The following is a 72,089-nucleotide window of genomic DNA, read 5'->3' as shown; positions in this document are numbered from 1 at the left end:
GCCGGTAAGATGAAATTTTACCAAATTCAATTTAAAACTTGTTTTAGGTGTATAGAATATGTTTAGGTCAAAATTCTCAAGTTTTACAAGAAAAAGTTGATTGCTGTAAATAATCGCTATTATTTACTTTTGCAATATTTTGGCTTGAAAATGATATCATCACCTCACCTATAACTTGTACACACCTATTACATGCCCCATTTCAAGTATGAGCCAAAATGAGCAATTATAACTTGGAAAATTGCCAAAAAACACAAGGAAGTCCTTTCAAACCAATTTATGAGTTATAAGGCATATTTTTTGATCCAAATCACCTCATATCACATACACAGGGTCTACACCATGCCTAGAACCAAGTTGCACAAAAAAATGTTCATTTTGATGAAAAAGTTAATAATCGCGATTATTTACTTTTTTGTCAAGATGGGAAAAATTGCAACTTTGCCATCATGGAACCAAAGTACATGATGTTCGAAGTCCACTAACCAAGTTTGAACAAATTTGGAGCTCAAAATCTCAAAATTCCTTTACATCTACTGTTTCAAAAAGCTGAAGTCTAAATCTGGCACCATTTTCACCCTGTGCACACTTCACTCAGAGTATCTAATTGATACATACTTCAAGCCTATAATGCCAAAATTGCAAGAAGTTGAAAAAATCTCTTAGCTATAAATAATCACAATTATTCACTTTTGTTGCAAATTTTTTCTTGCACTTCATGATTTAATCTTTACATGTTTTTATGCATCTATGCATGTTCAAAAATTGATTTGAAGCAAATTGGACTCAACTTGTCAATAGTTCAGATTGAAGGACAATTCAGGGTGGAATCTGCCAAATTTTCTAACTTTGACACTCTATTCACTTAACACGAGCCATGCAAGCTGCAGAGAAGGCCAAGAAGAGGTTACTCAAAAGGAGAAGCTGCAAGAGCTACCACCATACCAACTTGACCTCACTTCAGTAAAGATAACCAAAGCAACCTATCTGTCTAAAGAACAGCTTGAGGAGAATAACACAACGATTTTCACAGGTAGATTCAAAAGTGAAGAAGGACATCAGGTAGAACTACAACTTCTACCAAAAGAGGTCTATAATGTCGTAGCAAAGCTCGAGACAAAAGAAGCTAACAGAAGGCTTGGGCTCAGAGAGTTCTACGACCAAGAGCCATGTGGTGTAGATTTTCAGAAAGCTTATGAGCTCCTGTCCACAATCAAGGAAGATGGAACATCCCAGATTACTGACCAGCATGGGCACAAGGTAGAAGTGGTAATTACCAAAGAAATAGTAGCTGAAGCTCTCAAGTTTCCGATAGAAGGGATGACCATGAGGGCTAGAGATAGAAAGACAGCACGTACCTTCACCAAGGAAATCGTTGCTGCAACCTTTGCTGATCTTATCCAGAAGCAAGTGGAAGAACCAACAAGATTATATCATCAACACTTTCACTTTCTCACAAAGAGACCGCCAAGATACACAACACCCAATCATGCAGTTGCGACTACATTTATATAAGTGTTAAAGTTGACAACCAGGCAACCCATCGACCACGCACAATATGTTATGTCCACACTGAAGGGTACAAAGAAAGAGGGTAAGATAACATATCTAGGAGCACCTGAGGTACTCACAAGAATACCCTACCATGCTATCGGCATGGCATACAATTTTCCACCTGCGTCAGATCAGAACACATGGATTGTGTCTGCCTAGGCATCCCCTCGAGCCACAAGGTCCACCAAAAGAACTTACAAATCCGATGAAGAATCTGTCGAGAGCTCTCCAGAAGGGCATAGCAGCAAAAGCTCGGACAATGAGGAAAGAAGAGCACGCATTGTAGAGATGAAAAGAACGGCAGTGGTAGCACATCAAGAGGAGCCTCAACAGAAGAAGGCAAGGTTTGAGAGAGAGAAGCACTCTTTTGAACGAAGCCGCCAAGCTCAAGGCAAGGACCCTGCAAAGTGGGTACCTATAGAAGTAAAAGGACCAAGAACAAAGCACCTTGCAGGGAGAGAAGCAGAAGATCCAAAGGATTTTTTGGAAAGAATGTACCAGGAAGTGGAGGCATTAAAGCTAAAAGAAGCTCAAGAAGCAGAAAGAAAATCTAGAGAAGATGCATCCGAGCAAGAAAAACAAGCAGAAAAAGCAACCGCACAAGGAGAGACCCAACATGAACAAAGCGATATGTACCCCCGACCATCTTCACCTGCTACGAAATAGCATGACCAACCCATGCCAAGCCCTCCACCATCACCAACAGCTAGGTCCACGGAGGGTGAGTAAACTAAAGAAAAAGAGCCTAAACAGAAAGAAGCAGCAGAATCTGCACAACAGGCAGCAACTACTCCGGAGCACGCCAAAGCAAACAAACTAGAACCGCAAAGAGAAGCAAGTCCTGAACCAAGGGGCGCAACAAGTTCTAAACAACCAAAGGTACAAGAGACTGAGGCAACCCCATCTACCACCACTCAGCAAGAAACGACCGAGGCATCCACGAAGCCTCAAGAAGACAAAGCAGTAGAGACAAAAGCCAGTCTCAAGGGGAAGAACAAACACGGCCGCTACCATAAATAGCCGCCATAGCCACACCAAAGGAATCACAAGATATTGGCAAAACATCTAGGTAGCCCATAGAAACTGAAGAATGGCAGACAAATGATGAGGTAATTCTCAAAGTTAATGAATATGCAAAGTAGATGCAAGAGATGACATAAAAATTACGATCAGCAGCACTTAGCCACAGTGCTAAGGCTAAAGAATTGGAAATGGTGATAGACGCTCTTCAAGGAGAGCTAGAGGACATCTTAAATGTCATCACCGATCTGCAGAAACAAGTCCAAGAATTGAAAGCTGAAGCTGAACAATACTAGCTAGCTAGAGAAAAAATAGCAAAAGGAAATGGAAGACCTAGGCGAACTTCTCATGAAGTTGACAAATGCCTGCAAGACCAAGGACGAACAACTGACAGAGGTTACCAACGAACTCTTAACTACAACTCTGTCAGTTCAAAAGATCCAAGTACAACTAGACATAGCAAACGCCTCATTGCAATATTCAGAGCAGAGGATCAATGATCAGGCAACCTTTTTGCGACAGATAAGAGAGAATCCTGCAGTCACCTCAATCAAAGGTACAGACGAAGTGTACAAAGCATTGGAGAAAAAGAATAAAGATCTTGAGCTAGAACTAAAGTTGGAGCAGTCACAACTTAGAGACCTTGCATTAATGTGGGTACAAAGAGAAGAAGAATTTCTCAAGGAAATAGCCAAGCTAAAGAGAGTCAACTAGCTACCGCGAGATGGACAACAAGAGACGTAGGAAAAAGCAGGTACGTTAGAGCAGCCACACGTTGATATTCCCTCAGTCTCTTTCACTGAGATGGAAACACAACCAAAAGAAGGGCTAGGTGGCGAAGAAGAATTTCAAGTACCATTCACAGAAGCTGATGAGGTGCCAATGGTCCAATTGTCAAAAGCTGAGGAAGATGCACTTAAAGAAAAGGTTACCCAGGAAGCAGATGAACAATGGAAAACAGCGATGGATTGGGAGTTGAGAGTTCTTCACTCTGTCAATGTTACTCAACTCACTTCCAATCAAATCAATACACACTGGCATCAACAATCACTACCATATCCCTTGATCAAGGTAGAGCTGCTACAGGTCAAGGAAAGACTTTATAAAGACATGCAAGTAGAAGGTGCAGATGAAGTCCACCCCAAGTGGAGAAAGAGCTGGCTGAACAAGAATCCAAGATACTTGATTTTGTTCACAAGAGCACCTGCGACACTTCAAAAGGATCCAACTTTTTGTCATGTACCAAGAGTAAGAACGTGGCAAGCACATGAGGCAATGACAAAGAAGCGGCCGACATGGCTGAATTATCTGAGATTGCCAGCTCCAGAAAAGGGAACGCCGATAGAGGAATACATGGTGAAAACCCTAACGAACGCCATGTCATTCTTCAAAAGCCTCCCTGATCTCTCATGTGCTATGCTCTATAAAATTTGCCGAATGCTGCTCAGATGGATTGAAGTCTTTCATGAGCCTGAGCAAGCAGGAGCCCCGTGGATGTCCTTCCTAGAGGGCAATAAGGGTTTATGCTACGATCTTAATGGCCAACCTTTCGAAGAAGTCCTTTATGGCTTCTACGCCCGCTGCATGTTCTTGCCATCTCATAATATGTTGGCGTTTGAGGAAGCGTTCTACACAAGATTTTTCAATTGTCGAACGAAGATTTTTGGGCCAATGATCAACAACCTGACTTCCAGATTCGTAGGCTACTCCGCAATTGAGCTAAAAAAGAGAGACACTATGCAATTTTTGCAGGTGCCAGACAAAGAGAGAAAGATCAGATACGAAAAGGCTCTACATGCACTTAAAGACCACCTCGCCAGCCGTCAACCTGAAGATCATTTCAACCCATAAAGCTGTGTCAAGGGACGACATAGGCGAGGAGGGGGGGAATGTTAGCAGCAAGCTAAGTCGGATACCATTTTTTGGAGCTATCATTGTAAAAACACCTATTATTTTGATAAATCGGGAATATTGTAACTCCTATTTTTCGGATAAACTTTGTAATTGATGAGCCGGGGCTATAAGTTTCCAGATTGTATCAACCTGTCTTTACCCATCTTTAGTTAGAGCTCCCAAATTATTAGTTTGACCACCAAAAACCTTGGCTAAGGTATAAAAGCCAATTTTTGTAAGTTATTTTGGGAGTTTTAGATAATGAAATACACAGTGTGAGCTAACGACTCTCACTTCTCTCCTTCTCGCGCTTCCTACTCTCTCCGTGGTTGTCACATTGCAGTCGCGTCTGTTGCGTTGCAACCGCAGGTAAGAGCTCTACTCATTGACGTAAGAATTTCACGGTATTTCGTAGCTTTTGGTGTCGCCAACCCACGGCCTAATTTCATCATAAGTAGTAATTTACACTTCAAACTAAAAAACTAAGCATAGGCATGGTATTGGGGCATCATTGCTAAGCATTTAGGTACATTCTAGATTGAAAACGACTAGGTCAAAAATCCACTGCTGTTAATAATCGTGATTTTTGCATTTGACCTAAAGTGGGATTTGAGACCATAAGCATGTGTCTTAGGTCTTATAAACTTGTCATAGAAGTTTCATTACATTTGGATGTCATTTGATGCTGTAATGGATGTGATTTGTTTGTCGATGAGCGATTGGCTTTTGGTGATTTAAGTCACTTGAGTGTAGCTTGAGTTAGATGTGAGTTGTTTGTTGTTTTTTGAGAGATTGACAACCTCTTGTAGCCTCTGTGCACTAGTCGAGTCAGCTTCATCCCATGGATTGACAATTTAATCATGGTTCCCGCTACATCTGCAATGAGATAGGAGTGAGGTTAGACACCCGTCCCACACACATGACAATATTTTCATTAGAGACAGTCTCAAGAGAAGTGCAAAAATCATCATGAGACATAATGAATGGGCTTGGTTGCACAATATCCAAGTACCAGGGCGAAGGGGACGATAGAGAAACAAGCAAACAGAGAGAGATGCAGTGAGCGGACGGGCTGCCCGGGGGTATGAGGTGTAGAGCAAAGGTATAGAGGGCAGTAAGGAAGGGAGGTGAGGTGTGAGCATGGAGTAAAAATCCGAGATGGAGCTTAAAGGAGAGCTCACTGTATGTTCTTTCAACTCACGAGGGGCTTGATTGCGTTGAGGACGCAAGGCCAAAGTGCGATAACTTGGTCGCAGGAGGAAGCGAGGACGAGGGTGGGGGTGTACCCTCTGCCATCGCGAATGCAGAGGAGGCCATGGCCCTGCGATGGAAATCTACAGTGCAGGAACAGATCGAGACTGTGTTGCTTTGTTTTTTTTTTTTGCAAGCAGAAGCCTACGTGGACGTAGAAGCATCTGTCTAGATTCGCCTTAAGAGGGAGTGTAGACCCAGTGTAGTATATGACCTGCGCGTTGCTGCGGCTAGAAAATGCATATCTTCTATTCTTACAACTACAAAGGTGAAAAATTATATAAATTCCATTATTCTACATGTATACACTCTCTTTAATTGAAAAAAAAATGATTCACAACATCTCTCTATGGATTCTCAAATAAAAATATACATGCAAGAGGCAACAAATATTCCTTTAATACCAAGCTTGGTAGGTTCTCACACATTACATAGGATTTTCTAGCCCTTATTCAATGGATTTAAGTTCTTTGTTGCTATTGAAGAGAAAACACACACACACACACACACACACACATACAAAAATATTAATATTTCTATTCTCCTCCTCTTCCTCCCTTCTCTTTGTTTAATTGGACAGTTCTCTGGGTTGGTGGTAGTTGCTTAATTTTCTCTCCCTCCCCAGTGCCCAAAAAAACTTTAAATACTAAATTCCTTCATATTTTGAAGGTTTTCTTACTTTCTAATTTAAAATTTAGAGGTAATGTTTCAAAATTTGTAGGTGCCATTACACTTTTTTCTTGAGCTTTTCTCCCGATTCATGACGTCTCCAACTTTTGGTGTTCGTCATACAATAGAAGTCGCTTCTGGTTAAGCAACATGCTACACACACACAAAGAGAGAGAGAGAGAGAGAGAGAGAGAGAGAGAGAGAGAGAGAGAGAGAGAGAGAGAGAGAGTATAATTGTCTAAGAAAAAAGAGAGCTACACAGGGCCTGCTATCTCCATGATGACGGAGAATTTAACCTTAATTATCTCAAAGGAGCTGCTGCACATTTTTGGTCAAGATGGAAGATGATCATACCTATGTGTACCACGTCTGAGAGATGCAACTGGCCATGGAAGTGAAGAAGATATGTAGTGTCATTACCACCCAATGAGCCCATCTTGTGAGGAGTACCATCACCACTTGGTTGCACTCACATCGAGCTGGTATGCTAAAGATGGATACTTCCAAGCCTTTAGAAGAGGTGAAAAGAAGCATAGCTCATGTTTGCTCATTGGACGACTTATACATTAGACTCGACATTCTCGAGTCCATGGGATTGGCCCCTAACTTGATGTAGAAAGAGATGAAGAATGGTTTATGGACATCAAAGCATGTTGCTGGGCCGCTAGCCTTCAATGGATCATCTCCATACACATCCCACATTCACGCAAACCAACACTTCAAGAAAGCATTAATGTGTTAGACATCTTGCAAGGTCTAGATGAGGGATAATCTCCCTCTCCCTCTTCACCATCATCATTAGATGTTGGATCAATGACACCTTCAACAAATAATGCATAAGACACTGAAACACCTTCCTCTCCCTACTAAAAATCTAAAAAGGGCTAGGTTTAGTGCAATCCCAACTAGAAATGTATTTGAGTGTACGCTTACTGTAATCATATGTAGGTTTTCCAAGTTTTTTGGAAAAAATATTGTGTATTTAAGTGCTAAAAAGAAACCTACTTAATGTGATCCAACCTGCAAAAAAAAGCCTTTAAATATAGTAAATTTGACTCTAAAATTTCTTATACGTAGGTTTTCCAAGTTTTTGGGAGAAAGTATTGTGTATCTCAGTGCTGAAAAAAGCCTACATTCAGTGTAATCTAACCTACAAATATAGTAAATTTGCCTCTAAAAATTCTCATATATAGGTTTTCCAAGTTTTTGGGAGAAAGTATTGTGTATCTCAATGCTAAAAAAAACCTACATTCGGTCTAATCTAACCTACAAATTTTGAGATTTACCTCTAAATAATAGATTTGAAGGTAAGAACTCCTACAAAGTTTAGAAAAATTTAGTGTTAAAGCCATCAAATACAATAAATTTGCCTCTAAACATTCTCATGGTAGTTTTTCCAGAATTTTGAAAAAAGCATTGTGTACCTGAGTGCTCGAAGAAAATCTAAGTTTAATGTAAAATATAGTAAATTTGCCTCCTTGGAAAGTGACCCCAAGAGCAAGAACCCCTAAGAATGGGGGTGCCAAGGGCCACATAAGTGCATTCCAAGAGGCTACACTTAAATATGGTGTACATGTTGACCAAAACATTTTTCAAACAAAAAGGTTTTTTTTAAAGAGCCCTTGAATAACCATTTTAGTTTGCTCATGCCAAATACTTGCATGATGCCATATGCCTTTGAGTTATAAGGATACACCATTGTATCCATACACAAGCCCTCACCTTGCCTCATGTGAAAACTACTTAGAGCTTCCTTGCCCTCACCATTCTCCTTCCAGACATATGTGGCATCCTAAACTACAAACATACTACAAATATTGATACATGGAGAAAAGCACTCTATATCCAACTGCTAAAAAAAAAACCTAGATTAAGTGTAATCCCACCTACAAATTTTGAGGTTTACTTCTAAATTCTAGATTTGTAGTTGAAAAAACACACAAAGCTTAAAGAAATTAGTAGGGATGAATTACATATCAAAGGAGAGGCATACAATCATCATACATGCAATTTGAGAAATTCAAATATAAAAACTTTCAAATATAGTAAATTTGTCTTTACAATTCTATCTTATGTAGGTGTTTTAAATTTCAAATTTTTGTGGCATTCTCTAAGAGCCCTTGATCGCAACCTCCAAATTTAGTAAGAACCTTCAAATTTAAAGGCAAATCCCCAAATTTCAGAAAAATCATGTAAAGACCTTCAAATATAATTTTCTCACATGTAAGTTTTTCAAGTTTCTGAAACAGAGCAATATGTATCTGAGTACTCAAAAAAAGGCTAGGTCTAGTGTAATCCCACCTACAACTTTTAAATTATAGATTTGAAGGTGAGGAAACCCATGAAGTTTATTGAAGCTTAGTGTAAAAACACTCAAATAGACAAAATCTCAAGACTCATCTATAGATTTTCTAAGCTTTTGGGAAAAAGCACTATGTATTGAAGTGCTAAAAAAACTTAGGTTTGGTGTAATTCCACCTATAGATCTGGATTTATCTCTAAATTCTAATTTCAAGGTTAGAATGCTTAACAAAGGTTTAGTGTAATCCCACCCACAAATTTTGAGATTTACCTTAAAATTCTAATTTGAAATTGAGAACACCTACAAAGTTCAGAAAAATTTAGCACAAATTTTCTTTTTAACATAGTCAACAGTTTACTGTGCCTTCTGTCGTTGTCAACTTGCAATTGCTCGCCACCCATCCTACATTTTTTTCATGTCCTAGATTCGTTATCTTGGGCTTACTCGATTTTGTTCGTCATTGGCTATGGGACCAATTGCATCCTCTCTCTCTCTCTCTCTCTCTCTCTCTCTCTCTCTCTCTCTCTCTCTCTTCCAAAGTACTCACTATTTTCTCTCTTGCCATTAAATCCCCACATATTCTGTCATTCTCTCTCACCACTGAGTAAGACTCTCTCTCTCTCTCTCTCACACACACACACACACACACACACACACACACACACACACACACACATAGAGGATGCGGACAATTGTGATCTCACATTCTCTCTCTCTCTCTCTCTCTCTCTCTCTCTCTATGTCCCCCCCCCCCCACACACACACACACACACATAGAGTCTACGGACAATTGTGATCTCACATTCTCTCTCTCTCTCTCTCTCTCTCTCTCTCTCTCTCACACACACACACACACACACACACACACACACACACACACACATACACACACACACACACACGTGCGTAGACAACGGGCAACTGCGATACTGTGTTCTCTCTCAGACACACACACACATACACACACACACACACAAAGAGTGAGCACTCTAGCTACTCTCTCTCTCTCTCTCTCTCTCTCACACACACACACACACACACACACACTCACACACACACACACACACGCACAAACAAACTTGGGTGTGCGCATAGGCTCGCTTAGCTAGATTGGACTCTCTCTCACACACACCACCAAGAATGCCCAATCCCACTGTAGGTTGAGATTCCAGTCTAATTGCATTTCTTCTTCTTGTTCTGCTTCTTCTTCTTCTTCTCCTTCTCTCTCTCTCTCTCTCTCTCTCTCTCTCTCTCTCTCACACACACACACACACACACACACATACACACATGAACACCACATACACACATCATGGACACGAATGCATGCACGAGCTGCTGTTTGCAGGTGGAGATTGGATTAATAACTTCAAGCACTGAGGTCGTTAGGCTGCAGGTTATTTCATAGAGTTTCCAACGTGGACATTTGTTCAAGCTCCAATGGATGACACGTGGAAGGCCTCTCCTTGCTTGGAAAATTTAAGCTCCATTATGTATATATAGATTTACTTTAATATTATTTTGATCAAGAAAATTCTTTTGGCACTCTCTTTGAGAACTCTCTCTCTCTCTCTCTCTCTCTCTCTCTCTCTCTCTCTCTTTCCCTCTCTCTCTCTCTCTCTCTCCCCCTTTCAGCCGTTTTTTGACCTAGTAGACAGCAGTTCACTCTTTTGACCATAATTTGCTCATCCGAACTCCGATTTAGGTGATCTATAGCCTCAATCGAAGAGCACGAAGCCCTCTACGCATTGATGTAAAGACAGAATTTTTCTGTGTAATGGAAGGCTTTGCTGTAACAACATCTCAGAACTGAAAAAACTGTCAAAACTTTGCGTTTTTGTTGCCGACTTGAAGGCAATGTCAGACAAAACTCGCAAGGGTGGAAAATCCACACTCGCCATGGAGAATGATGCAAAATCTCCAAGGAATTTGGATGCTAATCCAACCACATCGTCTACAACAACGGAAGCAATGATCATGGCTTACTTGATCTCGTTACAAGAAACCGTCAACAAGCAAGGTGAAGAGTTGCGCGCACTTGCAATGGAGAATGGTACTTTAAGAGTTCTTGTTGTGGAGAATGAGCACCTCAAGAAGGTTCTTGAAATGCAAACAACACGCTTGATGCATCTTGAGAATGAAGTTCAAGAATGTAAACGCTCTCTTGTTGACATGAATGTAGTGAAAGAGCGCTTGAGCAAAGTTGAGAGTGATCATGTATTGAAAGAGGAAACGATAGATACAATACGACATGATGTATGTGAGATGAGAAATGCATCCAAATCATGAGCTGATATATGTAAGGATAATGTGGTTTCTACATCTCCTATCACGCAAGCCGTTGTCCAAGCGAAGAATGTAGAGAATGTGGACACTCAAGAATTGCAAGAACGACAAAAACGCTCAAAGAACATCGTCATTCGTGGAATCAAGGAGGAAAGCATGGAAACACCCCAATCTCTTGCGGTTGCTATTGAAGAGTTTTTTGCTACACACTTTGGCATGTCAGGAATCATGGCTTATGGTGCACATCGAGTTGGAAAACAAGGAGTCCCTCGCTCGGGAGAAAGACCTATTGTATGTACCATGGTTGATGAGGTAAAGAGAAAGATCATCCTTGACAATGGTTGGATCTACCTCAAAGGAACGGTTGTAATGTATATGAGGATCGCACTCTTATGCAACAAAATGTACGTCGCAAAGCATACGAGGAAAGAAGCAAGAAGGTTAAGGTATCATCTCAAGAAGAAAAGGCACTTGAGGAGGATGCAAGTCCACCCAACAAATAGGGACACATGATCTATGAGACCAACTCACGCTTGCGAATAAGCTTTTGGAATTGTAACGGGTATCCATGGAATGCGGGAATTGGCATTGATGAGCTTACCAATGACTCCGATGTGATACTTCTTGTCGAAACATGGGAGCATGATGCGCAACGAATTCTTGGATTTGACAAATACGATGTGCATTCTTTGATGTGGGCCAAAAATGCAAAGCAACGAAAAGGCCAAGGAGGCGTAGCATGTATGACCAAAAAGGGTTTGAAAGATGTTTCCATTGTCAAAGAAGATAAGTATAAACGCTACTTATGGCTGAAAATCAGCCCACCAAATGGTCAAGTCATGTTTGTGGCCGGCTGCTACATTCCTCACTATGACTCCAACTTTTATGCTCGCTTGAATATGGATAGAGATCAGCCCTTTGTTGAACTAGAAAAAGACATTGCTCATTACAAGGATCAAGGTGAAGTCATTGTTTTTGGAGACATGAATGCTCGCACAAATATGTTACAACACGACACACAACAAGTCGACATGCCGCATGTCTCAAGAAGAGTGGATGACTCATACATGTATAATCGAAGTTCTAAGGATGCAAAAGAAGTGGATCACTATGGAAAGTCACTTCTACATATGTGCAATAGTACCGGAATGCTCATTGCAAATGGTGTATCTCTATGGCAAGGCACCAATGACTTTACATGTAGAAAGCACAATGGTGCTAGCGTGATTGACTATATGTTGTTCTCAGAAGCCACTCTAGAATGCATACAAATCTTTACACTTGGTGAATGGAATCCGGAATCGGATCATAGGATGTTATGTATTGACCTCAAGTGTGGTAAACGACCCGAGCATGTAGCCTCCAATCATGATGTGAATCATTTGTACCTACGTCTAGACTTCAAACGAGCACTTATATATGCTGATATGGTGGACCAAATGTTAAGCATGATAGAGCATCAAGGGAGCCCAACATTAGAATGCAAGTGGAAAGTTTTCAAAGAAGTAATTTTCTCTTGTGCGAAGGAATGCTTTTCGACGAAACACATGTCTTGCAAAAGGTCTAAGAAGGGTAGCACCAAGAAGAAATGGTTTGACATGGAATGTAGTCAAGCCCGAAAACACTTGCTAAGATTGGATGCAATCAAAGACAAGGAAGTTTACTTGGAATGTTCACACACATACAAAGCACTTGTTCAAAAGAAGAGGAGAAGGTGGGAAGTCGAAAAACAACTTCTTTTAGCACAAGAGAAAGCACATGCATGTGGCAAGTTTTGGCAAAATCTAAAAGGCAAGCGCGTTGAGAGCTTTGGTGACTTGACTCTTGAGGATATGTATATGCATTGTAAGAACCTCTATGAGCAACCCAATGTTGATAAGATGGAGGGTTGTAGCTCCCTTCCATTTATGTCTCCCTTCTTTACCATTGAAGATGTATGCCGCGCGCTTGAGAAACTTGCTACTCGCAAGGCAGGTGACCTTCAAGGTGTCAAGGCTGAAATGATTAAATGGACAAGCAAGAAAACACGATATTGGATATGCGATATGTTTAACCTTGCACTTCAGTATGGCATGCCTCATGATTGGAGTGCAAATTGGATCAAACCTTTGCACAAAGGAGGAGATGTAAACAATGTGAACAACTATCGCACTATAATGGTTGGTTCTTTGATGGCAAAGTTATTTGGATGTATCATGGAGATGAAGATAAGTGAATGGGCTGAAAAGAATGGCAAACGTGCGCTTGGCCAAGCAGGTTTTCGAAAGCATCATAGCACTATTGATCACCTTGTCACTCTTCGAGTTCTTATGGAAGCGTCTCGATTGAAAGGAAAAAAGTTGTATTGTTGCTTTGTGGATTTCAAGAAAGCTTTTGACATGGTACCGCGAGGAAATCTTTGGAGACGTATGCAAAGCCTTCAAGTGCCGAGAGAATTTATGCATGCAGTCTTTCGCATCTACCAAAAAGTGATATGTCGATTACGTATGGGAGATGGAATTTCAGAATTTTTTGCAAGCACTATTGGTGTCAAACAAGGATGCGCACTTTCCCCAACCCTCTTTGGGCTACTCATTGATGAATTGGAATACATGGTTCTTGATTTTATGCAGCAAGAAGGCATAGAAGAGGTTAAGATTGGAAATGCGGTGATCATGCTTTTGCTTTATGCCGATGATGTAGTGCTCTTGGCACATACCTTAGAAGATGCACAAAAGCTTATGAGTGTCTTGGAACGCTTTTGCCTACATAGCGGGCTGATTGTGAATGGATCCAAAACCAAGGTTATGCTTGTAAAGACCCTCAATGACCAAAATCCATGCATTGTATACAACAATGAGAAACTTGAAGTGGTAGATCACTTCAAGTACCTTGGCCTTGAGGTTCCATCCAATCATAAATGGAAGGATTGTGCAATGCGTCGCTTGGAAGCCGGAAAGAGGGCTTATTATGCATTTGAGAACATGTGCAATGCAGGAGAGATCAAGTGTTGGGCTCTCAAAAAGTACCTCTTTGACACATTGGTGACACCGGTGCTTCTTTATGGAGTGGAGGTGTGGGGTGGAAGCATCGGGAAGTCTACTTGGAAAGAATTTGAGAATGTCCAAAAGCGTTTTCTCACCAACTTTCTCCAAGTCAAGACACAAACACCCTACATGCTCTTACTTCTTGAGTCCGGATCGCTTCCCATTGAGGTCTTGGGCATGGAAAGGGTTGTGGAGTACATGCGTAAGACACAACGTAGCCCTTTGCATCGACTTCCTAGAATCGCATATGAAGCAAGTCAAAAGGTTCAAAAGACATGCAAGAGCAAAATACTAAGTTCGGGGTGGATGCTTGATATCAAGAAATGGTTTGGAAGATGGGATGCATGTCACTTGGTCAAGGATGCGTCGATCGACTCCCAAGTTAATGAGGCCTTCTTACAACGCCAATGTATCATGGCTTGGGAGAAATCCGGAGGTTCTCGCTTCAGCCATTACACCACACACGTTGCCCCAAACTACAAATCTCTCTTCTTCTCGGAACGAGGTAACCGAACCCATTCCTACATCCTTGAGCCCATCCCGTTGAGTGCGATCCGCACCATTGCCTCCATTCGTCTTAGCTCCCATTCTCTACGCTGCGAGACAGGACGTTGGGGCACTGGCGAGGAGTGTCATCGACTTTGCACCTTATGCCCTCGTCAAGTGCGAGAGAGTGAGTACCACACACTACTTGAGTGCTCAGCTTTTGACCACATTAGGTCCTCTTTTCCCCATATATTCAGCCATGAGCTCTCCCTACATACCTTCCTCTCCCAACCACGATGTGGACTCTCTATTGCGACGCTCATTTCAGCCATTTTTGAGCATCGAGAGTCACTTATGAACTCCACTCACACCACGTGACATGTTCATTTGGTCCCATAGGTCATATTTGACCTCCCAGGACGATAATAGAACTATCTATCTATCTATCTATCTCTCTCTCTCTCTCTCTCTCTCACACACACACACACACCCTTCCATTTTGGGGCTATTCGAGACCTTCAAGCATTGAGATCGTCAGGCTACACGTTATATCATGGAGTTCAAAACATGGATATTTGTGCAAGTTGCAATGGATGACATGTGGAAGGTCTCTCCTTGCTTGAAAAATTTAAACTTCATTATATATGTATAGATTTACTTTAAAATTATTTCGATCAAGAAAAAAAATTAACACTCTTTGAGACCTTTCTCTCTCTCTCTCTCTCTCTCTCTCTCTCTCACACACACACACACACACACACACACACACACACTTACATACACCCTTCCATTTTGAGGCTATTTGAGATCATAGTTAGTCTATTAATTGAGATTTAGTGTATTAATCAAAAAATCAAAGTTAGATTCCAAGTTCACCTTGAAATAAATCGGCAAAATTTTGCTAATGTATATACGAACAATTTCTTAAATACTAAAATTTTATGGCAATTTAGCCACCCTTCAATTAAGGAAAAGTAAAGTTGGAAAAGTAGAGTCAAACCTTTTTGTTATACTTTGAAATGTTAAAAATTAAAGGCCTCTTAGAAGTTTCACAAGTTCCTAGATTCCAAGCTTTAAAGAAATGGTACATTTTGTAAGGTTTCATTTGAATTGAAGCAGTGAGTGACACCTCGAGAGTCTCTCCTTCCTTGAAAATTTTAAGCTGCATAATATATAGTATAGATATAGATATAGATGTAAAGATCTAGGTTAAGCTGCATAATATATAGTATAGATATAGATGTAAAGATCTAGGTTGTGTGGGTTAATTAGGCTATTAGGCTACTCGTTATTGTTCATTTGATAGAGAACGGACTCTAATCTCTTACACCTTTTTTTGCATGTGAAAGAGAAATGGGAGCGTCTAATCCCTTGGACTTTCTTTTAACAAAAAATGAATGGAGATGTGGGTCTAGGGTAAGGTGTGGCGAATTCATAGTATTAAGGATGTGTTGAGGGATTTGTCGGTGAATTGGATATTTACTCTCTTTTTTTTTTTAATAGCAAAACCCACAATAGGTGGGTGGAAAGATTAGATTAATAAACGGTATGGTCTGTACCGGTTGGTGGCTTGGCTCGGTTTGAGCAAGTCAGGCGACTTGGATATTTACTCTTAAGAAAGAAAGCTCTACACTTTATTTAGTGTATTTTAATTTTTAAAATTTATGGCATGAGAAGGAAAGTCAATGTTTAAATTTTTGTGTTTCTTTCTCCACAGAATGGAGTCTTGCCCAATGCCTGCGAGACCTTTGTGTCTCTTGCTCTCTCTTCCCCCTTCTGGCCTACCTTCTTGTGGAATCTGGTAAGGTAGGGGTGTTGTATGACCATCCACGTTGCTACAATTCTTAGGAAAATACATGCAAGGCAGTCGACTATGAGAGAGAGAGAGAGAGAGAGAGAGAGAGAGAGAGAGGCAGAGGGAACGATCGTGTGTATGACCATCCACGTTGCTACAATTCTTAGGAAAAGACATGCAAGGCAGTCGACTGAGAGAGAGAGAGAGAGAGAGAGAGAGAGAGAGAGAGCTTGGAATGGATTATGAAAATTGAGCCAATCGATGACGTCGAATGGAAAGGGTGAGGTAGCGTTAATGATGTCAAATATAGCGGTGTTGTGGTAAGGTGATGGGAGAGTCTTCAAAGATGAGAAAAAAAGGCGAGCGTAGAGCTCTACATGCGATGACCAGGATCAAGTGGCGCGCTCTTGTGCTTTTAGGTACCCTTGATCAATTGCCTTTCCGGAAAGGTAAGTACAAAACAACCTTCCCGTTTGCATTCCATATTGTATGTAAAACCCCAAAACCCCCACCCACACCCACACCCACACCCACCCCCCCCCCCCCCCCCCCCCCCCCCTTTCCTTCTTTTCACACATGTGACTTTCTAGCCTTATGTCTTGACTTGCACCTAAACGGACCCCCTTTTTTTTCTTTTTTGAGGTTAGGTACCTTGTGCAAACTCAAAAAAATGGGAAAGAAAAGAGCCCATACTTGCCCTTTTTGCCATTCATCCCCCACCACTGACCACTCCCTTTCTCCCCACAAGCCATCAAAAGTCCTGTCGTGAGACCCCCTCTGTCATTTCATGACCCTTTTTGCTTATGCTAGCTCACTTGTAGTTCCAGTGCATATCCTAGGCGCCTTTGATACGTGGATGGGAGCAGTGTTAGAAAACAACCGGGGTCTAGTGTATTGTAGCCGGCTGAAATTATAAAATCCCGGTTAGATTTTGAGCTTGCCTTTAAGAAAACCGGCAAATTTACACAAGTTTTAGTGTAATTACCGGAGAATCTTGAAATTTTGGCCTAAAAACCGGGAGAATTTCAAGTTTTCCCTTATTTTGTTCGGTTAGGAAAAATGTATTTTTCTAGCCGATGGGAGCTCTTCCTCATATTGTGGAAGGCGCATGTTGCAATTCCATGCGAGCTATATTAAAGGGTAAGGTGATACAAAATTCTGTACCAACAACCAACAATAGGAAACTTTGAGCACATATAATTATATGGGTCCTCCATATGCACCAGATTTCAATGATCGAGGTCTTTGACTTTTGATTTTACAGTATTTGGAGCACCCTTGTATTCTCCGTTCTAAGCTATGTAGTATATGCATGACTCCATATATATATATACATATATATATGTATATATATATATATATGTATATATATATATGTATATATATATATATATATATATATATATATATATATGTATATATATATGTATGTCGGTGTCCAACTATTTAGAGCTTTCTCCCATCTTAGTTTTTTTCTGGCCACAAACACACCTAGAAGAGCATGGTGCCCCTTCTAAGACCTAAATCAGATTCCTAAAAGGAACGTTTTGGCCACCTACCTAACATTTTTAAAAGTAATGAAAACCTAGAAGAAGCGAGGGAGCGTCGTCTTACCTCACGACTAAGTGACATAAGAGGATTTTGGGGGGAGGGGGGGTGTGTGTGTGTTGAAGGGATCAATGGATGAGAACTCCACGCGCAATCATCGAGGTGATTTGTATCGTAGATTGCTTGTTAAAATCAAACCCGGCCAAGAACTGAACCCAGACATGGGGTCTGTTCGGGTTTAGTTCTAAGTCAGTCCAAGTTTATCGTTTATAACACCATGTAAAATGGCATTACTTTCACATGCATGCGGATGGGCGACGTAGTTAGCTCAAGCCTCAAAAGGCATTGGGGCATGAGGTCATGGGTTTCAATCCGTGCTCTTCAACGACGCCGCCATTTTTTGCACCTTCAAATTTTATTTTCAAAGGTAAGTTTCAAATTTTGAAGGTGGAATTACACTAAACCTACGTCTTTTTTCTAGCACTGTAAGTTCTCTTCGTCATAAAATCCATGAGCTGGATTTTGAGGCTACACCAATGGTGGTGGCATACAATTTATACTTTACACCAACCACATTGGGGTAAGAGTATATTGGCCCATGGAATAGCACGCTTGGGTTCACCTACACAAGCCTTCAGTACGCCCGCACTGCCTCCAGATTGGACATATGCTATTGCTCGCGCCAAGCTGACTGGATATCGACGCTGATGGAAATGAAGGTAGTCCCAACAACAATCGTCTTGGATCACATTCCTCTGCACATTCAATTTAAGAAGAATAAAGAGGAGGAGCAGACCCCAAGAAATTAAAAAAAAAAACTGTTGGTAACAGGGGCACACCTATTCAAAGACCCTCTTTTCAGGAATCTAGCCAAGAAAGCACTTGGTAAGCTAAAAAAAGATGCCGACCTCAACAAGCACAATGCGTGGGACCTCTTTGCTCGGACCATCTAGAAAGCAATCAAAACCTCAGGCCCCCGAATCAAGAAAGCTAGGGAGGATCACCTGTTGGATCTTTCAGCGGAGGTACAATTGCTTACCGCTATAAAAGCCAATGGGCATGCTACTGAGGGCGAACACAAACGATGGCTTGAAGCCAAATCGAACCTCGTTAATGAGCAGGTAGAAGATATAAAAAAGGTTAGACTTCTCTCTAGGGAGATTTATTTGCAACCGGAGGCCTCCAATCAAGCTCAATTTTTTAGGGCTCTAAAAATCAAGAAGAGCCGAGGCCACGTCCGCTCGCTTGATGATGAGAAAGGGACATCAGTTCATAACCAGGATGAAATGGCTTGTATGATGCTGAGCTATCTCAGTCAAATCATTGGATGGCTGGAGACCCAGTCCCAAGAGGTGGAGAAAGCCAGAGGGACCTTGCTACAGAGTGTTAAAAAGGAAATTCCCCACTCAGAAGCTAATAACTTGGAACGGGCATTTTCCGAAGACGAGTGTTAACTAGCATTGCAAGCCCTTGGCAAGGAAAAGTCCCCTGGTTGGGATGGGATGACGGTGGAATTCTATGCAGAATTCTGGGAAGACCTCAAGGCCCCAATCACAAAGTTTGGCCAATAAAGCCATGGTCGAAGGGTCGTTGGAGACAAGTGTGAAGAGAGGGCTTATCAAGCCCATTCCAAAACAGATCTACTGCTCTAAACTACAACATTGGCACCCTATAACGATGATGTCGGTGGCCTACAAAATTATAGCTAAAGCAGTGGCCCTCATACTAGCTCCCTTACTAACCAAGATCATCTCCCCCCATCAACACGATTTCATTAAAGGAAGGTCCATATACGATAACATCTTGGCAGCAATGGTGGTCATAGAATACCCAATTGTCACAAAGCAGGAGTGCATTTTGCTGTAGTTGGACCTGGACAAGGCCTATGACATAATAACATGGACATATCTAGAAGCCATCATGGAAGCTCTAGGCTTTGGGCCGCGCCTCTGTCAGATGGTTCATGTGATGGAGGCTGGGAAGCCAGTCAGAGATCCTATTTAACGGTAGAATTGTGGGCTCTTTTGAGGTTAAAAGGTCTATTAAACAGGGATGCCCTCTTGCCCCCCTACTTTTCGCCATAGGATCACATCCTCTAATCACGACGCTCGAAGATAGTGCTAAACGTGGGGAGGTGCAAGGCCTTGTTTTACCAGGAAATAGACAACTCCTGGCAAAATTTTTTGCTGATGATTCTCTCCTCTTCCTGAAGGCGTGCGCCTAGGTCATCATGAAAGATCTGGAGATTGTACAAATGTTCTCGGTAGCTTCAGGGTCCCAGTGTAATATAGAGAAGTCAAGGATGATTTCCCTATCAGAAAATGACTCATTTGATCCTTCTGTATGGTCAGGGGAGATTGTCACAAAAGGAAAGATCTTTAGACATCTGGGAGGCCCCTTGGGGGTGGATGTAACTCACAAGCAAAGATTCGAGTGGGTGCTTGAAAAAATCAAAACAAAAATGAGTAGGTGGGAGTATGCTCTTCTCCCATTCCCAAGTCGGATAAAAGTGATGAAGGCCTTCATGACTCCTTATATTGCCTTCACTAGCCCGCTTCTCAAGATGGCAAAGTGTCACTGGAAAGAGTTCTTAAAACTAGTAAAAACATTTTTATGGAAAAATAACACGAAATCTTCCAGGCTATGGAAATGGGCCAGTTGGGAATCGGTTGCTCGCACGGGGAATCAAGGAGGCCTCGGGATTCTTAACCCTGTGATCCATGCAGAAGCTTGTTGCGCCAAATTTGTTGTTTCCTTGGCTAGACAGGATTAAGTTTGGGCAGTTATGATCAGAGATATGATAGAAGCAGCTAAACTTGGCTCGAAGGGAGGAAAGTGGAGAGGGGTGGAGGTTCATGACAAGCTGCTTCCCCCGGCGTGGTCTACCTTAAGACTGGGGGGCAGCTCAGGAGAATTGGTAAGAAAATGCAATAGAGTAGCAAGAGTCTTAAAGTGGGGGGAAGAAGCCAGATACTTCAAGAACTCCATCCTACATTGGCCCCCTGGCTCTCCAAAGTTGTAGACCCGCCACAAACTCCCTATTGGATTGAGACAACAAGGAAGCTGAATAATAAGGGTCTGATCCGACTTGAGCACTTTTGGGACAGTGTCAACAAGAGTTGGAAAACCATTGACCGTATGATGGCCCAATACCAACTCAATAGCTTGGAGGTCTTGCTTGTCCACAAACTGATGAAAGAACTTGACAATCTAGTGATGCCAATGTGTGACTTGGAGTTGGACTGGAAAGCCTGGAAATGGCCCGAAAGCAGTCTCTTGTGGAAACCCCATACTAAAATCATTTATCAGATAATGATGCAAAAGAAGAATTAGTCTAGCCCCCTTAATAAGCTATGGAAAAAGCAATGGCCAGAGGAAAGAGAACATATGGAAGCCAAAGGTTCCACAATACATAAAGGTTTTCTTATGGAAGGTTATTTGGGGTGCTCTATCGAAGGGGGTGAAGATTCAGGAGAGAGGGATTGGGTCAGATTGATGCTCGGGGTGCAGGTTGACTAGTGAAGATCTGGCCCACCTTTTCATGGACTGCCCATCTATAAAAGGCCTTGCAGGGAAAGTATGCAAGTGGGTCCAGAGAACATGGAAAATTAGTTTTTTCAAGACTGACCTATGCTTTGGAGGTAAAAACTCAGGTAGTCCTGCACTCCTCGTCAGCACTTAGATTGTCAGATACTTCTTCTTTCATAACGTATGGCAAACAAGGAACCGCCGTGTTTTTGAAGGAGGATTTGACGTGGCAAGCTTCGCAGAAATTATACAGGAAAGCAAAGTTCTAATATGGGCACTCAGGCGCAAGCATCACTCGGAGGATTGGTCTAGGACTACTTGTGCCTTGTTGTCAGCAGACGGAATACCAAGGACGGCGGCAAACCTTGGCCATCGGTAGGAGTGGCTGCCCTAATAGCCGCTGTAATTAGGATTCCTGGATGTTGTCATGGCTTAACATGAGCATGACAAAACCTTGTAACTTTTTCGGCTGTTCAATATAATTCACTCACAATTGTGAGTTAAAAAAAAAAAAAAGAGTATATTGTTACTCTTTGAAGGATGGAAACATGTATTGTTACTTTACTCCCTGTAAAGCCGGACTATGCGATGTCTGTTGCATCCATGTCTCGATACGAGCATGTATTTTATGTGACTCTTTTGGTATTTTAATTTAATCCACTCACATTCTGTGAGTTTTCCAAAAAAAGAGGGAAAAATATACCATTGCACCTAAAAAGGAACAATGAATTTCATGGTTAATTTTTATTATTGTATGGAATTTTTATAGTGATTGCAAGGTTTTTTGCTACCATAAGCACTCGTTGTATGTAAAGATCTAGGTCGTGTGGGTTAATTAGGCTACTCGTTATCCTTCATTTGATACAGAAGGGAGTCTAATCTCTTTTTACCTTTTTTCTATGTTCTTTTGCGCATGAAAGAGAAGTGGGGGCCGTCTAATCCCTCGGACTGTCTATTAACGAAGAATGGATGGAGATGTGGGTTTAGGATAAGGTGCGGTGAATTTAGATTAAGATGAGTAGTAATAAGGATGTGTTGGGGGATTTGTCGGTGAATTGGATATTTACTTTCAAGAAAGAAAGCTCTACACTTTCTTTAGGAAAGGTAAGTACACAACAGCCTTCCCGCTTGCATTCCATATTGTACGTGACCCCTTGTCATTTCATGACCCTTTTTTGCTTATGCTAGCTCACTTGTAGTACCAAAGAATATCCTCGGTGCCTTTGATACGTGGATTGGAGCTCTTCCTCTTATTGTGGAAGGTGAAGGTTGCACTTCCATGCGAGCTATATTAAAGAGTAAGGTGAGACAAAATTCTTTACCAAACAAGGAAACTTTTGAGCACATTATGTGGGTCCTCCATATGTACTAGATTGCAATGCTGGCCTTTTGCTTTTACATTAATTGGAGCACCCTTGTATGCTCCGTTCTAAGCTATGTAGTATATGCATGACTCCATACTATGTATGCTCCGTTCTAAGCTATGTAGTATATGCATGACTCCATACATATATATATATATGTATGTCGGTGTCCAACTATTACAGCTTTCTCCCATACAACTATTACAGTATGCATGACTCCACACACACACACACACACACACACACACACACATATATATATATATATATATATATATATATATATATATATATATATATATGTATGTCGGTGTCCAACTATTACAGTTTATCCAACTATTACAACTATTACAGTATGCATGACTCCATACACACACACACACACACACACACACACACACACACAATGTCTGTGTCCAACTATTACAGCTTTCTCCCATCCAACTATTACAACTATACAGTATGCATGACTCCACACACACACACACACACACACACACACACACACACACACACACACACACACACACACATATATATATATATATATATATATCGGTGTCCAACTATTACAGCTTTCTCCCATCTAAATTTACATGGTGCCTTTGCCTTCTTTTAATCATGAGTTGGAGTTTGAGGCTAGAAGAACATCATGCCGCTTCTAATGCTTTTAATAAATGGCTCCGCTTTCACTTTTCATTACACAGAATCTTTCCAAGATGCTTTAAGATCTCCATTCCACTCGCAATACAAAATCATTTCTATGTCAACTCTAATTTTGTAGGATTTGACCTCATCACGTACAGAGAATTAGGTTCACGTTTAACCGTTAGGCTACATGTCTACGGTGTCCTTTGGGGTGCCCTTAACCATTAAAAAAAAAGATGATGTTATCCTAGATGATGTGGCCTTATCTCTTAACCTCCTCCATTTTTCCATCCCTCCATTTCTTTGCCTTCTTTTTGTATTAAAGTGCATGAGTTGGATTTTGAAGCTAGACCAATGGTAGGTTTGAAAGGATAGGATGCATCGACATCACCCTAGCCCCCTCAAACTCCTTCACTTTCTTTTGAACTTCTTTGAAGTGACAATGTAGAGAGAAGGGCTTTCGAAAATTCTGGAGGTCAAGCAGGGGGTTTTGTAAGGAAGTTTGCCAAATAAATGCCCTAAAAAAGTGAGACATGGTCATGTCGGTAAATTGTTTACAAATGAGCCCCTTCAATCTTGGGGGTACGCATTTTTTGACAGTGTTCTCCAAGAGCTATGCATCAATGCAGTGTTCGAGAAAAGTGTGCCTCAACTTGGTTGGAAATTGAAACTAGCTGATTAAGATAATAGGGAAGAGGAAAAATTTTGGTAAAAATTTGGCATAAAATAGTGTAAAAATGGCAAGGATGGAGGTTATCAGGCATTTTCTCCTTTTGAGAATTGCATTAAAGGGATTTATGTATGTTTGGGACAAAGAAATTTCCTGAACACTGCATTAGTGGGCAATACGGTTAGGACCACGAAGTTACATATAGATCTTTTAAGGAAAAAGAGAATCTTTGACCTACCTCTCTCATTCAAATGCCAAACCCTATCAACCCAAGCACTAGCAGATAGTCCTTGAAGAGTAGGCTTGGTTCTAAAACTGCAAACTCTCTCAAGACTCGAGGGGGTTGTGCAATTTTTTAATACTAGATGCCTCTTTTTGGAAACTCAGTGTCACCAAAGAACCCCACTCAAAAATACTTTATTTAATTCAATGTGATGAGGACCCATGCAAAGGGTGTAACAAAAAAGAAGGCTCTCTACTCAAGTGCCAAGATGTAGTCCCATTGCTCAAAAAGACCCCCCATCAACATCTCCTCAAGATTCTAATAAGATGCTCTTTATTAGGGAGCTACAAAGCCAATAAAGAGATGGAAAAATGCATGCCTTCATACTTTATAGAGAAGGGGAGTCACATGTGGATAACATTGGGCTTAGTAGCGTGGAGCTTCAAAGATGTCAGGAACCTTTGGACATTGCATGAGAGACATGAACATAGCACCATATTTTGTGAACTTCAATGGAAGTACAACAAAATGACAAGCTCTCCTTGGAAGCATTAGAAGAGCACTTGACACTATTAAAATCGTAAGTGGGAGTGCACTCCACCTTCACTCCTCGCCTAATTTAGGTCCACCATTTTCTCCTCAATCACCTCCTACATTTGAGCCCTAGTTAGTTCTAGCTACCACCCATGTATATAAACAGGTGCTGTGTCAGTTCATTTTATCATGCAATTTAGGCACATTCAGCTGAGTACTTTGTTTTTATCTCACTGTGCGCATTAGTGATTAGCTTAACATATGTATTAGTGTTTGTTTGATTATTCCTTCGTGGCCCATCGGAGCTTTATTAGCTTAAAAACCTACTCAAGCTTTCAAGAAATTAGATCCTTAATCCCCTACAACATTTATCTTGCTACTCGCTCCTCTCTTCCAAGACACCTGGAACCTTGCGACGTGGCAGAGAGCTCTTCTACCCCTTCTCTTAAAGCTAGGTATCACACCATAGACAAGCTTAATGGCAACAACTATTAAGTCTAGAAGGTGAAAATGTAGCTCTACGTCAAGGAGCGTCAACTATGGGATGTTATCTCCACTTCGGCTCCAAGTCCTGTGCCAGCTGAGTGGGATGACAAAAGATAACACTGCTCATATGGAGATCATCCTCCATTGCAGATATCGACAAGTGCAAATGGTACAATCCCTTAAATGAGAAAAAACTATATGATTTTTATTTCAAAAGACGTATGAGCATATTGACTTAGTTTACCAAGTCTCCCTGATCAAGAGACCGGTAAACACCAACATGCAAGAAGGACAAAGCACTACCAAGTTTGTATATACTTGGCAGCCTCTTCTTGATGAAGTCATTATCTCGGGATAGGCCATCCCTGAGACATTACAAACCATGATTTTGCTGGTAGCCCTTCCATCCTCTTGGTGGGCATTCATCATCACACAAGCCTCAAGTGTGGATATGCAATTGCAACCCTTGGTGAGCAAAAGCCACTAAGAAGAGTCTCTCCGTGGTCAATCTACGGGCACCCAACCATTGCCAATCCTTGTGGCAACAAGTCCGACCGCCAAGGCTCCTTCAACAACAATAAGAAACCTCCTTGCCAGCACCATTGAAACTCCAATCATGGTGGTCGAACGACCGTGTCATGGCGGCAAGAGAAATCAACATGTTGACTTTCAACTTTTGTCACAAACATGGACACCTAGAAAAAGATTGTCATCAGAAAAAGATGAATCAAGCAAGTGGAGGACTTCTCCCAAGATTCGTCCACCAAAGGTTCAATGTGAGCAACTTCAGCCCATATCCTCAAGTCCAAGCTCATTACTGAGCTATCACCCTATGATGGCACTAGACAACCTCTTCTCATGCCGCCCACTTGCCCATGTAGCTGTATGCCAATTTCATAGGTGCCCCCTCTACCTTTGCTAACATGTGGTTTCTCAATATTGGTGCCACCCATCATATGACATATCACCAGGAATGGCTCAAGAATCTTACCTCTCTCTCTATCCCATTAGAAGTTAGCTTAGGTGATGATAACACCCAATTTGTGCAAGCTTATGTTGATGTCGAGATCACTTTGCCTGAAGGTCACAAAGTCATTGTACCTCGAGTCTACTATGTTCCAGGTCTACGCAAACATATCATCTCTGTGTCTAAGCTTATCAATCAAGGCTTGAAGATGGAATTATCTCGTCTCAGCTGTCATATCCATGCTCGTGCTCCTAGTGGCCATATTTTTACTATCACTTGTCCTCAGCAAGGTAAATTTTACCCTCTTGAGAATTCATCTACCGCGGCTTATGCTTTTGCCACAATATCCAACACTGCTAGGAAAACAGAAACCCTCAAGCGGCACTATTGGCTTGGCCACATCTCTCAGCACGCTCTCCGAAAACTAGCTCTTGGTCTTCCCAAAGAATTGCCATCTTTCAACCTCTGTGAAGGTTGCATCATTGGTGAAGCTACTCACCAACCCTTTCCTAACTCTTTATCTCGCACTTCACATCCGCTTGCTCTTATTCACTCAGATCTCTATGGCCCTCTCCCTGTCCAATCTCTCACAAGTCATAAATATTCCCTTACATTTATAGATAATTATTTCCGCTTCACCTTTATTTATTTTCTATCAAAAGAATCCTCCACACTCTACCACTTTTAGTACCATAAAGCTCAAGTTGAGAATCACACTATACTACTCATTCAACGATTTCACTTCGACCAAGGTGGTGGGTACACTTCCAATGCTTTCCCCAATTTTTGGCACACAAGTGGCATACTTTATGATTTTAGCATCCCCAACCACCCGCAACAAAATGGCATCATAGAGCGTTAAAATTTCACTTTGCTCAATGCTGCTCGCACCATGCTTGCTCAAGCGCAATTGTCTCCCATATACTGGGAAGAGGCAATTTCTATGACTTGCTATCTTCAAAATCACAGCTACAACTGTGCACTTTAAGGTGATACACCCTATGCTCATTGGTTTGATGCTCCACCCACTCTTTGTTACTTACGTATCTTCGGGTGCCTTGCATATGCCTTTGACATCCATCCGCCCTCTAATTAATTAGTTGGCACCTCGGAGTACTCGCCACATCTTTGTCGGCTATGATGACCCCATCGGCATAAAATCTTACAAGCTTTTGAATCCAGGTACCAACACTTTTCTCTATAGTCATTCTGTCGTCCTCTTTGAAGAGCTTCTTCTCCTACCTCCACCCCTCCCTCTACATCGACACATGCACCATTTCCTTCAACAGCCGACCTGCCCACACCTGCTCTCCCCAATCTCCCCACTACGAGGTGCTTCCTCCTCCTAGGGTTCTAATACTTCCTCTTTATCCACATCTCCTCGCTCGCCTACACCAGCTTCTTCCGAGAACCTCATGGCTGCCCATTCACCTGCTATTGCCCTGTTTGTGTAGATGCGCTCCCTGCTCCCTCACTTCTAGCTGTGATTTCCCCTGCTGCACATGAGGATTCTCTTTCTGTTCCCTCAATCTCGGTTGCAATTCCCTCACCCATGTCACCTCATTTGCTCCTTTACCTTCCACCCAAGTTATGGCTCAATCAACTCTATCAAGCCCCCTTTCAAAGCCATGTCATCACTTAAATTATGGCTCAATCTCCTCACGTAAAATCAGTTGCTACTCACCCAACCTTCCCTGCAATCATGCTTCCCTCCTTGTAGCCTCAACAATGCCTATATCAAACCACTCTACTACTCATCTTTGCACATACCATCGCCGTGATTGCCACACCCCTTGCTGCCGTTCTCCTTGACCATTCACACATTATGGCTCGCAGCCCAGCTCCCTCCTCCCCCTCTCCCTCACAACGTATTCATCATCTTAGCCGGCCCACACACATTCAAGATGCACTCTCCCCTCCACCTTCAGTTGCTCTTACTCCCAACAACTTCACTCGCCCCACCCTCTCTGAAGTCAAGCCTCAAACCTTGACTCCGGTACTTCTCCCCTTGCAACTTCATCCCCATGGATCGGAGCCCTATTTCCCTCTATTGCGACCAATCAGCTATTGACTTGGTTTTTGCTCCTCAGCTCACCTAAAAAATGCGGCACATCTGCATTGCCTATCATGCTTTGAAGGAATTGGTGGAGCATGGTTTCATTTCTCTCAGCTACACTCCTAGTCTCCTACATCAGATAATTGGGCTGATTGTCTCACCAAGACTACTGATCAAGCCAAGTTTTATGCATCATGTCAGATGCTTGGTCTCCTCTCTTGAATGTAATCTCCACGGGGGATCTCTCCTCACACATCTTATTTTTCTTTGATTGGCATATTTTCCCACTTAAGGGGGGATGTTAAAATCATAAGTGGGAGTGCACTCCACCTCACTCCTCACCTAATTTAGGTCCATCATTTTCTCCTCAATCACCTCCTACGTTTGAGCCCTAGCTAGCTCTAACTACCATCCACAATCAACTCCTACTCATGTATATAAATAGGTGTTGTGTCAATTCTTTGCCAAAGAGGAAACGCACTCATCGTTATATCCTCAAGCATATCCCTTGTTGGCGATACGCACTATTGCAGATATTCGCCTCCGCTCCCACTTTCTTTTGATGTGAGGCAAGGCAATGGGGCAATGAAGAAGAGTCAAATCAACTCTGCACTATACGCGCACTTCAAGTTCGAAGAGTCTAAGTACCACACGCCTTACCCTAAATACATACCAACAAAGGTAGAACTCCCCCTCCTACTCCTTTCAACTAGCCCATTCGAGCATGGCCTTGAAACAGATACGGGCAATCGTTGTGGCAATGTTGTAGAAAAGCTACAAAACATGTCACCTCTCTCTTCGAGCTTCCCTACTCTCCATAGCTTCTCTACAACATGCAGCCTCTCCTACCTCATACACCCCGTGAATTCAATGCAATGTCATATCTTTCCCATGAATTTTGAGCAACCTTATACCCTCTTGAAAATCTCGCTTTCCCTAGGTCTATGTCATGAGCATCCTCTCTCTCCACATCTTGCAATCCCACTAACAAAACATCTCCTATAATAGCACTAATAATCCCTACCATAGTCTTAGTCAAGTATGAGCATGGGCCCAAAAAAACAAGATAGGTGTCAATCTTTACAAAGAATATGGTTAAGAAGGTGGCAGTTATAATATGCACAACAACAAAAATGGCACACCAAGCGAAAGGAAAGTACATGGTATGTGTGTGTGTATGGAGTCATGCATACTGTAATAGTTGTAATAGTTGGATGGGAGAAAGCTGTAATAGTTGGACACCGACATATATATATATATATATATATATATATATGTGTGTGTGTGTGTGTGTGTGTGTGTGTGGAGTCATGCATACTGTAATAGTTAGATGGGAGAAAGCTGTAATAGTTGGACACCGACATACATATATATATATGTATGGAGTCATGCATATACTACATAGCTTAGAACGGAGCATACAAGGGTGCTCCAATTAATGTAAAAGCAAAAGGCCAGCATTGCAATCTAGTACATATGGAGGACCCACATAATGTGCTCAAAAGTTTCCTTGTTTGGTAAAGAATTTTGTCTCACCTTACTCTTTAATATAGCTCGCATGGAAGTGCAACCTTCACCTTCCACAATAAGAGGAAGAGCTCCAATCCACGTATCAAAGGCACCGAGGATATTCTTTGGTACTACAAGTGAGCTAGCATAAGCAAAAAAGGGTCATGAAATGACAAGGGGTCACGTACAATATGGAATGCAAGCGGGAAGGCTGTTGTGTACTTACCTTTCTTAAAGAAAGTGTAGAGCTTTCTTTCTTGAAAGTAAATATCCAATTCACCGACAAATCCCCCAACACATCCTTATTACTACTCATCTTAATCTAAATTCACCGCACCTTATCCTAAACCCACATCTCCATCCATTCTTCGTTAATAGACAGTCCGAGGGATTAGACGGCCCCCACTTCTCTGTCATGTGCAAAAGAACATAAAAAAAAGGTAAAAAGAGATTAGACTCCCTTCTGTATCAAATGAAGGATAACGAGTAGCCTAATTAACCCACACGACCTAGATCTTTACATACAACGAGTGCTTACGGTAGCAAAAAACCTTGCAATCACTATAAAAATTCCATACAATAATAAAAATTAACCATGAAATTCATTGTTCCTTTTTAGGTGCAATGATATATTTTTCCCTCTTTTTTTGCAAAACTCACAGAATACCAAAAGAGTCACATAAAATACATGCTCGTATCGAGACATGGATGCAACAGACATCGCATAGTCCGGCTTTACAGGGAGTAAAGTAACAATACATGTTTCCATCCTTCAAAGAGTAACAATATACTCTTTTTTTTTTTTTTTAACTCACAATTGTGAGTGAATTATATTGAACAGCCGAAAAAGTTACAAGGTTTTGTCATGCTCATGTTAAGCCATGACAACATCCAGGAATCCTAATTACAACGGCTATTAGGGCAGCCACTCCTACCGATGGCCAAGGTTTGCCGCCGTCCCTGGTATTCCGTCTGCTGACAACAAGGCACAAGTAGTCCTAGACCAATCCTCCGAGTGATGCTTGCGCCCGAGTGCCCATATTAGAACTTTGCTTTCCTGTATAATTTCTGCGAAGCTTGCCACGTCAAATCCTCCTTCAAAAACACGGCGGAACCTTTCATAGCTTCAATAGTAGTCTCCACAATCCTTCCATTCGCGTTAGGGGAGGAGTAGTAGTAGAGGGGTGTTTCCGAGTCACTTGATAGGATATGTGTCTCAATCCATCATGCAAACCTATAGTTGGGGACCACTAGCTCTCGCTAGGGCTTTACAAAATGTAATTGCATGCTATATATATATATATATGCGCTAGCTCTTCATGCTTTGTGAAAGAGTCAATAATGATTTTACCTGTGTTGTACGTGTATGCAATAAGAAAAAGGTCATCTCCTCTTAACTTTCTTGTATTGTGTATGCCTCTTTAACAATGTCAGCTTTGCCTCGGTATATACACAAGCAGATTTGGAAATTACGAAAACTAAATTTTCTTCAGTGTTTTTTCATACACTACATAACATCATGAGCTTCTGCTCGAGAGGGACTACATACCTAGCTAGGTATGATTGGGGGCAGGGGACCGCCGGCCCGGTGGTGCATACCTAGCTAGGTACGATTGGGGGCGGGGACCGTCGGCCCCCAACGGGCAGGCGGTGATCCCCTTCCCCCAATCGTACCTCGCTAGGTATGCAGTGCCTCCCTCACAGAAGCTCATGATGTTGAGGTAGGTTAGAATGTGGGAATTATTCAAGAATTTGTCCAAAACTTCTTGTGGTATTTGTCAGGTTACTTACTGAGGGGAAAAAAACAAACTCAAGCTTAGCTGGTTACACATTGTTTTTAAGTCAAAGACTAACAAGCTCACAATTATTTCTACGACTAAAGAACAGATTCTCTACGTCTAGTATATTTACTAAAATAGTAAGCTATTGTTGGCAGGTGATCAAACGTCAAGGAATCCATGCCAGCTAGTTAGTCGGCTCTTCAGGAACTAATATATGAAGGGGGTGAGGATGGCCACGTTCTAAGCAAGGAAGGGGAGTGAGATACTAAGGAGAGGGCCTAGTTGGGGGAGATTATAAGCTGCAAAATTTGATGAGGATGAGCACTCTAGTAGTGGGGGTTGGGTGCCTCTTGCTACTTATTATTGCTGCATGCCACCAATTGTGGGTGTTCCTGCACGTCCACTGGTCGAGGCCTTGGAAGATCAGGTGCTGGATGCGCAGGCAAGGAATCAGTGGACCATCGCCCAGCTTCTTTGGCGGAAACCTTCAAGAGCGCAACAATCTTCGTAAGGAGGCCATGCTCCATGACATGCAAAGTCTTTCCCACGACATTGTACCTCGTCTCATGCCTGATTATGTGCAGTGGTCCCAAACCTATGGTACACTCTTTGTTTTGTATTTATAGCTAATAACTTTATTGAGAGTACTCTCTCTCTCTCTCTCACACACACACACACACACACATTATGTTATTATCTTGTGTAATGATGCCAAAAGAGTATGTTCTTTGTCTTGAGTTGACAATTCTCTCTCTCTCTCTCTCTCAAAAGTACTTAAAAGTTCTTTGTCTTTAGGCTACCATGTTCTCATTTTTTTCATTATTAGCAAACCATCTTCTCTCTCTCTCTCTCTCTCTCTCATTCTCTCTCATATAGACTCTTATATATTCTAACTGACCTGTGTATTGTAACAAGGTAAGAGCTTTGTGTTCTGGTGGGCATTGAGCCTCGGCTAGCTATATACGACTTGGAACATATCAAGGAGCTACTATCTAGCAAACACATGTACTCACTGGGGCGGTCTCGGCTACAACAAGAAGGGGTGATGCACTTCATTGGGAAGGGACTGTTGATGGCAAACGGTGACACGTGGACTCATCAACGACGAGTTGTGGCACCGGCATTCCATGTGGAGAAGCTCAAGGTACTACTAAACATTTCTTTTAGCTGCATAATACCTGGTAGCACTACTAGTTCTTGATCTACAAGTCTCTCTCTCTCTCTCTCTCTCTCTCTCTCTCTCTCTCTCTCATACGTGTATGTCGCATATAAGCTCCCTCATCACGATCCACTGAGTTTCTTCACACGTACCGTGAGGTCCCTCCATATCGTGCTCTTGCGAGTGCTATGTATTACTACTATTATCTCAGTACCTAATATCTCTACATTGCAATAAATACTTCAAGTTCTTCAAAGATTCTCCAGGGCTCATGGTTTGAAGACCATAACTAAGGCTCATGGTTCGAAGGTCATTACTTTGCAAAGATTCTTCAAAGATTCTCTAGGCTCATGGTTCGAAGACCATAACTAGGACTCATGGTTTGAAGGTCATGACTTTGCATAGGGATTTCAATTACGTCTTCACGTGAAGTGTGAAGTGGTAATAACTCATTGCATTAACATCCCATAGGAGTGTAAATAACACCAAACTCACATTGACCTGTTGAAACTAAGAGTTCCTGTTTGCCTGACGGGATATTTGATTTGCCCAGCGGGACCCCTTCGCAGCCCAGTGGGCTCAAAATTTCCTCCAAATTTTTAGAGAGCGCGCCGCCAAGTTTGAAGGGGCCTATATAAACAATGGCCCATCCTCTCAAACACCCCTTTTGGCGCACTCTCTAGAGTCCTCACTAGAGCTAAAACTTGAGGTTTATGCTTGAGCTTTATCATGTAAACTTTTTGCACCTTTTTTCCCTATAAAAACGCCCACTTATAGTTGTTAGGAAATAAGACGTAGCTAAATAAATTTTTGAGTAGATTACTTAATGGAGAGAGATAGATTTCACACACAAGAGATTATAGAGTAGAGAGAGAGAGAGAGAGAGTACACACGATATACGTGGTTCACCCAATGTGGGCTACGTCCACGGGAAAGCAGCCACTCAATGGCTTTAGCACTTCAAAAGAAGAAGTAGTTTACAAAGGGATTAAACCCTTGATAGAGCTCCCGCCTTGCTTCACTCTCACCACCTCACGCTCACCTTGTTGCATCAACTTCACACTATGAAATGTGTGTAGAAATGGCCTCCTTTTATAGGCCAAAAGGGCTGCCCTCTCTTATGAGTGACAGCCATGTGTAGCCGCTCTTGTGCGAATAAGTCCAAATCGGACCTTCCAATCCACCCATGTGTGGCCGCCCTTGAGAAGACAAGTCCGCTTTTGAATTCGGCCACTGGCCGTTGAATCCGGCCACCGGCCATTGACTTCCGACCACTTTCTGGCCACCGTCCGGCCATAATATTCCGGCGAAAAAAAAAGTCTCGGGGGCCTCCGCCCCTGAGGCCTCTAAAGTTGCCCCTGATTCTTGTCCGTGAAAATTTTGGTTTCCGGTGAGTGATTTTCCTTCACGCACGATGGCTTCTCCTCATAATGGGGGCCTTACACATGTGCGCGTTTACCACAGAAAATTACAAGGGTAAATCAGGCTCCATACTTAACAATAGTTACCTTCCTTGGTTGTCTATCCACTTGGAAGCCAGTTTGGGTAGGAAGTATTCTCGTGGAGAGTTTAGGCGGTGTGAGTGCATGGGGCTCATTTTTATTGTTGAAATGGTGCGCTCCTCATCACTACACCAGCGTAGTTGTATTTTATGACTAGTTACCTCCCTTGGGTGTCTATTCACTTGGAAACTGGTTTGGGTAGGAAGCATCCTCGTGGATGGTTTATGTGGTGTAAGTTCTTGGGACTCATTTGTATTGTTGGAAGGGAGCAGCCCTCATCATTACAACAATTTAATGCTATTTTTTTTTTTTTTTTGGCCTACATATCACTTTTGTCGGGGTATTAATGTTGCCCAAAGGGACCTTGATGCTTCTCGAAGGGCAACTCATGTTGCTCCGGAGGGCCTCAAAGGGCTAGGCTGTTGCCCGCTGGGCAAAAATGAGCCGACCATCTAGTAGCCTTCAAGTCACATGGACATTTTCTGTGTATGTGAAGAGTTGTGAATTGAGAATTTTGTTAAGTAACATTGTGATCATATTAAAAAACATGTGATTACGTGAATTTGAATCCCTACTCTGCACCACCACTAGCAACAACATCATAAAGCATGCGGTCTACAATGGAGCTCAATTAGAGATGTTCATGAGGCAGTGGTGAGGAAGGCAGAAGAAGAGGCCTTCTTTCTCATGGTGCTTAGTGTCTTGAAGCTTCACTTAATGAAGATGTGTGACAAGGAGCACATGTAAGTGGTAATTCTATGGGGAATAGACCCTGGGGTCAAGAAATTGATCTTAGTACGTCAAAAACTCGAGGCTATATCTTTCTCACTCAAGATAGCAAAGATCTATCCAACAAGCTTTAAAGAGATCCTTCCCTAAACCCTTCCTTAAGGCCATAATTTAATTCATTTTTTATTTAAAATAAATTGGGGGCCCTACTATTTATTGTAGATTCCTTTGCCTAGTAAATTATGGCCTTCTATATGTGTCTACATTGATTTAGTTGAAAATTCCTATAACTAACATATGAGTGATGCAATAAGAGCAAGGAACTTTAATGTATAGAGTTGGCCATGATATTCTACATCTTCTCTTTTGCTAGATGCTCCAATGAACTGTGGTAGGCCTTATGCATGTATTGTTCATTTGTCCTTATATACATCTATTCAAATTTTTAGGACTTTGGTGGTGGATGTCAAACTTATGTCAAATAGAAATTCTGCAACAATAAGGCCCAAACATAATGATGAATTATGTTCTCAACAACAATTCTATCTATGATATATGGATCAAATTCTTGATAGTCTTGAATGTAATTGATTGAAATGCATCAAGTTCAATGCAAAGCTCATTTGCATTCATTGCAAGGACGTGACTAAGTCTATATAAATCCTTACGTTTGACTGTGCCATTTGAGAAGACCTAACCAACCTCATAAGGTGCTGACCAAGTTATTTTTAGATTAGGTTTCATAGGTCCTAAATTGGAGTGATATATTAAAATCAAATCTCCTTTGTGAAACTCCTGCATCTTCAACTTATTGTCATGCCAATGTTTCTTTCTTTGTTGGACCACTTCTTCTGCCAACATTGCCCTCTGTCTGATTCATCTAGCTTGAGTATCTCATCAGTCTCTTTTCTAGAGTAGTATTATAATCTATATCTCTCATGTTTTATAGTTAATATGAGATACGGAACACCAAATTCCATTGGTACAATGGCTTCTATACCATACATCATTTTGGAATGTGACATTATAGTTGTAATAAAATGCACCATTCTATATGCCCAAAGTGATGTTTGAAGTTTCTCATCCCAATTGTGAAGTTACTTCTACATAATTTTAGTAAAAATAGTCTTGATGGTCTTGTTGCTACTCTAATCTTATCCTTTGTATTTGGGATAATAAGGTGCAGACTTTCGATGCTTGATGGAAAATATTTTAGTCAGGACCTGAATTGTGTCATTTAAAAATGAGTCTCTTGATCTGCATCTATCTCCCCTAGGCAGCCATGATAGTCTTGATGGTCTTGTTGATACTCTCAGCCTATCCTTTACATTTGGGATAATAAGGTGTGGACTTTTGATGCTTGATGGAAAATATTTTAGTCATGATGTGAATTGTGTCATTCATGAAATGAGTCCCTTCATCTGCAGCTATCTCCACTGGGCAACGATGACATGCTCATACAAGAACCTGATTGTAGACTTAGCTATGTTGTTAGGAAGTGCCTTAGCCTCCATCCATTTACTCACACAGCATGTAGCTATGACTATATGCTTATTCTTTTTTGGGTGTGACTTTCTTGAAAGGTCCCATGAAATCCAAACCCCACTCAATGAATATTCCCAAGGGCTGAATTGTGGTTAAAAATGTCAAATTTGATGAATTAGGTGTATCCATTTTTCAAAAATCTCTAACATTTGATATCATACTCAACCATTGTAATTGATTTTTTTCCTATAGTAATGTCAGTAGAAAAGTGTCCTCTAGATCTTCCAATGTGTGCCTTAACGACTACTTGCACACTTGTTGACATAGGTATATACTCCATCTTACATAGGTAGACACTCCATCCTTGCTTACATAGGTATACATTTTCTCAATACTCCTTCAATGCCCTATCTATATCAGGATCCAACTATGACTGTAAAGACTTCTGATAATGAGAGCCTTCTTATTAGAGTGCGATCAAAATTTTGGTATTCCACCATATTGCAAAAATCATACATGTCTTTCCATTCTCGATTTACTTCCTTAGTTATCATTGTCTAAAATAAAATAACATCTATTGGGTTACCTCTCAAGGATGCATATGTCAATTGAAAATGAGATACCTTCTGTACTTCTAAATAGGAAATCTGCATGGCATTGAGTTTTGATAGGTTTATGAAAGATCTTGAAATCAAATTTGAGAAAAACCATTATCCATCTAATCAATTTTCCTTGGATGGCAACCTTGTTAGTCAGATAAATTAAACTCGAATGATCAACATAGAAATGAAATAGCTTCCTCAACAAATAACGTTTGAACTTTGGGGCATTGGATACCATTCCGAATGATTCTCTTTCTGTTGTTTAATACCCCTACTTTGTCTTATTGTACCTGTGATTGGTAAAGTATATAGAATAATTAGTTTTTTCATCGAGTTGAGTCAAAATCACTAAACTCGATTATCAGTTCTCCATCGGGTTGAGCTAGAATAGCTCCCATTGCCATGCTAGAACCATCTACATGAACATGAAAAATGATATCCCATTTTGGTTGGCAAAGAATCACTTTCATATTTATGGATTTCTTTAAAGACTGTAAATTGGCTTCACATTCAAGAGTCATGATAAACTTAACTCCTTTCTAGGTAAGTTCATATAATGAAACGGCCTTTGTTGCAAACATACGCTTGCATAATTTGGAAGTCATACATACTGGTCGTGCATTTGATTTCAGTGGTATCCCCAATACTAGCATACTTCTAGGTCAGCACCCTTCAAATCCGTATGTTCCCAAGCAGACATCCATATATTTTGAAAATAACTGCTTGTCCTTTTCTTTGATCTCCGGTCTTAGATACTTATTCATCTTTATTAGCTTAGGATTTGATTTTGAACCCAAATTCCATTCTTCTATTTCTTGATCATCTAGTAATAACGAGTATGGTATTTTAGTCTCTATTCATCTAGCTAGTGATTCAACTTCTTTTCCTATACATATGTCAACTGCATACTCATTGTAAGGGTTATATGTACTAGCTAGATCCTCACCTCTACCAACCAATACCCTATTGCTTTCTGGTGCGTGAGCATTCTGCTGCCTATTTTTTGTGTCCACCTCATCTAGTCTAGCTTTCCCAGTTGTCTGGCTTTCTTCCTCTCATGAAGGACTTTTTTTCAAATTAAGTGGTTTTTCCCCTTGACTCAATAACATTATCCAAGTACTAGTGTCTTTGTTCTTCTACTCTATTCTAATCTAGAACCGCATTGAGGTCTATTTCAGCTATGGAAAAGAGATTTATTGATGCTAGCATCCCTTCTATCTGTGTTATTGGTTTTAATTTGGATTCTTTTATTGGGCCTTGTATGATTAATCTTTGGCATGCATAATCATGTATGGCTCCCACACTTATTAGCATGGCCTTACTAAGAGCATACTATACGCACCTTGTACATCCAAAACCAAAAAACTAGTTTTAAACATTTTGATCGAAAAGTTCTTAATTAGACCACTACCTTGGACAATACTTTGGTCTACCATTCTAATTTTTAAAGGATCATGCTTCATCTCCTGAATTCCTAATTTCTACCTGAGGTGCTCCTGTAGAATATTCACTCTAGCACCACCATCCAAAATGACACCTATTAGTGGTTCCCACTGCTTTTTGACCTTGCAGTCAATTTGAATGAATGGTATTTTATTATCCTTAATTTTAGATAGATCGATCACCAATGCATCTGGCTCTATCTTCCTCTATCTTTTGTTGAATTGGCAAATTCAGGTAATATAATTCTCATATCATGAATTCATTAGTCAACTTCTGGATTCTTTCACATACTTTAATATATATCTCATCTTGTTTGTTTCCAAAACTACTATATGAATTGGACGACCTTCCCTTTGTAAAACTACCTTCACAATGCCATGCCTCTGCTGATAAATTCTTTTTAGGAGATTCAGATTGTTGCTGCTAAACATTTTTTGTCTCTTAGTTGATGGATCCTTTTGTGGACATTCCGATTGTTGATGCTGAATATTTTCTATCTCCAAAATTTTTAATCATCTTTTGTACTGAAAATGCATAATTATTTCTTTATTGCAAGTTGACAAGTGAAAAAAGAATAAGTGAGATATGAAATATGCAAAATTATAGCATAATTATGCACATTTTATTATTAAAGTGCTCTTTATGAGCTGTGTTCATCGGTGGTTAGTGACCATAGCTTATAAAGAGAAATTTAATAATAAAATGTTTATAAATATGCTATCTTTTTGCATAGTCCATAGATCACTTATGTTTTTGCCACCTGTTAGCTGCAATAAAGATATATCACTCTTGCATGTACTTATTTATAGATTTCTTGAATGCTCAAAATGATTGCAGCCCTTCTGTCCGGATGTATAATGACCATAGCTCATAAAGAGAACTTTTACCATATGATGCTTATACGTGTCCTATTCTTTCACATAGTCTATAGCTCACTTATGCTTTTTCTATCGTAAAATGCAATAAATAAATAATTATCCATTTTCATTACGTCTTTTGGTCAATTCCACCTTGACTTTTAAAATCTCTTCCTCAGGATGCTCCTAGTTGCTAGCACCCTTTGTACCAGATTCAAAAGCTAAGGTTCCCGCACTTCCTAAGATTTTGAAGCTTTTGGCAAAAGCCTTTACATGGTTTTGGCTACTCTAGCTTCCTCTGCTCCAGATCCTGAGTGATCTGAGTTGCCAACTCTACTCCTGTCACTCATCCACTTCTTTGGACTTTCCCTTAGCCTTCTAGATGACTCTCTGTTTCCCTCACGTTTGAGCCTCTTCTCTTTGCTTCATTTGGCTAGATGGCTCATCTGGTAATTTCTCATATTTTTCACAAGTGTAGCAGCTGAAATTATGTATGGTAAAGTTAGCTCTATTGCTACCAAAAAAATTTGATAGCATCCTGTTCTAGCCATATTATTGGTATTATCTCCATTGTCTATGTTCTCATATAGCCTCTCTTACTTGACTAGTTCCAAGGTTGTGGAGTCATCATGGAAACATCTTTTCTTTCTTTGAAATGATGTATTTTGATTTTACAATTATTCTACATGTGTCCAAAATATTTTCAATAAGTTCATTGGTAACATTCATCAGACTAATGTTCTTTTGATTTACATTTCATACAATTGGTCTCTACTTTCTCTAGTGAAGCTATGTTCTTAGAGATCTCAGAGATATGCTTGGGCAATTCTTCAATCTTCTTAGTCTAGGTTCCCTTCTTTCTATGCTTGGATGTGTCTTTTAAATCACTATATGAAGAGCTGAATTTGGTTTACAATCCTTCAATAGATGACTCATTGGAAGTGGAACTCTCTTTTTCTTTTTTGCCCTTGTTCTTTTAGATTGTTGCTCTAGTTTTAGAGCTCTTTGCACTGGATCATTAAAATTTTGGGATGGTGTTGATACCTCTTATTCTCTTAATTTCTTATATTTGAACCTCAATCAAAAAACATGCGTGTATGCGTTTTTTTAATGGTGCCTCATTCAGCTGCCTGGCTAGTTTCTTGATTTTGTCGACATAACTTCTAAACCCTGCCTTGTTTGATTTTGTCCAATTCATAGAGCATATCCCCATCTCTGTAGTTTTCACTATACCCTAGTTAGAAAGTCTTCTTCAACTTACTATAAGTTTTGAGCTTGTAAGCTAGATAACTATAGTACCATTTCCTTCCTGTATCCTTCAAAATTTGTGAAAAATACTCTGGCCAATCATCTTCATTGATGTCCTTCAGATCAACATACTACTCAAAGGCTTTATATGTGGACATCTAGATTCTCTCTTTGATTGCCTTTAAAAGTGAAAAACACAATTATTAGATCATTGCACCATTCACCATGCCTGATCTATGATGGTTTGATTTCTTTTTTTGATGCTTGGATGTAAATTTGGGAAACACAATTTTCAGATCACTAGACCTGTTACTCGTGATGCTTATTTGTAGTTTGGAGGGTTTCCAAATCCATTGTTGTCTTTGCAGTTAGTTTACCCAATTCTTGTTCTTTGAATTCCATGGCTTCTTTGTATGGCTCGACACATATAATTGGCCAAGTCTAGTCTTTCCTCACAGTGTCGTAGACGTCTGTATACACTATGTAGATTTTGGTGGCGAGCATAGATTTCATCCTTCATTTTGTCTATTACATCGTGGACATACTGTGTGTATTCATCTATGTCCTCTAAATTGTCCATTGTTCTTGTGTTGCTCACTTTTGGCTAATCCGTTTGTGTGTCTTGAGTCTCAGCCATTGGCGCATTTGGTTGGTTGGCTTGAGGAGTTGGTGTGGTTGTGGGACTGGTTGGTTTAGTCTCTTGTTCCTTGACATCTTTGTTGAGTGGTTTGGAATCATGTTTTAGATTGGTAGCAATGCGAGTGGTTTCCTCTGGTGTAGTCTCCTACTGTGGTGGTGTATTTGTAAGAGAGAAGTGTGCAACTTCTGTAGTATTAGGGTTTTCTAATTCTTTGGGTGTACCCTCCTGAGTATGTGTACTGTCTTCTTCTTGTGCCTGGGCTTGTTCTCTTTGTCGTTCCTCTTTATGGTAGAGATCTTCTAGGCCAGCCCGAGGGTCATCCTTTTCATTGAACATTGGGTGTTTAGTTCGGATTTTGACTCTTCTTGGAGATGGTTTTCACTTTTCCTCAAAATCTCCTCTGAGCCCTCTTTATAGCTCAGAAGCCGCCTTCTCTCTTTTGAGTCTTGCTGTCCTTTGTGCTGGTTCTTCAATAACGACTATCGGCCTATGTTTCTTGGTCTGATTTACTTCATCCACTTTAGATTTCTCTTTCTCTTTCCTTTTTCTTTCAAGAGGAATGCCCTCCTCTTCCTGCACTTTCTCTTCTCTGTTACCTTCTTCTTTTGCTGTTGCGAATGTGGGTGCTTGAGTTGGTACACCGACTAATCGAGTGTGTAATCTTGCCGCCACTGGTGGAGCTCGTATTTGCACTTTTGGCTCCTCATCGGTCTTGTTGAGCAACCATAAATTTTGCTATGGGATGCTGGTAAATGCTCTACGTCTTGGCCTATAGCGTGATAGGCAATTCTGGTGAGCACTTCTGGAGCTCTTAAAAATGTGATGTTCTCTGGATTCTTCACATGAGTGAGGGTAGTGTAGATGTATTGTGAGTGGTACACTTTTTTCATCCCCACTTTCTTTGATGCTTGAGTGAAGGTGGAAGCCACAACATGGTTGGGAACTATTTACCTTGGTGGTCTCTTGGTAGTGAAGTGAAAATGTTGGTGATAGAGCCGCAACACCTGCTCTATTTTCCTTTGCTTCAACTCCCAAAAGGAGGATGATTGACTGGTGAAACTACCATTGGTTGGTAACTGTCCGTCCCTCATTGGTTTTCCTCCTTTTTGAAGCTTGAGTGCTTCTACCACTTGGTCCTCTGTTATGTGAACTTTGATAGGAGAGCCATTGAGATCAGATATGGTGGCTTGTCCTTCCTCTGTGATACTCTAGAAGAGTTCATATGCTCTTTTGTAGTCGACGTCGCAAGGGTCCATTTCTATGTAGTCCTTAAGGCCAATATTTTCCCTAAGTGGTCGGACTACCTATTCTTTGATGAGGTCTTGAGATTCCCTTGGTAGCATATGTACTTTGACTTTGTTTCCATGAGCACTCTTGAATGATCCGTGGTAGATAGTGACAATGTTGGCTATCCAATTGTTCTCTTACCAACTTGGTTACATTTGCCTCTCTCAAGAAGTCTTCCTATAGCCAATATAGTGGGAGTTCAACAAATTCTCCTTCATGGTATTTTTCTTCAGAGCTCCCAAGATAGATGAGAGATAATCTGATAGTGTATGGGCACATCGAGAGATTAGACAATTCTAGCAAGTTACAACCAAGTAGCATAACTGAATAAGCAAAAATGAGCCCTAAAAATTATAATTTTGGCAAAGTCTATCTTTGACGCGCCTAAGATGCAAATGGGTGTAGGTGCATGCAAAATGATGTGAAATGGATTGTATAGAATATATAAGTGTTGGTGGTGATCTGAAAGAATCTTGAGAGTTTTTGACTTTTATGATGGAAGCTATGAACAATTATATGTCCGCTAGACCGCATTCTGTACTTTTGGTGATTGACCAAGTGAGGATTTGTCAAACTTGATGGAACTTGGGCAAGTGTTTAATGTGACCACTGTGAACATATCTGTGCATCACAGATACAAGTTAGTCTCTTTCATTTCCATTTCTATCTTAGGTGCACCTAAGATAAAAAGAGGGTGATTTAGGGCCATTTCTTATTTTTGGTGCTATGATGGATCTTATAGCAAATATCATTGATAATGGGTGAAGTTGGGTTGATTTGGAAAGGTAAAAGTGAGATTGGGACACAAATGGCTATGGGATGTGTCATAGTGTGTTTTATGAGTATCTTGCATGAAAAATATGTTGTAGTGTGATGTAGTACTTGTGATGGGGAAGGAAAACATGCTCGTGTAGAAGTGGTTGCCAAAAAATGGTGCCATGCTAGTGATTCATCTTTGGCGCGCCAAAGATGGAAGTTACCCTTTATTGCATTTTAGGCCTTGCTTTTGCCCTATCTAGCTTCTACTAGGTCATTGATGGTTGTTGGAACCCTTGGTTTGTTTCTTGGTAGCTGATGTATTTCCCGATGAGATTGACCGTCTTCTGTTGAGCAAGGTTTGACTTGGAGTCACTAATCACTAATTACTTGCTCTTGGAGGTTGGTGGAGGTTCGATATGGTGTAGAGAGTGTCCCCCTTGATTTTCAGGTGAGTCGGGTCAAGATTTTGATTTGTGGTGCAAAATGTCACTTTGCGGAGTGATTATGGTCTTTTTGTCCTTTACTGATGACTGAGACCCAGTTGCACCCCTAAATCTCCACAGTTCCTTAATATGATGGCCTCAAAGCATTTGTAAAATCTGGTCCCCATCTGACTCCTTTATCTTCGACATGCCGTAGATGCTAAGTCAGATTTTTTGAAGCTTTTTGCACTTTGGAGCTTAGCAATGTGTTGTCCCCCTAGTGATTAGCCTTTGGTTCAGTTTTGGTGAAATTTGGGTGTCAGGTGTAGCCGGTGTTACCATTTTTACCCCTAACCGCTCCCAGATTGTCATGTGTTGTTGTATTGTAGCTCCTGTGGTTGACAATGTGGTGATCAAAACACTTCTAGATGTAGTTAGGAACTTATCCCTCATGGTTGGGGTGAGTAAGAGTCAATAGACACTACGTAGGAGAGCGTAGAAGGTCACCAAAATCCACCACTCAGAGCTCCTTCTCTAAGGTCTAGAATGTAAATGAGAGAAATATTGGCCTATGGGGCTATACATACCTGGACTTTCCCGATGCCTCCTTTCAATTACCTACCCAATGAGCTCATCAGGTCTAAGTGCAGACTCTTGGATTGAATTTTTTTGAAAAGTGACATCTCTCGATCATTCTGTCGTGATTTGCCTAAATGACTAGTTGGTGAAAAAGGCCGCTGAACTTTTTGATCCGATGAGCTTTAAATTTTTTCAGACTCTGCCCTTGAACTTTGAGATTTGGCGTTTGAAGTTGAAATCCAATTTTGACATTCTTGCTTATTTATTTTGGATTTTATTAGCTTCATCAACAAAAAATTAAAGAAAAATAGCTAAATCACTCAAAAAATTTTATTTGATACTAAAAAAGCTCTAAACCACTTGCACTCTTATTATTCAATCATATTTTTATGCATTGCTCCTATTTTTCATTATTTTGATCAAATTATATGCTAACAATTAAAATTATACTATATTATAATTATTGGAAGATATGTACAATATATAGACACACCTAGGGTTATCAAATGGAAATCCCCATTCATCTCATTATTAGGGCAATCACTTAATTGGTTTTAAAAAAATCAAACATTAACAAACAATTACTTCAAATCATTGGCCTTTTTACTTTCCAGATTTATATGTTTTTGTTCTTTTTCAATTGTTTCCTTGTCTCCCCCCCTCCTGGCTTCAAATCAGCTTGGGTTCTGCAGTGTAGAGGGTAGAAAGTTGTGTCTAAGCATGGCCCTGATTGGCCCTATTATGCTATGGAGGTCAATGAAAATAAACACATTATGACATGCAAGAAGTGGGTCTTGAGTATGGCACTCAAGGGTTTCTGATGTCGAGGTATCCTGTTGCTTGAATATTTTGAAGAGAAAATTCACAACAATTGAGCTTGTTCTTTGATAGTGCGATATGCATTGTCCGCTGTGTGTTGCTTAGATACAATGGTCTCTGTGGGAGTGCCTTGACTTTAGGTACCCACTTATGTCTGAGTGTAGCCGGCTTGACTCACTATGGGGTCTTCGGTACCCATTGTTGAACTTGTTCGGCATATTTTTTTGGTTTTCTTGTGGATGTACTTTGCTTACTTGGCTGCCATATCCATGTCCTCTTAAGTAGCGATGACCTATATTGAGCATTTGGATGTAATATTTTTTCTTTAAAGTTGTCACTGATGTGTAGCAATATTTTTGGCACCCATACTTGTTGAGGTTAGTTCTTGAGCTCGCTCTTGGGCACCCAGATTTGCTTGACTCCTTTCATAGGTTGTCTAGAAGCAGACTTTAATGGAGTAGTGATCGTATTTATGACTGATGACTTCTGTTTCCTAAATGGGAAATTATAAAAAGATCCTTTTAATTCTTCCTTATTGTATACAAACAATATTCGTAGTTGTCCGCCTTTAAGTGTGAGGTCCAACATTCCAACATCCCAATCTTGTACTGCTTTGTAGGTTCACATCTATGGAACCCCTAGTATTAGGTCTTCATTCATGTGTTCATCCACAGTACATATGAAAGTATGCAGACAAGAAAATCCAAAAATCCATGAACCATAATATTCAAGGTAATTTTTTCCAGTGTCGGAGTGATTTGTTTGTTACAGCCTTTGACAGTGGCTCGATAGTACTCAAGTGGTTGAGTTGTTGCCTTGAGATAAGTTGAGTAGCTGACAGCATTGCCTCAAGCTCTTGTGTTTGCTAAAGATTTCACTTCGTATCCCTCCTTTAGAATCACGTTGATCAACATATCAAGACCATCCATCCATTTGTCATCAGTCTCTACCTCATCCTCAATGATGCACTGAAGTTGGAGAGTATTGAGTGGTGCCGATTGTAGAACAGGTTGCCTCTTGTAGCTTTTCATTTTAGAATCCAAATGCGGGCCTCCTCTTGAGCCTGGTCTATCATCTCTTGTCGTTTAAGCTTTCTTTCCTTGGCTGCGTTCTTTGCAAAAGCTCATTACTCAAGGGAAGATTGTATTTACAAAACCGACATCCACTAATCCAATTTGCCATAATTTATTTGTCTAATGTAGCTAACTTAATTTGCCATAATTTATTTGTCTAATGTAGCTAACTTAACTGCACCGCTTGGTGAAAGATCTTCAACGACAAAAGGACCGTGTCTTTTTTTCCTGCATTTAGGTACATGTTGTTTCAACAAATATACTAGGACTAAATCCCTTGGTTTGAAACCTTTGGTCAGCAACTGTGAGTCAAAAAGCTGTTTTTCTATTTTTGTTTTTGCATGTAGATGTGAGCAATGGATGCTAATTGTTGCCCATCTAATTGTTCCAAATCTTCAAGCCATTCAGACAATTCATGTCTCGTCCATTATAACTCAATAGTAACTCTGAGGTTGAATAATAAGAATTCCAATGGCAAGATCGCATCCAGGCCATATACCAAATTAAAAGGAGTTGTGTTTACAGCTGTTTTGAAGGAAACTTGATAAGCCTGTAAGACAAAATGAAGATGCACTTCCCAGTCTGTTCTACCTGAATCAATAATTTTATTTAGTACATAGCTTATAATTTTTTTTGTATGTTCGGCTTGACCGTTCGCTTGAGGATGATAGGGAGCAGATATATTATGGACTACCATGAACTCGTCTAATATATATTCTATCGGCTCATTAAGAAAATGCAATCCACGATCACTTACAAGCTCAATAGGAAGTCCATACCTAATGAATACACATTCATACAAGAATGCAAAAGTGGTTCTAGCACTGTTCTTCTTGGTGGCCCGTGCTTTAGCCCACTTGGTTAAGTAATATGCGACCATAATAAAATATTGTGCCTAACTTCTGTAAGCTGGTGGTTGTATTGGTTTCACAAAGTATGTACCACACTTAGCAAATACTCATGCCATCATAGGTCGCAATGGCATATTATCGACCCTTGTCGGTATTTTTGCTCTTTGACATGCATCGCATCTTCAAACAAACTCTTTTGCGTCCGCAAATAAAGTTGGCCGCTAGATTTCTACCATCAATATAGCTTTGGTTGTGGTTTCATGAGAGAAGTGATCTCCTACTAAACATGCATGTGCTTGTTCTAAAATAGGAAGATATTCCTTCTCATTTATGCACAGTCTAAGATGTTATCGATATAGCTGGTTTCCAATCAAGACATAGTTTGACGGCTTTCGTTTCTATTTCTCTCCTTCATCTTTTACTCATGTTTTCAAAAAGATTCTATTGGTTAGATATTCTAACAGGTAACCACTCCACTATGGTATGGCTGCAATGTGGAATAATGTGGCATGGGGTATGGCGGCTTTTACTTTACACTGAGAGCACTCATGTACATATTGATGAACTTCCTTCTTTATAGTAGGCTAATAAACCTACAACCAAGTTAATCGTTGTAAGGTTTGGTCGTGTGAAAAGTGTAGTCCTACTATTGTGGTATGTGCTTGACTCAAGTAGGCTTCTTGTTCCTTCAGATTGATGCACAAGAGCAAGATTGATTCTAGTCTTGTTTTCTTGATACAAACGTTTCACCAGCAACTGATACAATGCGGATTGCTCAATCAAACGTCGTGTAATCCGTATTTGAGAATCTACTTGCACGATGGTCATTAGGGTCACAAGGTCTACTGACCATCTAGGAATCTTTTACACAGAGGACATATATGCATCTGATAAATCATCATCTACCCCTTAGGTTCTTCCTCTGTTGTGAGTCTCGACAGATGATTCGCTCTTTGTTGCATGGTGCCTTTTTTAGCCACCACTGTGAAGTCAAATTCAGTGATGAACCATCTTACTATCCTTCCAGTATTGCAAGGTTTATTTACCAAATAGAGTAAGGCTTGATGATCTACAAAAAAACCAAACTTGTTGGCTAGCAAGTAGTGTCAAAATTTCTTGACCGAATAAACCATACCAAGGCCTTCTCTTTTCGTGGTTGTATAATTCTTTTCTGGCAGGTTTAATTATCGGCTAGCATAGGAGATAGAAAAATCCATGGTCCCCTCTCTTGGCTGAGCTAAGATACAACCAATAGCAAAACTTGAAGCATCGACATATATGAAATACCTTGTCCTAGTCGAGAGCTTTCAGAATCGGTGTTGGGATCAAAGTTTCCTTATGCTTTTGAAATGACTCTTTACATTCATTGGTTCATTCAAAATGAGTCATAAGACTATAAATAGGATTAGCAATCACGACATACATATAGATAAATCTACAATAGAAACCACAATGTCCCATAAATACCTAAGCTCCTCCAACTGTTGTTGGTCTAGCCATCTCAACAAAAACTGCTACCTTTTTCATGTGTGGCTATGCCATTTTTTTAAGGCACCACAACAATCTATCTCATAGATGAACTCTGCTTCCTTGAGTTTTTCTATCTCTTCTTTGATTTTTTTGGCAAAGGTCTCATTATATGTATATGGTCCTCATTTGGTCTTTGTTGAGTTGGCTTGGCATCATCTCTCATAGGGATGGTATGCTAGCATATTGTAGGATCCACTCCTTTGAGATCTCTATATGACCATGCAAAAACATCTCTATACTCCTTCAACGTCCCTATGAGAATCTCTTCTTCTTCTTGCGATAAATCCATAGCTATATATGCGTCTCAGATCTTCTCCAGGATCTGCTAGGTTGATTTGTTTCGCATTTTTCGGACCTTCATAGGATTTTCCCGGTTTTGTTGACTGTCGTAATGGTTGCTTGAGAACAATCTTGCGATCTTGCAAAGTGTACTTTTTATAGTGAGATAGAACATTGATTTCTCCATGTTTATCACTATCTAATTCCATTTCTATTGTCCAAATCTCACTCAAGGTCCTTTTCAACTCTTTGTATTTAGCCTTATACTCTGTTTTTGTCATTAGACGCTCTTTTTCCTTGGTTGTTTCACGTTTGTAAATTTTTGATTTCTTATGGGTTTGTCGCTCTTTAAGTGCCGATTCGGGATACCTTCCAGTGTTACTTTGTCTTTTATGCAATCCACGGCGTTTACTTTCATTAAGAATCGAGTTTTGGTATTCAACGGTTGTTTTGTGATATTCTTTCTCAAGTTTTTTTCTCGCTTTCTATGGTATCTCTGTTGATGTCTCCGATGTTGATTTGGGAACTCAAGAAATCTTTCTTCTCCTCCTCGGAGTAGAAATTTGGCCCTTACATGCTCTTTTTTTTAGTCCGATTCTTCCGTTGTAATTTTCTCTTCTTCCAACTTGTGTGTGGCATCATAGTAGTGATCCAAAAAGACCTATTGCTCCTCAATCATCTCAATGAATACCATTGGGATAGGGACTATGTCATAGCGTTTTTCATCACAAAATTGTATAGGTGTTGATTCATTAACACATACATCCATTGTGGCCAAGATCTGAGTCCATTCAAAGGGTTCAGAAAAATATTTAGGGAACAGTTCCGGTATATATTTGTGTTATTCACCTCCCTGTCTAGATCGTAGTCTTCCCTTTGCAAACTCGCTGACAATGAGAAGTCTTTTTGTATCTTTGAAGATAGTTTAGTCTCTACAGAGGTCTCAGAGTCTAATTCTTATATTGGTGTCCTCAAGAAATCCGTGTAGGAATGATCTTTCAAGTTTACTCGAGTGATTGCCCCTACTTGTTTCAGATAGAGATAATCGTTGCCCTAGTTGTATTTATCTCATAAATGTTCTTCCCAAGATGATTTCATAGTTGAGTTTCTTTCAAAAATCTACAATGGCAAAAGTGTGTTGGTAGTCAATTCCACAAAGAAGTGACTATCACATTCTCAAGTAAGCCCATTGGTTTTTCTATGTGTCCATCTGCAAAAATTGCAGTTTCATTCTTGTTGTTTGCATGATTACCGGTTTTTCCCAAGATTCCCAGATAGCTTTGGTTGCTATGGAAATGCTTGCAAATAGCCATGATAGTTATATCATTGTAATTGTAATGTACTAGAAGGGTAGTGGTTCCATCATTCCCTTTGCAGTAGTCCCCTACTTTGTTTATAGGCAATGACTTGACAATTTTAGTTTGTAAATCTTTGCTTTCTAATTTTTCCAAAGTCCGTTGAGATGCTTCTTTTAGCCCCATCTTCTCCATGGTGGTTCGTATATCTCCCCACAATTGTGGTTTTGATTTCATTAGTTCTTCTAAGGTGATTGTACACTAAACTGGTGTTGACATAATGGATTGTATATTAGCCACATCCAAGGTCTGTCTTGGCCTATCTAGTTAGGTTTTTTTGCAGACCCTTGATTTCTCTTCATTCTCTCCTAAGTATCTAATGATAGCGTTCGCAAAATTCCAGCTTTCAAAAAGCCTGACTGCTCGAATCCCCAATCTCCATATAATGATTGTTTATCCAGTTCCAAGGGGAACCTCTCAAACTGAACTTCCTCAATTGGAGCTGATTTCAAGGTTATAATCCCATATTTTTCTTCTCTGTCTCTTTTCCATAGGTAGTTCAACCAATCTCCTTCAACTATCGGCACCTTGTTCCATCCTTCCTCATTATCAGGAACTTTTAATTTAGGTGATGGTGCTTTATCATTTGCCATGTTTCTCAACTCGTCCTTTTCTTGAACTTCTTCCTTCATGGTTTCAGTCTCATTTTTAGCCGTTTTTTTTGCAACCTCCTGTTGTGGATTTTATTTTTCCATCATGGTTTGTGTGATTTGTATACAAGGTTTTTGTAAGCTTCTAGTCTAACTGCTTCCATATCTAGTGCTCGATAATTTTTCTATTGATTTTCTAGGATTTGACCTGCTTTCAAACCAGCTTGGAAAGCCTCCAAAGCTACATTTATTGGCTCGTAGATTCGGTCGACTAGTACTAATCCAACCGATTCAATTTTGGTTCCTTGAATTTGGTTGAAGGAGTCTGAATTTTTTCTTCTATTTCCTTCCGTATCTTTTCTTCACTCTCTTTTCGTTATTTTTGTCTCTTAAGTTCGTACCTGTTGCATATTTCTTTCCTGGAATTTTTAGAGGATTTATTGGATTTGTCAGATACACTTGCGTTTTTTTTGCTTGTTCTCCTTATCTTGGGCTCTAGTCATCACTTGAACAAGAATTGTTGGTCTGAACATCAATGCAATACGTACGCGAGAGAGACGAGAGATTGAAGAAACAGTAGACAATCGTTGAGCTGCTACAGCAACGCTTACTCTTTATTATCTAAAACTTAGGTCTTAAAGTTATAAAAATTGGCTTCTTACCTTAGCCAAGGTGTAAAAAAGTATTTCTCACTAATTGGGGCTTAGTATAAGGTTAAGAGAATTACAAACATGGAAGCCATTGGCCCCTTTAGACTCACTAGTACTCAATAACATTACTACGTCTTTGGACTTGCAGGATTTTTCAATAATAAAATGGGTTTGATTACAATGATTACGCTTGAAAAAATGTGTGGGGTCCTGCTTGATGCTCTTCTTTTTCTCTTGTTAGCTGAGAAACTAACAGAGTGTCTTTCAACTTTGTCTCAATGTTGTCTTCTTGAATGTGTTGACTGTTGAGAGGCTCAATGCTCCTTACGGGCCCCTCTTCTCCTTGAATTGGCATCAATTTCTTCAGTCTACAAGTGTGATTTTTTTATCAAAGTCCTACTTTGATTCCTTAGCTAGTGTGCTAATATTGTCCTAATTCATAGTAAACATTATAGTGGCATTCTTTCCTCGTACTAGATGATGTGGAGGCATTGTGAATGGCTAATTGACTGTGAATTCTAAGTAGGAGATTGGTTCTTGTCAAGAGCTTTAGCTCATCACCATGATCATCAAAATGGAATGAGCTAGTCATCTGAAACTATTTTAGGGTCAGAATGTCAGATTCAGATGCCATATATGAAGTCAGATTAGGTTACCAAAATCAAACTTCAAAAGATGAGATTGAGAATTGAGACAAACAATTGAACTGAAATGAAAGACTTCAAATGCCATAAACTAAGATAACTTGAAGTGTATATTTAGATTCATAGGCTAGTTTAGAACTAAAAACTTCAAAAGTACAAGTGTATAGCACTTAGTATCCAAAAGAACTATAAAACATCTAGCGACTAGAGTTGCAAGAGTTCGAGTTCATTGATTTCAAAATTGGAATCAATGGGTCCTATTTATAGGTGCCTGCACTAGGGTTTGACTGGTTGCACAATCATATACGGTCTAGTAACTACCGATAATTTTTTAGATAACTTGTCTAGATAAACCCTTGTGCAAGTTATCTCTGAAGTTAGTTCCCCCACCTTCTACACACATATACTCTCTCTCTCTCTCTCTCTCTCTCTCTCTCTCTCTCTCTATATCTATATATATATATATATATATATATATATATATATATATATATATATCTTGATTTTTCCTTGTATGTATTTATGTTCCTCTCTATCTGCTTCTTACCCTATCTCTCTCCCTCTCAATTGATCTCCTTGTTACACCTCTTTCTATCTGGCACCCCATCTCTATCTTTCTCTCCTCTATTTATTTCATTCCATCTTTGTATTTTGCTCTCTCCCTCTCTTCCTCGAACTCTATGTTGTGCTTACCCTTTATCTCTATCTCAATCTAATTGTCATTCTCTATTTCTCTATGTTTATATTTACCTCTTGTTCTCTACCTAGTGCTATCTATAACTTCATCTGCCCCTTTAACTCCCTATCACTCTCCCTCTCCCAGTTATCTCCTTCCTCTCTCTCTCTCTCTCTCTCTCTCTCTCTCTCTCTCTCTCACACACACACACACACACACACACACACACACACACACACACACACACACACACACACACACACACACACACACACACACACACACACACACATGCATAGTGTATGTGAGTCCCATGTGTAGCACTGCTTCCTCCCTCTTCTTTTAAGTCCCCTCTTTTTCTCATGCTTGTGCATGTTTGTGTGTGCTTGTTATATGCACATGTTTGTGTGTGCTTGTGCATGTTTGTGTGTGCTTGCTATATGTACATGTCAATAAATTTCTTTTTTGGATTTTATGTGTGCATATAAATATGTATGTGTGTCCTTGGTGTGTGTAAGTATATGGTAAATGTATGATTACATTTCATTACATTCATGTGTGTCTTCGTTGGATGTGAATATTTTTGTTCTTTAGGTGAGTGTATGAATATCTGTATACATGTTTACTGTGTAGATTTCTTGTGTGTATGCATGTTTGAGTGTGTGTGACAATTTTCACACAAGAATGTGCTTGCGGTGCATGTTTCTGCATGTTGTACGTAAATGTTTTAGGTGTTGATTATGTTTGTGCATGTCTTTTATGAATTTTTTTGTCTCATGTATGTGCATCTAATGAATGTGTATGCTTTCATGTGTGTACATGTGTGCAAGCTGCTTAGATATGTGCTTATTTTTCTCAAATGAGTGAATGCATGTGCACATACATGCTTTATGTTTGCATGCACATGTGTGTGAGAGTGCATATTTTAGATGTACTTTGAATAGTATTAAAATATATCAATGAATGCATTCTCACTAATATATGACCAAAAACACCCCTCTTTGGCTACTTCTTTCACCTCATTGTTTTCTTTATTTAGTTGTAAATATCTATGGATGTTGATACACCTTCATGTTTTATTGTATTTATCTACCATCTTACCTTGATTTTCTTGATTGTTTTCATTACCCTTGTCTACTATCTACTCCTTGCCTGAAATAAAATTAATTCTTGTTGGGACTCTAGTATAAATTGTGCCATAGGGGCCCACAAATGTCACTATGTATGTGACATAAGTATTTGATTTCAACATTTATTATTGACAAGAGTGCAATGACTAAGAATGTCAAATGCATCAAGGATTGGTGTATATATATAATTTGGATAAAATTTAAGAAGTTTTCTACAACATCTTAATGATATTGTGTTCTCAAAATGGTTCATCTATGTAGTGACACGATATGAGATCATTCCACTAATTTGTTTAAGAAGTTTTAAGAAGTTTTCTACTGCAATCTAATGATATTATGTTGTTAAAATCGTTCATCAATGTAGTGACTAAGCATGATTTTATATATTAAAAAAAAAATATACTACAGTTTAATGGTATTATGTTCTTAAAATCGTTCATCTATGTAGTGACTAAACATGAGATCATTCCACTAGTTTGTTTATATGGTGTGCTCAATATGATGCATTTAAGAAAAACCCATAACTTCTTGCCCAATATTGTAGATCAAAGTAATGTTTTCTTTAATATAATGGGAAAGAGTATTTGTAATAAGGATTTAGCATGTTTCATTGTAGATGTTTTCACGAAGTGCTAAGGTTGACTATCTTCCAATTCTTATGAGTGTAATGTTCATTTTTATAGCTCTAATAGGTAACTTTGAAATGTATAGAAATCGTCATCAATTTCCTTAGCTAGTAGGTTGGAAAGTGAAATGAGGTTGCTTAAGAAATTTTATCTTTTATAAATTTGAGCGATATTTTGAGATTAAATTTAAGCAATTTTATTTTTCTTTTATGTCTTTTCCAGCACCAGCTGGAGCACATAGTGGAATGTACTTTGGAAGTGGTTAAGCTTTGGAATAAAATGCTTTGTGAATCCAAAGAAGAACGAGTGGAAATAGAAATAAGTGAACATATGAGTCAATTAGCAGGAGACATAATTGCAAAAACGGAGTTTAGTAGCAGCCACCAGAAAGGAAAGCTTATATTCTTGAAACTAAGTGCGCTTCAAAAACTTTCCATACATTCTTCTTCCAGATTTGGCTCGAATCTTCAAAGGTTAGTTATTTTGTTTAGAAGATTTCAATACCATACTTTCTTGTCTATAATAACATCAAAACATTAAGAGTTAAAATAAAAAGCTTTTATTTATTTATTCTAGTATGTGTTAGAAATAGGTTGAAGTCTCTCACAAATTTTGTTAGGAAATAACCATCTTCTCAATCATGGGGAGGTCACTTAATAGTCATGTGACTATCATGTGAGTGTAGCGGAAGGGATTATTAAATTTTATATTTTTTCATAATTTCATATACAAAAGGGTACCATAAAATAGAATTGAAAATTTTACTTAAAGATGAATAAATAAAGAATGTATTTTATTTATCAACAATATATAGATAAGAAGTTTTAAAAATAGTCTTTGAACGCACATGGCATACACATTTCATACATAGTGACAACCCCCCCCCCCCTTTTCGAGCTCTTAACAATATTTCATGACAAAAAGGTTTTTTCTAGATAACAAGAGATTTAGAATATACTACTGTCTCACCAAAATTGGAAAATATGGGGAGGGTAGGGGTGCTATGTAGTATATACAGTTAAATGGAACATGAAGATCTTAAGGAAGTACATACAATATTTTGGTTTCATTGACAAAATTAACTAGAGCTATAGCATAAATACCAAAAAAAAATCACCAGGCCCTAAAAGGTAAACAAACTTTTTGACATTGGTACCATTGGTTGTATCAAAACCATGACTTGTGGTTATAGATTACTCCTTTGTTTAATATGACCATAAAAGCATGCAGTAGAGATATAAACAAACAAACTTCCTTTACACAAACAAGACCGCATTACTACGACCAATAGCTTGAAAGATTTAAGGAAATATAAAGATAATTTATTGTTTCAAAACATTCTATGTATGTGTTTGTATAAATTTTGTTATAAGTATCCATTAGATTCTATATGCCATCAACAATGGAAGTAAGACACTTGTTCTAACCCTATCTTGGGGTTGATATTGGTATACATTATATAGAAATTCTAAATTGATTCTCAAATATTTGTAATGTAGCATATGTAGTATTTTTTTAAAAATATCTTTAGATTGTCACCATGTTTGTGATTTTGTGGATATACCATTTCTTCTTGCATAGGGTTCGCATACAATCTTGATTTTCCAAAATCATATTAGCAACAATTAAGTAATTTGAAAGTTCTTTAGACAATTTATAGTCAACAATGTGACTCAATAACACAAAAATTTCATCATGAAGGATGCATAAGATAATTAAACCAATAATAAAATGTTTAAATGTCATTATATTGTGTGGCTTCTAGTGCAATTTTAGAAATTTTCCTATAAAGCTATAGTATGAGGTAAAGATATTCTAGGATATATAGATCTTATCACCTACTAATATCTTTCACCAAGTGACATATCAAGCCTATACCTCTTAGACAATTCTTTGAGCTTTTTATTTCAAAACCCTAGATATTCTCGGATATGACTAAAAGCATGCTTTGGTGGTACAAAAAGGACCGTCCTTGACAACACCCTTGACAAATCTATGAGTTACAATTTCTACATGTCACATGAAAAACTACCTATCATAATATATATCAGTGGATAGGTCTACAAAAGAAGAATCTAAAAACATAAGGTCCGAAAAGTTTTGACCTAAACTACAAAAAATTTACCAGTCCCCACTTTTTCATTGGTATAAGTAAAATAGGTCCTTCTTTTTTACCACCAAACCACGCTTTCACCCATATATTGCTCCTATTAATTATGAAGGTTAAATTCTTTGAACATAAATGTCGAGTGGAACAATTATGTGTGCTGAAAAATGAACAATATTTTTCATGATAATCTATACTTATTCTTAATGTCTGTGTCATTTCTTGTACAATTTCCTTACAAATTTTGACTCATGAACCATCAAATAAATAAATGATAAGTTATTGAATACTAAATAAAATGTGAATGAAGTAAACACGCTAGAAACAAAAATTGAATCTAGGAAAATTAAATTTTTGAATGACATGTGGCTCTATCAAAACGGTTTCACTGTTGCTCTTAAAGAAAGTTAAAGCATAAATAAACTTGACATTTGATTCTCTTTTTCTCCCACAATTGAGATCGTCAAGTTGACTTGCTTGTAGTATTTTAAAGTAATTAATTTCTTGGATTTTAAGCACTGTACATTTCAAAATTTGTTACCTTTTCTATTTTCAAGTTAATGATAATAAAATTTTATTTTAGTAAGAGTTTATTTTTTCCTAAGTTTCCATGCTACGTTATTTTGCATTTTTTGAGATATGTTTCTTTTTTTGGTTTGATAAACTACCATTCCAAGCTAATTCAACCACATGATTCCTATGACTATGAATGTAAATTGTAGTTATCTTCGATACTATGAATTGTGGCCTTTTTAGTCATCTTAGTGCTTCTAATTGTTCATTGTACACCATGCAATTTATAAGTTACTATTCTAGAATCAAAGCATCCATGAAAGATTCAATCTGATCTCCCCTTTATATCAGATAAGAATCAAAATTGAAAATTGGTATTTTTATACGATACTTTTTAGGACTTGTAATTATTTAAAATGGGTGAATAGATATATTTATTAATTAAATTTTGAAGATAGAATATACCTTAAAAGTTATCTTTGGGTAAGCCTTAAATTATCAAGCTATGACTTCATTGTAATCTTTCTGAAAGAGGAAGACTCTATAAGATATAGTTGTTTTTCATCATGTAGAGCTTTAATATCAGGGTATCATTTCCACAAATTTGTACTAGATCAAGTGGGTTAATGGGAAAGGATTGTATCTATTTTATTTGTGTATGTATCAAATTGGGTAAGGTTTCTTGAAAGAGTGCACCCATCGTGTAAATTAAGCATGATTCAAAGGTATTAATAATCTCTTGAACATATGTGATATAGGCTAATTTAAGGAGTGATTTTTATGTTGAGAGAATTTACAAGGTAGCCTTCATACCTAATGCTTAATTAAACTAGGCCATCTCCATTGTCTCCTTTGTCTCAACCCTTTCCTAGATCCCTTGGTGAATCGAAGTCACCTTAAAAGCATACTTACATTTGGTATGTCTACACCTAGCTCTAATGTGGCTATGACGTTATCTCCGGAGGTTCATCATTCAATACCCCCTATATAATGTGCGTTCATGGGGTATTAAAATAATCTCTCTTTTAATATGTTTGAATGAATAAAATGATTTTTTATTTTAGATTTTTTTTTCAAAATTGAATAAAAACCCATTATTTTAATGTATCTTTGTTAAATTATCTGAATTTTTTGCATTTCAAAGCCCCTCCTTTCGAACTCACATTATACATTAACATGATTACATAAAACCCCCCCTCCAGGACGTTCTTTTCTTTGTTGAAGAAAATATTTATGGATAGCTATCAAGTACTTTCTTGGGATGAACTTGGATAGAAGCTTTGTATGGTCTTGCGGTTTCACTTAACAATCGGTTCTCTATAGACATTATGTATATATGCTAATCTTGATAACACAACATATACTTTGACACATGTAAAAAAGAGAGTGCGTTTGCGAATTCTACCAAAAACTTTCAAGCCAACATTATGATATTCTACTCCCATATACAATTCATTCGCATGACTATTTGGGTGAATGTCCAAAGTTATTATTATTAAAATATTTTGTATGGAACATCACCAAATTATCTTCTCTAATACTATAGGAGTATGACCATATCTAAGAGAAAATTTTGGTCTTTCATGGTCCTGAATGTCTTTGATGCACAAGAGTATTCGTATCATTGGATACTAAATTTTTGCATGATAATGCCCACATATGCTTTAGTCCTTAGGGATTGGCGATACTATTGGTGCGATGGAGGTTGCTCACTCTCTCTTGTAACGTCATGACTCCACATTGATGATTGTTGAGTTGAGTGCAAGCATGGTGACAGCAGGGCATCATCTTCTTCTTTAACTTGAAGCAAATGTCATGTCTATGCAATTTGCCTTCAAGTAAGATAAGGAAGCGAGCACCATGGACACCCTTTCCAAGTTCACGTGTATGGGTGTGTATGCGAGAGGGAAGCCATGGGATCAGCTTCCCTCTATTGGGATGTAAAACAAGCTCCCTTTTTGGACCTATTGCTAGAGTGCATGGACCTTACCAAGTTTTTATAGAATTTGAAAAACCTAACTAAATTTTGTAGATATTAGGGTGAGAAAGTCTTAAGAGTAGGTTGATAATAAGGATTCTATCTGGGACGGGAACAAGAGTGGCACTAGCGAAGCAGGAGAAGTCGTGCATGGGAACCGACGCAAATTCGGAGGCAAAAACTGTAGCTTTAGTTTGAGAAGAGTGGGAGTAGGGATCTGAGCGTATAATTAATTAATGAACGCTCGGGTAGACCCAGTATGTTCTTGCAATACATGATACATCATTGTAGTTTCCTTACCTGGTATACTGAATTGGCTCAAGACTCAAGTGGACAACCTTGACACTAAGTGGGACCGTGCATTTATTAGGGGGGGTTAAGGGATCGACAAGCGGAAAGTGAAGGACGACCTCGAGGCACACTAAACCTGGCGAGCGCAAAATCAAGGCGGCATGGAAACTCCACTACCCTCTCACGATCCAAATTTGAACCATGACCTCGCGCATCGGGTTTTGTGTCACAAGGCTGACCAACTCACCCGCGTGCACGTTGTGTAACCCCTCACGTTTTTATGAGGTTATATTGTGAGTTAACGCAGGCTACCCAGGTTTTTGAGGTTTAATTCGTGTCCGAGTTTAGATTTTAAATAGTTTGTGTGGTTGCAATCACCTTGGCTTTCGTGCGTGAACTTCCCCATTGTGGATCCCTTTACCGCTCCTTAATAAATGTGGGTGTTACTTAGTGCTGACAGCATGACAATAAACATGCTAGCTTGAATGTACTCTTTGATTTTTGTGCAAATTAATCATTTATGCACAATAGCTTTCATAACTGCATTTAATGTAATGTAATTTGGAGAGTGTTTGAATATAACCACAAACCCACTTAGGGGTTAGGTTGTTTCCTAAAACTTGTAAAGATATCCTCACATAATTACTAATTTGTGTTATGTTCTATACCAAAATAAAAAACTTGCACTAATATATAATTAATTTGTGGATTTAAGTTTTCACAGATTTGAAATGTTGTAAACACACTAAAAATAGTAAATACATGTGAATGAATATAGTAAAAATAATAAATACATTAGAATAAAATTCCCAAGCAAAGATTTTCTCATGGCCAAGGTCTAATGTATGTGATTTGATAGATTTAGTTGGTAGGGTGCCTCATGTGCTTGGGCAATTAAACTCAGAGTATTAACCTATTTAATGCCGTTAAATTTAGAGTTGTCAAACTCAGAGTATTAACCTATTTAATGCCGTTAAATTTTTTTGCATGCTTTATGCTTGTGCATGGTTGAAAAACTAATTGTCCACCAACTAGCATAAAAAAGCATTGATCTTGACATCCTCATTGTATAATGCCTCGATGCAGTGTTCGGGAAAAATGTGTCTCAGCCTAATATCGTGCCATTTTCAATTTCAATAATGCCGGTTGATTGCAAGGGGAAAAGGAAAAATTCTGGCCCAAAATAGAGAAAAATAGTGTAAAACCCCAAAAAATACCACTAATTTTCTAAAACTTCATCTTGGCAAACTCAAGGAAAGGAAATTTGTATGTTTGGAAAAATGATTTTTCCCGAACACTGCTTCGATGTGGATTGAATGCTGCAACTTACACATTCAACATTGCACATGATGCTTCTGACTACAATCAAACACTTTGTACAAAGAGGCAAAGGCATCTAGTAAAACATTGTAGTCTTGTCTCTAATGTAGATTGAACTCTGCAACTTGGCACCCTCATTGTACACGTTGTACATGATGCCTTGACTCCAATTAAACTCAGTTTAGCTTCACATAAGCCTTTTCTGTTTGTGGACTAGAAGCTAAAAAAAATGTTATATCAGTGCTTCCTAATAAATTTGAGAACTTCCTAGTAGTATTTTGTGAGCGATCAATTAAAAAGTTTCAACTACAACTAGATAAATTAGTGAGCTTCAATTACATCCATGATGGCCAGTAAATGTCTAGGCGATGGCACTAGAGATTTGGGGCGTGTGACCCTCACAAGAAGTTTTGGACAAATTCTCGCAATAATTCCTACAATGTGACTTACCTCAACATCATGAGCTTCGGTGAAGGATCGAGGCACTGCATACCTAGCTTAATACGATTGGGGACAGGGGACCGTTGGCCCTGTTTGGGGGGTTGGGGGGGGGGGGGGGGGGGGGGGTGGAAGGTTGTCATACATCATTTAACTAATCATTGTCCCCTAATACCCTAATTGGTCATACCCACAGCTAGGAAACAACTGAAGTAGGAGAGTTGTTCTTCCGTAATTATATCACAAGAAGATTTAAATATTTTCTCATGTAGGAAAACGGTCTTTCTCACTGTTTTTCATACAATGCATAACATCATGAGCTTTTGCTCAAGAGGCACCGCATACATATCCTCGTCAGTATATGGCGCGGTTCTAAGCCAGAGGGGATCTAGGGCCCAAGTTTGGGGACGTGAGGTGGCTTTAATCTCGGCTGTCGGATCACGCAGTGAACTGGGGGTGAGCTAGGGGTAAACTAGGGGTGAACTCGGGGCAAAAATGGCGCCCCAAGTCACTCCTAGTTCACCCCCGCCTAGTTCATCCTTAGTTCACTTGCCTCGCGGGGTGTGGGTCGAACCTCGAACGTCTCGGTTGTCACACGAATGCTCTATCACCACGCTAGCGCGCGTCGATGTCCATGTTGGCATGACACATGATCACACCCTAGTTTAAGCACCCCTAGTTCACCCACCCCTAGCTTATCCGCCCCTAGTTCACCCTCAGTTCACCCCTAGTTCACCCATCCCCAGTTCACCCCTAGTTCACTTTATGATCCGACGGCGGAGATTAAAGCTTCCTCGCGCCTTCAAATTTGAGCCCTAGATCCCCTCTGGCCTAGAACCGTGCCATATAGTGACGAGGACCGCATACCTAGTTAGGTACGAGTGGGGGTAGGGGACCACCGGCCCTACACTGGACCGGTGGTCCCTTGCCCCAATCATACCTAGCTAAGTATCCGGCGCCTCCCTCACACCTTCAGCCTCAGAGAAGCTCATGATGTTGAGATAAATCACAATGTGGGAAATTGTCCAAAACTTCTTGTAATATATACGTCGGGGTTTGAATGCTTTAATTGTCCTATTTTGATCTTTCGCATGAACCGTTTTTTCAAACAAGTTCTGTGTGTGTGTGTGTGTGTGTGGGGCTGGATGAATAGAGAATGCTATGCTATATTTTATATGTGCAGGATACGGAAGCTGAAGGAGGAGGTGGAGTCGCTGTTCATGGAAATCATCGAGGGTCGCCGGGCAGCAGCACTGCAAGCCATGGCAGGACATATTGATGATGAGGATGGGCAGCAAAAGAATGATTATTATGGGCAGGACCTGTTAGGGCTGATGCTGGCAGAGATGGAAGCGGCCAAGCTAGAAGCTGCGGCTCCACTGTGCGGCCAGCGTCGTCGGCGTCAGCAGCTGGGCCGGATGTATACCTCTCGGCAGCTAATGGACGAATGCAAGACTTTCTTCTTCACCGGCCACGAGACGACGTGGCTGTTGCTGACATGGACGTTCATGCTCCTGGCCTCCAACCCCACTTGGCAGCATCGTGCCCGCCAGGAGGCTCTGCTCTTCCTGCACCAGCATGGCGACATGCCCGACTTCGACATGCTTAGCAGGCTTAAAGTGGTAAGCACTGTCACACACACACACACACACACACACACACACACACACACACACACACACACACACACACACACACACACACACACACACACACACACACACACACACACACACACACAGAGTCTACTTAGCTTTCAAGAATAAAGTTTTCCTTTGGAGGATTTGGACAGGGGGCCTCCCTCTTGGAGAGCACTTAGCAAGGAAGAGGATGTCTGCAACTAGAAACAACTAAACACCTGTTTCGGAATTGCCCTGTACTGCATGCCTTGCCTGGTGGGGATGTTTATATGATATATATATCTTTTATTGAAAGATTAAAGTTACAAAGTTCATGCTTTTATTTGGTGCAATCCAAACTTCATCCCTGGCTTGGACTTGTATATGTATTGGTTTTCTCAGAGTATGGATGCTTTCTTTTTTGTGGATTTCCAGAAACTCTGCTTTGTTTGATGGGCACAACTTTTGCAGTCTCGCTTTGCCTAGGAAGCTCATCAGGGATAAGTTGTTTGAAGACAGCCTAGACCCCGAGAGAGAGAGAGAGAGAGAGAGAGAGAGAGAGAGAGAGAGAGAGAGAGAGAGAGATGTACCCATTAAAGCAAGGTATGAAACATCTAACATGCTTGACGTTAAATCCTGGAAACTTGTCTGCTCTAAGTTGGTATAGAATGACATAATTAGGTACACTGGGAATTCTCTAGGGATTGAAAGTTTTCTTTGACAAAAGATATTCATAAAACCCCTCTACACACTATGAATTAAAGGACCCCTTTTATTCCATAAACCTGTACTTAAAATAAATAAATAAATCACTTTTACACGTTCCCTCTTGTATATACAATTTTTTAACACTTTGAAATATAAAAACCCCTCCAACCAAACTCACGTGCTACACTTATATATTTTAAGGTGAACCCTTGGCCTTCTGACCATAAGGTTGTAAATATGGCCAAGGGTTCTATTTTACTATATAGTAAATATATATTTTACTATATATTGTAAATGAAAAGAGAAACTTGATGAATTGTGGGTCTTTTAAGGAGATCATCAGCTATATTAGAAAACTACTTAAGACTTGGGGCAAAAGCATCAAGACAACGATGCCTGCCTGACTCTATTGTTCTTTGGAACTATTTTTGAAAGCTCGAAAACAAAAAGTAGTGGATGTCATAGATATTTGATATTGTATATATAACAGTAAATACATAAAGAGTTCTTCTCATGTACTAGTACATGGCTGTGGTCCTATAAGTTATGACCTAATGTGTTTCTAAAATAGTCTTGTGTTTCATCGAGCTAATTGAGTATAAACATAACTTGGGATGTAAGTTGGAGGACATATCTACTTTGTTTGAAGCAGGTGAGTGTTATCAGGTTCAAGAAAGAGTATCTCAAAGCTTCTCAAAGTTTTTAATAGAGGTCAAGAAAGTTTCTAACATAGTGTATTTTTATGTGCAGTTAGGTATGATTCTATTGGAGTCCCTACGACTTTACACGCCTGCCACACTTCTTGCAAGAGAGGCTTTCTCAAGTATAAAGGTTGGAGATCTTGAAATTCCAAAGGGGTTATCGGTGTGGGTACCTGTGCTTGCAATCCACCATGACAAGACCATATGGGGAGAGGATGCTGATGAGTTCAAGCCGGAGCGTTTTTCAGAGGGAGTAGCGAAAGCTTGCAAAAATCAAATGGCCTTTATGCCCTTCTCTTTTGGACCTCGAAATTGTGTTGGACAAAACTTTGCAATGATGGAGGCTAAGATTGTTCTTTGCATGCTCCTTTCACAATTCACATTTCATCTCTCTCCTTCGTATAGACATGCTCCTATTTGTATCCTCACCTTGCAACCTAAGCATGGTGTGCCTATCATTCTTCGACATTTTAGACCGTGATAACATTAAATCTTGTCAAAACTATTAATTGTTGAACATGACTTGAGAGGCATCAATCTATACACTAAAGCTATACATCCTTAGAGAAAGCAATTTGTAGCTAGTGGCCATACTTTGTACAAATACAATGGACATGCAATTATACAATTTTCACTTATTGAGCATGACCGTGTGAAAGCACCAAGGGCCTTTGAAAGGGAACAATCTGATCTAGCACTAATTGATATAAATGATTGAGCACACTACAAGAGATCACTTAAATTTTGACGTCAGATTATTGACGTCGACAATGGCGGGCGTCAGATATATGTGTAGATAAATCTGGAGGAAAATCAAGTTTTTTTTTATAAAAAAATTCAGATTTTTGACGTGTAAACAGTGCACACCGATGTGCAAGTCGATGTCTATACCGGTGCGTATACCGACGCTTGTACCGATACACATACTGACATCTACATCGGTGAATCCTGCAAAAATAGAACCGCAAGTTTCTCTTGCGTATTTTGTGCCTTTCTTCTCTTCCTCTCTTACCCTCCTCCTCCTCACTTTCTGCAGATCTGCTGCCTCACGATTTGTTGGAGTTGAGATTTTCACTTGTATGCTGCTCCCCATCAACAAGGTAAGCTTCTTTTCAAGTTTCCTTGTGGATTTGTTTACTTTTGTGTTTTGTGTAACATAGTGTTGTGTGTGTGTGTGTGTGTGTGTGTGTGTGTGTTTGCAGGTTTGAGAACATTTTGCCAATTGTTTCTTGCTCAAATTATAGGCCGTATGTGAGTGCTTTAACATTCTTTTTTGTTGCATACACAAATACACACACACATTGACATAAACATACACGCAAGTAAATAAAAATAAACATAACTATATATGACGCATACACACATTTTGGGTTATTTTGTAAATAATATTAATTAAAAATCATCATCAACTAAAAAAGATAACGATATTTTATCATTAAAAGAAAGATTTATTTTGATTTATGTTATTTTATAATGATTTTTATTATTTTTGTATAAATAAATTTAGAAATTAAAAAATTACATTACTATTTTTGTAATTGAGACTTATCGTAGGCTATTCGATTAATTAGGTTTAGTCCTTTAACACTAACCGTTTAAGTAATAAGTGGTTTCATCGCTTAGGATTGGTTCGCATTTAGATCGATGAAGGTTAGACGTTTCTTAATTAGAGCGCTTAGTTGCTTATGTACTAAATTGTTTAGCCGAACCCGCTTAGTCCTACACGCGGCTCGTCTAGTTTTGTTATTTAGTCACTTAGCGATTTAGGGCTAGTCGTGTAAGTTTAATTGGTATTCAAACAGTTTACTAGGGCTCGCCGCTTAAAGGTAACCGCTTAGGTATTTAATCGCTTACCGCTCAGGACGGACTTCTTCGTATTTAGATCGTTGAAGGTTATACGCTTAGGACTAACCGCTTAGTGTTAGCAGTAAAAGGACTTCAACAAACGATGTAAAATAACGCAATTGGACTACAATAGCGCACATAGATTTAAAAAACGCAAATAGATTTCAATAACAAACTTATGTCAAACCCTAATATATAGGCATTGAAAAATCAAAAACCAGATTATTATCCGGTGGTCTTGATCTTCGAGCACCTCTAGACTTGCTACAAATGAAGGCGTGGAAGGCCCTGCAAAATAGCAAGAAAACAACATAATGCAAGCCATAATTGATAAAACTCTATACCTGACGAATAACCTATGCTCACTAATCGTTGCTATATACGAACAATGAGGGAAAGAGAGCAAGAGGGTGCGTACAACACACCTCCTAGAGTGGAGTGCCACACCAGTATGGCGAGAGAGAAGAGATGAAGAATAATGCGTATACTGAGTGCAATCTCCCCCGGTGCAAGAGTGACCATTTCTCTCTTGCATGTATTTACTTAATAGACTTCTTGAATGGTCAAAGTGAGTACAAACTGGCCGACCGGTCATAAATGGCCAAAGCTTATAAAAGAGCACTTGAATAATAGAATGTATATGAAATATATATCCGTTTACATAGGCCTAGATTGGTAAAGTCTTTTCCACATGTCAGCTACAATAAGTAGTAAAATATCAATTCCATTACATACCTCTTTGTTGGGAAGCACTATCCTCCAGTTGCAAAGATAAGAATTTGCAAACTATATTGGTCAAAGATAGTGATTAGTATTTTGTATTAGAAACATCTTATAATAAAAATAAATAAATTATTAAACCAAACAACGTTATTTATGCATGTCGTCATCTATATAGTACCTATTCTAGTGTCCCATACCACTAGAATATGCAGTATATTGTGAGGTCCCCACCCCGCCGGCGGATCTGATGGTAAACCTGGTGGCCACTAGATCTATAGTGGAAGCAAACAAAGTGGTTCAGGGTTCATCTAGCGGACGATCTCTCATCACAAAGTGAGTTGAGTTCGAGCCTACTAGCAACGCGATCAGGACTAGTTCAACATTGGAAATAGAACATGCCGAGCTAACTTTTTCCTAGTAGACATTCTTTCCTATTTCAAACAGTATATCCATCAACCGTTCTTTCCTACTTAGACTTTAATATACAATTGAATTAAAATGCCGAGGTTTCCGTCGGATTTGTCCTACATGTTAGGGATATGCTCTTTCCCAACTTATCATATGCAATGTTAAATTAAACAACTCGAATGAAAATGTGACCTACCTCCTACTTCCTCATCAATGGCCCGTGAGATGGCCGGTACTTGGTCGTCCATGGGAGCTTTTCCTTTACCATTCACGTTGCTTCTTCCCGCCTCGTGGTCGTGGGTACCACCGAAGCGAGTTCTCTTAACCGGGGTCATTTTATACTCACTAATTAATTGACAACTTGGAGAAAAGAACTAATGTCCGAGAGTACCATAACAATCAAGATGACAGATTAGAATCACTGAACAATCACTCTTGTACGAGGGGTTAGATTTTCTTTAAGACATAGCAATTTTTGGGATAACACCTTACTTGTTCTATGGGAACTGGCTCCAAAATTTAAATACTTAGCTTAGGTAATTAAGAATTTCAGATTTTTACTAATTATATTACTAGAGAGGTGAATTAGACATGCTTAATCACCTTGCTAAAGTAAGTAGAGAAATGTAAAATCATCATATGCATAGGTGAGAGGATATTCCCTTCCTAGTGGATTAATGACGGATTAATATCTTAATTACATCCTAATCTATGAAAATAAATTGAATCCAACTTAGTTACTCCAATATTGTGTGGTAATAGAATGAAATTGACCAAATCCACATCATTACTGGCTTGACAATTAATTACTATCTATGCTGACTAGCGGGAGATTTCTTCTTACTAATCATGCATTTTATCTATGATTAGGAGAGATTAATGGCTTGCATAATTAACTATTGGATGATGATTATGTAATATAATAATGATATGGAGAATTAGAGAGCAGCTATTAAGAAATATAGCTATGATTAAGCATAATAGTTGAGGAATTAAGAGAATGATGGAGAGATTTGCAGCAAAACATAAATTAAATCGATATTACAGTGATTAGGGGTTGAAAAATCTACTCGAATTTCTTATCCAATGGTATTCTCAAGATGAAAATTGGGTAGCACTTCCCTCCTTTGCTTCTTCTCCAAAAACTATGTGTGCCGGCAGCATCTCCCCAAGGTGTGTGTGCAAGTGTGTGTGTGTGTGTGTGTGTGTGTGTGTGTGTGTGTGTGTGTGTGTGTGTGTGTGTGTGTGTGTGTGAGCACACTCTTAATAGGCCTCTCCATGCTGAAAATCGACCTGGCTTGCTATTTGCATCTGAGAGCTACTCCACTTATGCATGGCAAGTCCAGTTACATGCCTACCAAGTTTCCAGTTAGCTAGTGTAACTGACTCTCACACTCACTCTCAAGCATGGAAACTCTCCCACAACTCCCAAAAGAAGAGAGGGCGCCCCCTAGCTACTAAAGCAAGCTCTGAGTGGCCTGGGACCTGTTCCCACACAGCCTCGACCCCCGGTGCCTCCACGCACAACCTTAGGAAATTTTGGTTTTAGGCTAAAACGGGCCATACGAGTCGGATTTTAATGTCGTAAATTGCTATACTAAGGTCTAACTAAGGTGTATCTGTCCGAATACCTGCCATATTTAGCAACCCTCAAGGTCCGAAAATGTATTTTTTTCAAATTCGGGGTACGGGTGTAGTTTTTCGAGACGGTCAAAACTAAACGGATCGGGTGACCAAAAACTTACCATTTTTGAAAAATTTTCACAAAAATTATTTCAATTCACATTTTGAAGCTTTAGAACATTCTAAACATCATGGCACTGTCAGAATTTGAAAAACTACCAAAAATAGTAACTTTTTTCATTATGTTCATTCCATGGTACAATGGTGCTCTTTCTGTTCGGGGTCAGAAACTTTACAACCTCCCCAACATGAAGAATTTGAGATGTCCTCATTTCAAGAATGTGCTTGGGTAATCTTTTATGAGCGTTGGTTCGTCCTCCCAAGTTGCATCTTCTTCTGGGTAATCCTTCCACTTTACTAGATGCTACGTGATTGTTCTGTTGTGTAACTTCCTTTCCCTTGTTTCGAGTACATAGTCCAGTTGGAGCTCGAGAACTCCTTGTGCTGGCATGACTATCTGATTTGAATCCAAGAGTTGATCAGGATTAGGGATGTAGGGTTTGAGTAAACTGACGTGGAATACATCATGAACCTTCAAGTTTGTAGGTAACTTTAGCTTGTAGGCCTGGTCACTCACAACCTTAACGATCTTGAATGGTCCACAATACCTTGGGCTTAGCTTCTTGTATCTTCCTCGTGATAAGTTGTATATGCCTAGTGATAAGTTGATTTTCTTCGGTCGGACTCGCAGAAAAACCTTTCTCCTTCTTTGAAAGTTCTTTCCGAACGGTTCTTATCTGCAAGGTGCTTTTTTCTATCCTGAGCTGCCCGAATGTCTTGGCGAAAAGCTCTAGTCTAAGCTTCCATATCTTCTAACATCTTCCTAGAGGCTTCTATCCTGATGGTTGGATTCGAGAAGTTCAATGGTGCTAAACAGTTCTGTCCATAAAGAGCTTTAAAGGGTGACATTCCAATGCTTCTGTGTTCGGAAGAATTATAAGCATATTCTACCAAAGGAAGATATTGTAACCACTTCTTTGGCTCTTGCGAACAATAGACCCTGAGAATGTCCTCAATAACTTGATTAACTCTTTCAGTCTGACCATCTGTCTGCGGATGATACGTTGTACTGAAGGTTAATTGTGACCCAATAGATTGGAAAAGCGAAGTCCAAAATTTTGATGTAAACTTGGTATCTCTATCACTGACGATACGCTTGGGTAAACCATGTAACCTAAAAATCTCCTTAATGAATACCCGGCTAATATTGAAAGCAGTAAAGGTTGTCTTTACAGGTATTAGATAAGCCACTTTTGTGAGCATATCAACAACCACAAAAACAGAGTCATAAGCTCTTGTAGAAGGTAATCCTCTAACAACGTCCATACTGATGCATTCCCATTTCATCCAGTGTTAGGTGTAGCGGAATGAATGTTGTATTTTCTCAAGATTAGTGATCTTTATTGCTCAAGGTTCCGTTTAGTTCTTTAGGTAAAGAGAGATCTTTCCGTCTTGTAGAGTGTTGTGGTCACGAATAAAGTGAGTGGATATTGTGTGTGCAAGTGAATGAGACTTAGAGAAGGAGAGAGAAGAGATACGACACCGAGAGGTTGTAAAACCCTCCTCCGAAGGCCCCACTATCGTCGGCAAGAGTGGTCTAACTTTGATTGCACAAAGGTCTACAATGCGTATGCAATGGACTGATGCAATGGGGCTATGCCGATGACGACGACGACGACGACGACTTCGCGGCTGGAAACTGTGATCTTCTATGGGCTGAATTCGGTGGCTGTTTCGAGGCTGAAAATGACTATTTTTCTTGTTGCTTTACTGGCTGAAAATGATTGTTTGTGTCGGGGGTCATGCTAGAGACAAAAACGCTGAAGTGCTATGTCTGCTAAGCTACGTTTTTATACTGAATTGCACCTGCTGAAAACGATGCCCAAGCTGAGGAACACCTATTGAATAACGCTGCTCTGGAAGGGCTGAAATCGGCTAATCTGATGCAAAGGCCTAGCGTTAGTAAAACGTTGCAAGGCTATGACAAAAATGTTGAAGGCTGAGGTGATTCTGTCGTGGGAAAACATCGAGGATAGGGCTGATGTTCAAGGGGAACTGTCGCCAGAAGGGGGGAGCTTCAAGACGAGACTGATCCTATGAAAAACGCCAAGGGAGGGGTGGTGATGGCGATGTATCTGATGCTGAGGGAGGGTACTGCTGAGAAGTTGCCTGTTGAGCGGGAAGCTCCTGCTGCCTCTTCTGCCAGAAAGTGCTAACTTGGGTTTTCTTATAGATTAACTTAGCAAATTTGGCCTACCTATTTTTGTTGGAAAGTCACTTAAAAATAATAAGTGAAAATACCAATAAATAGGAAATATAGGCTAAATGCACTGGAAAATTTCCTTAACTGATGCTAATGGATTCTGATGGAAATTCAGATGATCATGCTGTGTGAAACCGGCGGATATGCATCTATGCTAAGTGACTGGGCATGTACGGTCTACGAATAGACTCACAAAAGTGCCAGATCACTGCTAATCTAGACTTGACTAAACTGACTGAACCCTGCTGTGGTGTAGCTTGCCCACGGACACATAGGGTTGGGATATGTCACGTGACATCTGGGGTATGTCAAGAGGTTGAAGTTGCCCTGGTAACTTGATCCTTTCAGCTTTTATCCGTTGACAAGAAAGACATTGCCTCACATAGCGAAGTATGTCTCCTTTCATTCAAGACCAAAAATAACTCCTCCTGACAGCATGAAGAGTCTTAGCATAGCCTGGATGTCCAGATGTAGGGCTATCGTGTGCTTCATACAGAATAGCCTTCTTTAGAGCTGGGTCTGTGGGTACACAGAGTCTATGTCTGTAGTAAAGACACCCTTCCATAAGAGAGTAATCCTTAGCTTTAGGCATCTTATTTTTCTAGACTATTGATGCTATACATTGGTACTCTAGATCTACCAAAGATGCTTCTTTGATTTTATCCCAGATAGGGTTATTTGGAATAGAGATAGCTCCGAGAAAAGATTTTCGGCTAAGTCCATCTACAACTGCATTTTTCTTCCCTGGTCTATACTTTATGTCAAGTTCATATTCTTGTAAAAGCTCTATCCATCACCGTTGTCGCATATTGAGAACAGGTTGAATAAAAATCCATTTTAAGCTCTTGTGGTCTGTTACTAGCTGCAACTTGCGCCCGAGAAGATAATGTCTCCATAACTTCAGCGCATGAATAACCGCTAATAGTTCCAAATCATGAGTAGGATAATTCTTCTCATGATC

The 72,089-nt window shown here is 39.6% G+C and overlaps 1 protein-coding gene across 1 annotated transcript; it reads left to right on the top strand.

The window, feature by feature from the left end:
* The first annotated feature begins 32,608 nt into the window (after positions 1-32,608).
* LOC147464010 (cytokinin hydroxylase-like) lies at positions 32,609-64,851 on the top strand. Its single transcript, XM_086529921.1, has 4 exons — positions 32,609-32,740; positions 54,754-55,004; positions 62,362-62,800; positions 64,256-64,851. The coding sequence occupies exons 1-4, from the start codon at positions 32,642-32,644 to the stop codon at positions 64,685-64,687; spliced, it is 1,221 nt and encodes a 406-aa protein (XP_086386047.1). The 5' UTR covers positions 32,609-32,641; the 3' UTR covers positions 64,688-64,851.
* Positions 64,852-72,089: the final 7,238 nt, after the last annotated feature.

This window comes from Adiantum capillus-veneris, chromosome 2 (genome assembly GCF_014529385.1).
Source record: "Adiantum capillus-veneris isolate H3 chromosome 2, ASM1452938v2, whole genome shotgun sequence".
Taxonomy (NCBI): Eukaryota; Viridiplantae; Streptophyta; class Polypodiopsida; order Polypodiales; family Pteridaceae; genus Adiantum; species Adiantum capillus-veneris.
This window is presented reverse-complemented; position numbering and strand designations above follow the sequence as displayed.

What these genes read in the sequence shown, in the direction of transcription:
- LOC147464010 (XM_086529921.1), top strand. Translation starts at nt 32,642, where the DNA reads ATGCACTTCATTGGGAAGGGACTGTTGATGGCAAACGGTGACACGTGG. An exon ending in TCCATGTGGAGAAGCTCAAG is followed by an intron (nt 32,741 to 54,753) that starts GTACTACTAAAC and finishes TGTCTTTTCCAG; the next exon opens with CACCAGCTGGAGCACATAGT. An exon ending in TGCTTAGCAGGCTTAAAGTG is followed by an intron (nt 62,801 to 64,255) that starts GTAAGCACTGTC and finishes TTTTATGTGCAG; the next exon opens with TTAGGTATGATTCTATTGGA.